The sequence below is a fragment of the Zeus faber genome (assembly GCF_960531495.2).
Source record: "Zeus faber genome assembly, chromosome: 19".
In the NCBI taxonomy this organism is placed as follows: Eukaryota; Metazoa; Chordata; class Actinopteri; order Zeiformes; family Zeidae; genus Zeus; species Zeus faber.
In genome coordinates this window covers 20,373,542-20,445,630 of record NC_137206.1, presented here as the reverse complement: position 1 = coordinate 20,445,630, position 72,089 = coordinate 20,373,542, and the positions used below count along the sequence as shown (strand labels likewise).

The window sequence follows — 72,089 nt, the reverse complement described above, 5'->3', positions numbered from 1 at the left end:
GGATATTCAGCTTTCGGGTGAAATTTCAGGATGAACCTAAAATGCACTATAACCTTTACAGGTGAACTTAATTTGACCTTCTCTAAACTTTTGAATGCACATGTCCAACTGTTCAATGTTGCAGTACTTTTTGCACAACTTGCTGTTCTCTAACAAGGAGCAGAACGGCAACATTCACAACAGGTGTTTGATCCATGAATCGACCAATACATTTCCTGGTTCAATTAGAATTGGTATTTAAACAGTCCTCTTCATCATGCTGTTAAACATTTTGACATCATGAGACCAAGACAACACCTAACAATTGATCAACAGTACCTCGCCTTCAGAGGCTTCAAACAGGATGTTCTCAGAGGGAAGTGACCACTGAGCTTAGAGTGTCACAGAGTGTCATCAGCGGTTGCAACAGAGATACAGAGACACTGGAAGAGTCACAGAAAGGCATAGAAGTGGACGTCCTTTGGCCACATCCCAAACTGATGACCACTTCATTGTGAACAGTGCCCTGCGGAACCGGATGATGAATGCCACTCAACTCCAGGCACATTAAAGGGAGGTGAGAGGCACCCAAGTGTCAGACCATTCCAAACCCATTACATCAGCGTGGTCTGTGTGCTAGACGACCTGCAAGGGTACCTGACCGCACCACCAGGCACAGCCATCATCGTCTTGCACGGGCCAGGGAGCATTAACGCTGGACGAGGCACCAGTGGCCTCAGTGCTGTTCTCTGATGAAAGTTGATTCACGTTGAGCAGAAATGATGGCCGCCAACGATGAGACGTCAAGGAGAGCGCTATGCATCACCCACTTTTGTCACCAGACGAGCCTTTGGTGGTGGTGGTGTTACAGTGTGGGCAGGTGTGTCTAGTCAATACAGAACTGCCCTACACTTTGTGAATGGTACAGTGACAAGGCCATACTACCTGAATAACATCATTAATCCAGTCATTGTGCCCCTGCATGAACAACACAGGCCTAATTTCATCTTCATGGACGACAATGCTCCAGCTCATCGAGGTTGCATCCTTAGGGAACTGCTGCTGGAGACTGGGGTACCTCAAATGGAGTTGCCTGCACTTTCTCCAGACTTGAATCCCATAGAAAACCTATGGGATCAGCTGAGTCGCCGTGTAGAGGCTCGTAACTCTGTACCCCAGAACCTCAATGACATGAGGGCCGCCCTTCAAGAAGAGTGGGGGGCCAGGCCTCAGCAGACAATAGGTCGACTTGTGAACAGCATGAGACGTCGTTGTCAAGCTGTAATTGATGCTCAAGGGCACATGACAAGTTATTTTGACATTGACATTTTTTGTTGTGGTAAACCCACCACTGTTGTTGGCTTTTGTTTCAACAAATTGCTTTAGATGAGGAAATCACCATTGCATGCTTCCACTTTAAATGCCCTACTTTCATGATATAATATCACTGTAGCGTGAACTTTTTACATTTTCCATAAATTTCACCCTAAAGCTAAATATACCTAACTTTTTGTGAGTAGTGTGTATATATATATATATATATATATATATAGAGAGAGAGAGAGAGAGAGAGAGTGAGAGAGAGAGAGAGAGAGAGAGAGAGAGAGTAGAATCACCACTCTGTAGAGGTCCTGTGTGTATGTGTGTCTGTGTGGGGCCGGGGTGTGGCGGGGGTTGGGGGTGTCGCGATACGACTACGTAGCCAGGGGTCTCTCGCCCTCAGGCCCTCAATGAACAGGACATCATTGATTCGTTTGATATGAGTCACAACAAGGGAACTATTCTGTCTTGTTTTCTCTTGACGAGTGGGCAATTATTCTCAAATTGCTGTGTTTTACTGCGCTAGCAGTGTATTATGTCAGGTTGCCAATGTTTCTGTTGTTTCTGGCATTGAAAGATGAAAGTGTACGTCAGAATTTATCTTTCGATCAGTGATATGATCCGAGCAGTGTTTAGCCTGCCTTATCTGTCACGTTGCGGTTTTTCTGGCTATTGGTATTGATGGTCTGGATCGCTGCATTTATTTTCGAGTGTGTGAGATTGCAGTACATAAGCGAAATAAATGCACCGTACGCCTTTTGTAGTAGCCGTACCGTATCTATCTAACGCTAGATGGCTGAAACATTATGAGTATGATGTCGGCCTCATCGCCACAGCCTGCGCTCACGTGACCGGAACGGATGTCAAAATTTCCTGAGCACTAACCCTAACCCTAACCCTAACCCCCTCACCCCCCCAGAACTATAAAGCATCCCCTGAGAGCCCACCAACAATAAGATTCCGGCACCGCCCCTGAACGAGGGTCAAAGAGACTTAACATATCAGCCAGAGAAAGAGAGAGACAGACAGAAAGAGATATAAGTGGGGCAGCCATCACTCTGTCAAGGTCCTTCTTTCTCTCTCGTTTCTTTCGTCGCCATGACAATAACAGTTGCTGTGCCGGAGATGTCAAACAGCCCCGTTCACCAGCTGACTGACTGTCCCTGCTTTTTAATCAGGGGGACTCGGAAAAAGCTTCTCCCCAAGGTTGCCCGCCGTTTCCACAGCACTCTCGCAGACGCAAAAAATAAAAAATAAAATAAAAAAAAAAACAACAACAACAACAAAACCCCCTCTCTTTACCGCACAGTCGCTGCAGCCAGATTCACAGGCAAAGGCACAAAGAAAAGCAATTATTCAGGGAAAAAAAACCTCTTTCTGAATAGGATTGCTGTCATATTTAGCGTTACAGAATACTAATTTGTTGTCGGTCCCTCTGTGAAAGCTACCGCAGCGCACTGGAGGCGGTACTGATGCTGGGTAAACCTCTTTCTCCTCCTAATGCCGGATGCCAATAATCCACTCGACGGAAGATTAAAAAGAAACCTGGTGACCTGCAGCATTTGAAGCTGAATCGGTAAAGATGAAAACGCATCATCCTATGAAAGGGAAGGATGAGATTCTGTCTTCCCGCCAAGTGTCACCCCCCCACGGTCAGACGGTGTCTCAACAGTCCCTCCTTTGTAAAACATGTCGACAAAAGAAGCTCCCCATCTTTTGATTTTGCTCCTCGCAAGATTCTTGGCCCCCAATTTTTTTATTTATTTTTATTTTTTTATTTTTTTATTTTTTTGTGCCTCCCATTTCCAGTCGCTGCCAGAGCAGCAGTATTTGATGGAGAACAGAGCTGTCACAACCGCGAGGTGTCGGACGGACTGAATCGCTTTGAATCTCAAATACGGGGCTTTTTTGTCCATAAGTAAAGCTGACGAGGCTTACTAATCTCAACCCGGCCAAGACAAGATAATAAAAAAGAGGTAACGAATGATCAAACGGGGTGCCGGAGAAACAGGAAAATTATGAACCTCTATTCCCCTTTGCAGCAACCGCCTGACACCTCTGGCCCCCTTGCTGGGGGTCCGGACAGCTGCCATAAGGGCGATATATTGGGTTTATTTTGAGCTTTGCGGGAGTTTTGCAATCCTCCTTTTCCATCGGTAGCTTCACAATCACACGCGAGATTGCCATTCCTTCCCTGTTCGTGCAAGGTGACAATCAGTGTCCGAACGTGAGGACATATTCTTACCCCGTCCACTCGCATCCGCTCAGGCCGGGCTCTTTCCGCAGGGCTGAAGTGACTGGGTCAGAATTCCCAGTATTACCCGGAGCACACTGCCACAGTCCTGACGAGGGGAGATATTCGGCGTGTCATCACCCGTCCTGGCTCCACCTCAGCTGCTTCCAGGCCCCCCCCAACCTCCCGGGCTTCCACTGTGTCACAAGCGCACCCACCTCATAATTAGTCCACTCTCCCGCTGGTACAAAGACGAATCCTAAACAATGACAGGGAAGGCTGCAGCTAATGAACGTTTGTCCAATCCTCAACTATACATCCTTCAGTCATTATCCATTTATTCCGGAGACGATCCCTCCGAGACAGGCTGAATAAATGCCTCTCCGTCGCAGAATTAATGAAGTCTTTTATAATTTAAATTATTCTCGAGCAGTTACTGCCAAGCAATGAAATGACCAAATGATCTCTTCATTTTTTTCTGTAGTCATTCTTTTAGCTTTCCATTCGTCGTGTTGCTAGGATAGACCATAGGTTATTCACATGACGTCAAAAGGCTATAGACATTATGGAAGGACATAATGTAAACACGGCATGGGCCTAGATTGAAAGAGTTAAAGAGGAATAAAAGGACAAGGACGCTGCGACTGATTGTCACATGTCTGAGGGGTGAAAGGCTGTGGTATATCTGGAAACAGAGAGCAGACAGCGGTGACAGCTGCAAAAATGCGTCTTTTGTTAAAGAACGTGGGGATAATGGGAGCGAGGCATGACAAGAGACCTCCTTTTTCCCGCTGAGTCTCTTTCAAGCAGATCCTTGAGCGCTTGCCACCTACGGTGAGAAAAAAGGGCGCCGTGGGGGTGAGATGCAGGCAAGTAGGCCGAAACGTGCGAAAAATTTCCAAGTCAACAAGGCAGGAAATGCTATTCTTAAAAAGATTTTAAAATAAGTCATTTACTAGAGGTAGTGACTATGGGCCTCCTGCATCCCTATGCAATTTTTCATCCCTACATGACTTGTAAATTACAATCATTTGATTGAATGTCTGGGTGTCCCTCTGTATTTGTAGGGATATTTTCCACCTTGATAATCGGTGACGAACATTCTGGGTTTGGTGCCTGGTTTGTCCAAAGGTTACATGAATGATTAGTCTGAGTATTCAGCGCAGCGCCCTTCGAGCGCCATTTTAAAATCTGTTAAAGGCTGTTGTGGAATCCAGTGCAAGGTCAAACCGACATCAACCACAGTCCTTGGAAACAGAGCTGTCAGTGAGAGTCGTGCTGCACGGTCCTATGGGAAATCCTAATCTGACCACGGAACAGCGTGATGTTTCCTTAAATTGACACCGACCTGCAAAAAGAGACGGACCCTACTATTTGCTCTGTTCAGCTTTGGTTGTAAGATAAGAGGTGTAGAAGTTGGAGCTGCCCTGAGCTCTGTGAGGTGAGTGGATCGTCGCTATTTCAGAGGGTGAGAGAAAATGGACGATAAACTGTGAGTCTGACCATTCTTTCACGGTGATAACATTTACACAATAAACTCAAATGATCATGGTTCAAAACGGATATATTGTAAAGTGTCGATGTGGAATAAAGCCACTTTCTAGACCGTAGGCGGTTTTACCGTACTGCATACTGTAGGTTGGCAATTGATTCTATAACAGCTTCCAAGATGCCACTGATCAGTCATCCAATTTGTCTTTTAGCTTTTTGGTGTCACTTCTCCAGACAGCGTTTTTTGTGAGCCATCCGCCAGGTTTCGCACCTGCTCACTGAAAGGAAGGTCTCTAATCCGGACTGCACGCACTGTGCACGCCCACGGCATGGGCTGCAAGAGGGAATTACTGAGAGTTCCCCGAAACATGCGGGGGGTTGCTCCAAAATAATACTTTAATGCTTTTAGATCCAGGCTTTAAAGGGGACCTATTATGCAAAACTCACTTTTTCAGTGTTTGTGCACATACTGTACATCGGGGTCTCTGATGGGCCTACTAACACACAAACCATGAAATAAGACAACCCAATAAATTTTTTATGAGCTGTCTGTTTCAGAAAACATGTCCTAAAACGAGCAGTTCAGCTTTGCTGCTCGAATATAAGTCATCGCAGTAATATATGCCATTTCAGTAGAATTAGAAACGCCCTCCATCTGAGTGACTCCACCCACACCTGGAGCACGATCGGAGCCGCTAGCGTCGTAGCGAAGAGCTCAGTATGGAAAGTGCTCGTGTTGGCGGCGGAGCCCAGCCCAAATCTTTTAAAGAAAAGGGAATGAATACCAACTGTCCGTGACAAAACTACAGACGAGGGAAATGCAAGTATTTGAAAATTAATTCTGCTGTGTGTGTGTGTGTGTGTGTGTGTGTGTGTGTGTGTGTGTGTGTGTGTGTGTGTGTGTGTGTGTGTGTGTGTGTGTGTGTGTGTGTGTCCGTAGTAGGTTGTCTGCACTGTAGGCTGGGACATGCCATCGGTTGCGTGTTTCGGGACAGACTTAAAACAGATTTTATTGTACTGATAAGGTGAAATCAGTCCACCTCTGAAACTTTCCCTGAAAGTTTACAGACAACAGAATCCGGGGTTAAGCCCAAACCCCATTGGCTCACAGAACTGGGGGCCTCCGGAGGGTGGCTCCTCCCCCTGAAACAGCCCGTTTTCAGACAGGGTGGACTGGACGCATGTTAAAATTCTCGAATGTATAATCTGAGTGGTATTTTCAGCAAAAAACGTTGAAAACATGTTTTGGGGACCTCAGAGACCATATATAAATTTGGTGGAACATGGAGAAGGACCTCACATTGGTCTTTGCCTGGGGCCTCCAAATCACGAAGACCACCCCTGATTACGAACAATTAAGACACACTTTCTTCTGAGAACACTGAAACTGTATTATTTTTAATTTTTCTGGATGTGGATCTACTGATTGAGATGAAAAAGGTCATTGACAAGCTAAAGCTACGCATACTGTGAGTTTGACGAAGACTGCTGCGCCCGTCTCCCTACAGCACACATGTACATTTGTGGTATGGATCAGCCTCTAAAACCAGACCAAACTTTAAGAATATTAAAGTCGGTGGTAAGTGGTATTCATTTTGTACCATTAATTATTTTTAAATGTCAGAGATGTGATTGATTACAGTTTGATTTTGTTTTGGTAGGCTGAGAGGTTTCGGTGGGCTTTTGAAAATAATTAACTACAGGATTACCTGGGTGCTTCTGAATCATCAACATAACACGCATGCGTGCACACATACGCACCACCAACCCCCCCCCCCCCCCACACACACACACACACATACAAATCTAGTACTTCCAGCACGTACACAAATACGTGCATGCAATTTCAGGACAAGATACAAACCCCCTGTGTTTGGTGAATCTACTGATTATATACATACACACAAACACACTGACACACACACACACACACACACACACACACACACACACACACACACACACACACACACACACACACACACACACACACACACACGTTATTTGTGGAGACTGCAGTCCCCCAGTCCTCATTTGAACCTATGCTATAGATTACACACTTTGTACACACACACACATACACAAACACACACCAACTTTGCCTATACTTGCGAGGACACAGTTGACCTATTTTTATTCCTGTGACTTTATCATAACATTAACTATTTACTATCCAACAGCATATTATACAGTGCATACAATGTATACTTCTGGTGTAATCTGGGGACACATTAGTCATTTGAGGACAATTAACATCCTCCTTCCAATTAAACACTCCAGTCTGCACACACACACACACACACACACACACACACACACACACACACACACACACACACACACACACACACACACGCACACGTGACACGTGACCAGTCTCTGCAGTAGCGGTCTCCTCATCTGAACTCACACATCACATTCTCCCTCCTGCCGCATTTGACACACTTACACACGTGCCTGCACACACACACACACACACTAATATATAGATACTCATGCAGCAGGCACACACGTGCCTACTTACACATGAATGAGCATGCACACACACACACACACACACACACACACACACACACACACACACATGCACGCACCCACGCACACACAGACACTCAGTACATAGTCAATTAAACGTAATCTCCAATCTCTGCTGTATTAGTCCTCAGGGAGAAACACACCAGCATGTAGGTGTGTGTATATGTGTGTGTGTGTGTGTGTGTGTGTGTGTGTGTGTGTGTGTGTGTGTGTGTGTGTGCGTGTGTGTGCAATGGTTCCCACATTGAGCTAAAGCTACGTTTCTCGGGAAATGTGCAACCTATGCCAGTGCTTGTTAATCAGATAACGTCAGTGAGTGGAATGATAGAATTATAGAATACTGAAGGGGGGAGGAGGGGCAATGTGGAGGTAAATCGAAACGGGGGAATAGGGAGAAGGGAAATAAATGAGGAAATGGGGAGAAAGGACACAGATTGATGGATCAGGGGGTAAAAGAAAAACGAGCTGGATAAGAGAATTGGTGCCGAAAGACTCCAGAGGAGAGAGGAATGAGAAAGAAAGAAAGAAAGAAAGAAAGAAAGAAAGAAAGAAAGAAAGAAAGAAAGAGAGTTATTAAAATGCAAGATTAGCATATCTCTTCCTTGGCAACAATTGATGAATAGATTCTGCCAACTGAAGACAGAGATAGAAAAAGAGGGAAGAAGCAAGAGAGAGAGAGAGGGAGGGAAAGAGAGAGTACATTAATGGAGAATTATTAAGAGAGCGACGGAAGAAGGATGGAGTGATACAATGAGAGAAGGATAGACAAAGGGGGAGGGAGGGCTGTAGACAGAAGCTGTTTCCTGTAATCTCCCCCTCCTACCGACACACTGCTCCGCATTCAGCTGTGTGTGTGTGTCTGTGTGTGTGTGCGTGCGTGTGTGTGCGTGCGTGCGCGTGTGTGCGCGCGCTGTGCGTGCGTGTGTGTGTGTGAGTGTGTTAAATTGTGAAAGCAGGTGACTGAGTGCATAATGTCTGGATGTGTGTGTATGTGTGTTACATTTGAAAAGGAGTGAGGAGCTGAAAGCCTGCAGGGAAATTGATCTGTCTGTCTCTCCCACGCACGCACACGTGCACGCACGCTTGGACTTTACCTCCACATATCAGGCTGTATATGTATATATGCACTGATCAGCCACAACATTAAAACCACCGACAGGTGAAGTGAATAACATTTATCATCTCGTCCCAATGGCACCTGTCAAGGCGTGGGATATATTAGGCAGCAAGTGAACTAGTTGATGTGTTGGAAGCAGGACAAGCCTAAGGATCTGAGGGACTTTGACAAGGGTCAAATTGTGATGGTTAGACGACTGGGTCAGAGCATCTCCAAAATGACAGGTCTTGTGGGGTGTTCCTGGTATGCAGTGGTTAGTACCTACCAAAAGTGGTCCAAGGAAGGACAACCAGTGAACTGCCAACAGGGTATGTATGTATGCCCATGGGCTCATTGATGCACGTGGGGAGCGAAGTCCAGCACGTCTGGTCTGATCCCACAGAAGAGCTACTGTCGCACAAATTGGTGAAAAAGTTAATGCTGCTATGATAGAAAGGTGTCAGAACACACAGTGCACCACAGCTTGCTGTGTATGAGGCTGCGTAGCTGCAGACCGGTCAGAGTGCCCATGCTGACACCTGTCCACCGCTGAAAGCAGCAGACTGAGACCCGGGTTTTAATTAGCTCCACCTCCGAGCAGCTCTGATGTGAACAGCGACACCTGGGTCAGCCCTCGAATTTTGTCCAGAAAACGGCATTACAGGATTCAAAGGATCTGCTGCTAACGTCTTGGTGCCAGGTAACACAGGACACCTTCAGAGGTCTTGTGAAGTCCATGCCTCCACGGGTCAGAACTTTTTTGGTGGCACGAGGGGGAGCTACACAACATTGGTGGTAATTAGTGGTGGTTTTAATTTGTGGCTGTTCTAGGTACTGAAATAAATCGAACAACCACTTTGTTTTATCCACAGAACTTCAGACCAGCAAGTAAGGATTTTCCTGTAATTCTCTCTGCAGTATGAAGTTATGAGTTCAGCCAATTCAGAGTTCCTGACTCTGACACGGAACAATTTGACTCATTTTGACAAAAAGAAACGGCCCAATAAAGTCAGGCGACATGTTGATGTTGAAATTGAAGCTGACCCCCGTAAATTCAAATGTAAGACCATTTAATGACTTCTACGGCCTAATATTTGTAAAACGGAATTTCAGACCTGCAGAGACCCCGGAGGAAATTCATGAATCTGCATGTTCTGTTCCAGGGGTTTAGAAGCCGGATAATGTGTTTGGTGGCAACGCTCCCAGCAGAGCGCTGCCACCTCCATGATCTGAGCAAAGAACCTCAAGGCTGCTTCTGCTTTTTGTATAACGATTATAAAACCGGTGCATATTATCAGGAAGGACTTTGAAATGATGTCTTCATAATTGAGTTAACAACATAAAAAAACAAGCAGGGAAGGGGTAAGGGTAAGCAGGGAAACAGGACAGCCGACACGCCAGCTCCTTGGACACCATCCCATAATGTACCCGTCCCTGGACTCCCACCAGGAGAACATGTCTGATGAATCTTGGTCGGAATTACCAGCAGAGGGAAGGAACAGCTCTTTGACCAATCTCATATCCGTCTGGCATTGCCTGGATTTGAAACGTCCTCCATATGAGGAGCTGCGTGATTTTGAACAAATTGACCTGAATATCTGTTTCTGGACGTTTCTGTTGGTCCCGTGGTTATTTGAGACTTGAGTTATGTTTGAGAAATTACTCAGATTTGGATTCTTCTCTGCTGTGTCCGGGAAGAACCTTCATGTCCTTAATTGGATTCTGGCTGTTAGATCAACATTTTGTTTTATGTGTGGCTGCATATTTGAACTGTATATACTTCTGATATCTATAGAATATTGAAATTGTGATATGTGACACTTGATATCAACTGGAAATTAAGTTAATTTTGATATTGCGATGTAGTAAAATGTAAATGCATTACAGTTAAATAATCCAATTTCCTGAGCTCCATAGACTGTTCTAGATGTTCTAGTCAATGCCTCTGCCCACTTGGTCATAATATCCACATTATTAATAATCGTTTCTTAATCATTTATGGTGCATAAATATCTTATGAAACCGCCGAAAGTCATCCCCAGAATATTGTCAAATTATCGATATCAAGGGATGTGTCACAAAATATCTTAATAGTTCAACTAAAGGCCCAAAATTCATTCAAAGTCATTTGTTTTCAGTCAATTATTTCTCACAAACACTAAAAATCCATGAAGGAACATATAAACGAGATGAGAACGAGAAAGATTCAAGGTCACACGCACACACACACACATACACACACACACACACACACACACACATACACCCACACACATACACACATAAGCATATGCACATAGATATGATCGAGAGAGAGAGAAAGAGAGGGCGAGGGCGAGGGAGAGGGAGAAATAAAGAAAGGTGGATAAGTGCCTCTTTATTGATTTCCTTTTAGTCATTCCATGCCTTCTTGTCGTTCTCATACATGCAGGGGTCGCTAAGTGTGCACGGTGTGCCATCACTCATTCGTTTCAGCCATGTCACGCTCACACCCCGGTCTCACTATCTGCTCACATCTCTCGCTCTCTCTCTCTCTCTCTCTCTCTCCCCAACCGCTCGTGTCAAGTCGTTTCACTGAGCGGAAAGGTTGTGGGTTGAGATCCCCGCTTTTCATGTTTCGCGATGTGAAAAAACATGCAATTTACGACAAAGCCCTTTAACCCTTTACCTCCTTTGTCCACCGAATTCTGCCGTTCCAGTACGGACCAGAGATGGGTATGGTGGGGGGAGGGAAAGTAAAATATTTCCAGAGCAAACAAAGAGGGATAGTGCCAAAATCTTGAGAGAAGGGTAGATAGATCCACCTGTTGTTTTTTTTCGTTTTTTTCCCCAACACGGTCTAGAAAGGTGAACACCACGCAACCTCCTGTCAGCAGAGGATTGAACGTTGTTGGAAACACAGTACGTCACATTCCCTTTGGATAGAATGGGATATTTTTCATGCTATTTCACTTCAAAAAACATAACTGGTGCAGCTTGAAACAATATGCACAGCGAAATATTCATGTACCCCATGGAAGCTCCACATCACCGGCACAATAACAGTGTCTTCATTATAACGTGGAGAACTGGAATAAAAAAATAATAATAATCCAACCCCTGTCATTGGGGGTATTTCGTTCAGAAACAGACAGAAAAGGCGACAAACTAGGCAAAAAAACGAATTCCCTTGGCCTAGGTAAAAACCAGAAAACCAATAACCAATACGTGAACCCCCCGAAAATGTCTGAAAATGTCCTTATTATAGTTCAAGATTCAAGAGGTTTATTCGTAGTGAGGGGTGGGGTGGGAAATTTACATTCATGACTTCTCTGAAGCCTGCCTTAATGTCGGAGGATACATTTTTAATTGATTTAAGTTTTAATTGCATTTTAATGAACCGAGGTTGTAGCAACAGCAGGTTTTGCCGGGATAGAAGGCGCGCTCATCCCTCCACACATCATAAACAGAAAATTAATTTCAGGTTGATATTAGTCTAAAGGAAGCAGTAAATTGTAACTCAAACCAGTGGAGTGAAAATGGCAGCAAACCAATTTGTTTTTCCGGTGGCCTAGACTTTACCTCCAAAGCGAAATAAATGCCGACTGCTCCAACGTTATATAATCCATATGAGTCAAATTATTGGCATGAAATTGTTCAAGCATTTTTGCTGTACTGTATTTTATACTGCCGTAGTTTTAACCGTTAGTGTTTTATATGCACGTTTGCAGAAAACACAGTCAGCACTGGCAACCGTCACCTCATTTATCAATGAGGTCGCCATAGAGACCGTCCTTTAAAGGGCTTCCTCATTTCCCGCTTCCCTGAAGAGAGTATTACTGCTTATATTACACCCAGTGAGAAACAGGTGAGTGCAATAGGACCATCAACACTTCCACGCAAAATCTGTGAAACATGCCTGGAACATTTCACGGCAGCGGACCATTGGTGGATAATCAGCATGAAATCAAACCAGAACGCTCCCCTCTCAGAGGGTGGTGCACTTAAATGGATTTCACTAATTTGTATGCTGCACATGCTACATAAAAGCAGATATTTTACTGCGAAGACAGTAAAGTTACCATGTCCAAGTCAGGTTTCCATGTAAATAAGATGCTAAAAGCTGAAACTCACATTCCTAGATAATCAATCAGATGGGTTAATTATTAATTATTTTAGCACCATAATAACTTATAACATAGTAATAACATCATTTATACCCACATTGTCATTCATGCCGATATTATTGTCCTGTACAGTATATGTGACCCACCCCGTACTTTAGGGTCATTTGGGGGCTTTCAAATATTTTTAAAGCTATGACTTGTAAAAGACAAGGGTGTGGCAAACCGTGTTTCTGAGATAATCACCTCCAAAGTTTTACCCACACCAGGTTCATTCAGCCAGCTCCCAGAATGCAAATGGTGTTGGCGGACAAACAAAGCCTCATGCTACTGAACATAATGCGGAATGGGCCAATCACAAACAGCTCAAAAACACACAGCAAATTTTGTTTTTAAAAAAAACTTTTATTTAACAGTAATAATATGCATGTTTTATAAAAGTGGAATTATTTTGGAGTTTAAGTATACGAACAATACAAAAAAATGTAGAGTCTATCAATATTATGAGTCTCAGAAAATCTGAAATCTTAAAATCTGTCACCAACCTCAGCGGACTTCATCACGTCATCACGTATCTTCGGTCTCCTCCATTGGTTCTTGAAAATCTTCCGTTTCATCGCCACATTAAGTTTGAAATCCGCTGTTTGAAATGTTCTCCAAGTCCGGAGTAATATCAGATTCAGCAGCGCTGTCGTTTTCTGCTTCGCCGTCGGAGAACTGACTGTCATAGCGGAAAATGAAGTTCAGTATGCGCTGCTAACACTGACTTAAATCTATCACACTGGTCTGATAAAGGTCCGAAATATGTTTCAGAGCCTCCGTCACCCGCTTTGCGTTATCCATAACGATATGGAGAAGAAAGTTTTCACAGACAAGTGAGACCGAAACACCCCCCGTGCTGCGCTTTAACCGTCTTTTACGGAAGGGACGTAGGTGCGTGACGTGAAGGGTTTTTCTTCTTCGCCGTTTCACAACAGTGGCTCCCTGTGTGTAAGAGTAGTACAATTTAAAGGTTGAATTATATCAAAACGTTTTTACATTGTGACCTCACATTACATAGAATATGGATGAATGATCTTCGCCTGGACGGTCGCTTTAAAGGAAACAATCGATCGGCGTTGTTCAGCGCTGTTCTGCGTCTCGGTAAGTGAACTGCGTTTCCCCATGTAATCTAACGGGAATATTTAACTCCACGGTTTAACATTTTTCTACTATTTATAAATCAAACTCGGTTTTGAAAATACGTTGATATATAAAAAAAAAACACAAAGGAACACGAATCTTGAAAAATCGAATTTTCCCTCAAGAAAGGTTTTTTCAACTTATTTGGCTGCTCCTGGCGATTTTAGAAATGCGCGAGGTGGTTGCTGTTGCTGTGGTGGGTCACATATCCCTGTATATTTTTTATTTTATATCCACAACCGTACTAGAAACCATACTGCCTCTTTCTGTATATTTCTGTATATTTAGCTTTTTTTTTTTTCTTCAGACTGTTAAAATTCTTAATGCAAATTGTCTGTACAGCAATGCACAAATCATTACTGAACCAAATTCCTCATCTGTGAAAATGTACAAGGAAAAAACACGCTCTGATTTTGATCATTCAGCGATGAACTTTGACCTGTGCGTGTCTCCCAATGCATTAGCTGGTTTCAGGGTTATCTTGTTGAATCACCCTGGAGGGTATTAATTAAAATGTTTCACGCAGTGAAATAATGAAAACAATTTCAGATTTTAATCTTCTACCCTCCTGAAGGACCCTCTTAAGTGATGACCTAGAGAATATTTGTATTGCAATTAACAAACACAAAGACAACAAGAGGATGTCAAAACATTATTAGTGCAGTTTTGAACTGATCAACAACAATGACACTGTAATTAAAGCCCAATTTGGCATCAATTACAAAGGCTTCCACTGCAGATTAGAAACATTCCGATGTTCTTAAATTGAGCAGATGCTGGTGTAACTTTTTGTTGAATGTTGTGGAGACGCCATTCAGTCATCACATCTATTGGGTGAAGCCTAAAAAAAAAAAATGTATCTCACTGCACTGAACACTGAATTCAAATTTAGATATGTTGTTTAATATATATGATTTATTGTTCAATGTGAAGACAACCCAACATTTAGGGTAAAGTGAAGGATAACAAAAATTGGTTGAAACTGATTAATTAGCAATGATTTCTCCCCCAACTAATAATAAACATACGTTTTTAGGGTATGGTTTAATTTCGTCATCTTCAAGTGTCTCCAGTGGGAAGAGCGTGCAGCTCCGATAGATATGATTGGCCGTTGCAGCCTAAGGGCGGGACTCCTGTAGAACTCTCTCCTCCAAAGCAGCGTAGCGCTTAAGCATCTGAGTGTAGACCTGGAATAATAACACAGAGTATCTGGTAAGAAAAACACAAGTGTATGTTTGTATGCGTGTGTGTGTGTGTGTGTGTGTGTGTGTGTGTGTGTGTGTGTGTGTGTGTGTGTGTGTGTGTGTGTGTGTGTGTGTGTGTGTGTGTGTGTGTGTGTGTGCAATGAACAATGAACAGTACAATGAACTCTAGGGTTTCGAACAGTGATGTAGAGGAGGAAATAAAGCAGGTATACATACCTCTGTCCGTCTGCAATTTATCATCTACAGGCATTCTATCTATGAGAATATATCCTCAACCTTATAATAACCAAGAGGCAACTATTACGGCAAGGTGTGGAAACCTGTGCGAAAGTGGTTTAAACTACAGGTCAGCTAATGGCCACTAGATGCTGGATTCAGAAGACCTCAGACTGAGTTGAAAGTCAGAGGCAAAAAAGTGGATACCAGGGCTCAAAGAGCGGTATACTTGGGGGCGTGGTTGTCATGGTTGACAGGTTTCTCAGGCGCTTGTTCCTTCCTTCCTCAGAGAGTCTGGAGGTTTCAGTCTCCACCCAAGCGCCCCAAGCCTCCGCCCTCGCTGCCCAAATTGAGAAACGTCTGGCTCCGTTTCCTGCTGAGACGGCGGCAAGCGTAAACCCAAACTCGAGCCCTCAAATCCTCCATTCAGAGCTACAGGTTGCGAACGCTGTGTTTTTTCCTACCGTCTATGATAGTAAACCGTTACATTTTGACCTTAACACCCACACATGCTAAACTCCCTTATGCTCATCACATATTGTATCTCTGAAATATGCGCAGACGTATCAGCTCTGACAGAAATGTTCAAGAGGAAAACATATTAGCGTTATCAGTGTAAGTGTGGATCGGGTAGGATCACTGGTGACAGGTGAGTTTCTGAGCTAGGCGGGGAGCGAGGGGAAAAAAAAGAGCCATTAAAGATTGACAGGCGCTCTCAAAAAAGCCGGACGGCTTACAGATATACACACCCACGCACACGCACACACTTGTAATAATTGGAATAGATATTCAAACGTATGTATTTCTTCAGAAAGAAAATTCAAACGTGAAGCCCTACTGCAAAGCCCTTTGAGACTGTTATTATGATACAAATACAAAAACTTGACGTGACGTACAAAACCCAATAAACACAGAACGGCAACCAGAGAGACAGGCACACCCTTAGCAACCGCTCCCATCATCCAGTATCCATGGTGAGCCTCGCCGCTCCCCTCAGGAGGCTGCCTCGTCTTTTAAAGAACGCCTGATTGACACATCCATTTTTTTTTTTGCCTCCCCTATCCTTCGGTGACACAGTGACCTAGCTCAACTCTTCATCCATGTTCCTTTGTTTTAGGAGTGAAACTTCGTCTCTCAGGGGTTGAAGAACTTTCAACACCCTTGTTTATTTTCATTCCAGGAACAGGCATCGTTCAGTCGAATACTCGTTTTGACGAATTTAGATGTTTTTTTATTTTTGCACTGGAGTGAAGCCCTTCTACCAAACTGACCGACAGAATAAAAAGGGGGGCCGGGGAGCCGGGGGCAACAAATCGTTTTGGAGAGAGAGGGGGCAAGAGAAATCAGCAAGAGACTGTTAAAGGAAAACAGATTGAATAGGACAACAAGCAAGTAAGGGAAACCCCCTTCCTCCCTCCGCCGCTCGCTCCTTTTCTCACTATTCCTATCACTCTTTCATGGGCGAAGGTGGACACGTGTTTGTGTAACAATAACAATGGTTATCATTGCACACAACACGGAGAAGCCAGGGCTTCCACTCGCCATACAAAATGAGCACGAGGAGCGATAGCAGAGGGAGGCCCCGATCCTTCAGAGGAGATAAGATAATGGCTGACTTTTGTTTGCTCTGGAAGCAAACAGCAAACAAGCAGCCTGACTGTAGGGAGCTGACACGTTTTGGAAGGCGATCCATCAATCAAACATGGCCACAGACCGCTACCCGAGTGCATCTCTGTGAGAGAGAGAGAGAGAGAGAGAGAGAGTGAGAGAGAGAGAGAGGGAGAGGTGGAGAGGTAGAGAGAGAGGGAGAGAGAGAGGGAGAGGCCATTTGATGGAGCTGGTTCAGGTATTGCAAAGGTTGCTGCTGAATTGCAATGGATTGCTGCTGAAATGTGGACACAAAGAAACATACAGACCAAAGCTGTCAGTGTGAAATGAATGTACCTGACATAAAGCCATGTCTCTAAATGTTACAAAATATGAGCAAATTCTAAACCTTTTTTTCCGGACCTATGTTGCAAAGTGCTTATACATTAATTTTTTAGTTTATGTATTTATTTATTTAACCTATGCTGTCTCCGAGCAGCATGTTTTCTCCTTGCATGCTTGGCATACAACACAGAGTATTCTTGTGGCATTGCATTAGGACAGATAAACATAAACAAAGAAACTTCAGACGACATTATGTATCGACAAAACAGAGTTCATTAAGTCCGGGAAAACTGGAACAGCAATTTAGCACGTGGCCTCTTCCTGTCATAGCTATGGCAGTAAATGAGGGAGGAAAGGAGGGGGATGTAACCAGGAGGGTGTTCAGGAGTGGGTTCAAACCAGGTGCTGGTGGTGTCTCTGTGCCTGGGATGAGTCTGCCTGTGTGTGTGTGTGTGTGTGTGTGTGTGTGTGTGTGTGTGTGTGTGTGTGTGTGTGTGTGTGTGTGTGTGATGTGGCCACCGGTGCGTGCCCAGGACTTGTCCCAATTATTTCTGTCCTATGAGGTTGGAATTATACCGTAGCGCCTCCAAGCAGCGGAAAAGGCCCAGGAGCCACCCCTGAGTCCTGCGGCCGTATAGACACTCAACCACAACCACAGCAAAGCCCCGAGCCCCCCAGCCCTGCAGCCACAGAAGAACCCCCAGCCCCCAGGGAAGCCGGGAGCCCACGGAGCAACTCCCACGCACGGCCCTGAGGAGCATAAACCAGTCAGGAGTGAGGAGACCCTCCACCTATGAGGCGCACACATACAACCCACCCCCATGTGCAAGCACCGGGGTCACGGATACAAGACACCGACCGCAGGCCCGGAGCTAGGTCCCACACCCCCTGCCAGAACCGCCGACCCCGCGGGGGAGCTGGCGGGGCCCCATGACCACCAATGCCCCACACAAAGTTTAGGCCTGCCCCACCGCAACCGGCTAGAGCCCCGAGTGCCCACCCACTCAGCTGAGTGGGTGGGCACCCAGATGTCATTGTTTTTCAAACTCAAAACTGTTCTACAACTACAAAACTTTCAGCTCAAACACATTTTTCATTTTAACATTACAAAGCTGTTCTGACTCCATAGCCCCCCCCACCGCCGCCCAAAAAAAATTCCGCTGTCTTTTGCTTTATCCTTGGATGCCCAGCCAAGGCGCTGGTAATCGACAGCTTTGAGTCAATCTAATTGTTGAACCACATCGTGCTAATGATTTACAATCCCAGGCGTCAGTTGGAGCAGAAGGTTTCAAAATGCCAAGTTTTCTCCTAGTTTATTGGGTTTTTGATTTAAACAAAATCAATCCAGCTCGTTTCCTGTCTCTCTGCCACATTTTCACACCGTCACTCGCTCACCCACTTGCTCACTTTGTGTTTCAGTCGCTCTCTCTTCCTGATGTTCATTCTGTCTCTCTATCATGCTCATTCTTGTGTCCTCATCAATGTAATCTCCGCCCACCATTTAAGTTCTGCAGCAGCTTCGTCCCCGAGTGACCGGTCTTTGTGTGTACTTAAAAGTGTGTGTGTGTGTGTGTGTGTGTGTGTCAGCCTGTGCATGTGTCTTCTTTCACCACGAAGACGGGATGTTTAATGAAGAGCCACTGAGTTTGTTCGAAAGTAGGGCAAATGCTGTGTGTGTGTGTGTGTGTGTGTATGTCTGTGTTTATGTACAGGAGTGAATGTACGTATGTGCATGGATGTTTTCCGTGTGTGCATATAAATGTGTGTCCTGTGGAGGTTTGTGCATACATTCATAAATGTGCTTTTTTGCGTGTGTACGTGTGTGTGTGAGTACGTGCATCATTAATCACAGGCTTATGCATGTGTGTGTGTTTGCATAAATGTGTGGTCATGTTCATGCATGCATTATTATGTGTGGTCGAGTATGTGTGTTTGGAAGCATGTGTGTGAATGTGGACGTGCACGTGTGCGTGACCAAGCATGCATTTGCAAGCTTGTACACCCCCCCCCCCCCCACACACACACACACAATTTCAAAGTGTTCTTTCTTGTGTGTGCATATGCATATGTGCATAAGCAAGCGTGTGTGTGTGTGTGTGTTTGTGTGTATTCCTCCTGAGGTTTTTGTGTCTGCTTACCTTATACAACCCTCCCTTTACATTAGCATTCACACCTTCTTACAGGAGAGCAGCACCGAGAAGCGATGACCTGATTTTCACACAATGGGTCTCGTTCATCAGCCCGTTGGGACGTTTCTCGCAGGGCGTAGACTCAGATACGCCGTAATCAATTGTCCTGACAAACATTTTCACCAAATTAATACTAAAACAACAGAACAATCTTTTATCCCCTATCCCCCCCACCCCCCGCAGACTTTGATGTCTCAGTGAGTGAACTACTGAGGTTGATAGACAACGTGGATGCGAAAATGGAGACACAGAAAGTTGGCAATTATTGCTTAAAGGTACAATCAGTGACATTGGACAATTAGTGACAATTTGCATGTAATAGCGCCCTCCAAAGGAGTCTATAGAAACCGCAATAACATTTCCAAGTTTCATTTTCAAATTATTTGAAAGTTTCTCATACCCCATGCCACCCAAGTGGCTGGTTCAGAGCCCTCCAGCACAGAGACAAAGAAGACAGGCGGTTGTAGACATCAGTTTATTGTAGAGATTGGGCCAGCTGGAATTAGCGCAGGACCAGATAGAACATGTCACGACACAGGCTCCTATCCTAAGTGTGTGTGGGGATGGGGGTTTTAACCTGTTGCTCCCTACACCAACCAACGAGCAACGGGTATGCAGCCACTCTGACCCAGTCACCTAGATCCAGGTCAGGTGTGGCTGCTCTGACCACACCAACCCCACACCACAAATATGTTGACAAAATAAATTTCTCGAATACACTGTATAGGCCATTGTACTTTTTGTTCAAAATTCATACTTGAGAGTCTCCCAGTGTCATTCCTAGACACTGGGTGACACATTGATAAGTTTCATAAAAAGGCTGTGAATATTGTGAATATTCCTCCAAGGCTTTACGATGAAATTCATTGTGATCATTGTGTTCACGATTTCATGCCAGGATCCATGGATAAACAGAAGTTGCTCGGGTCGGGACGTTTAATTCCGTGTTTTTGCTCGAATTCTAAAACCTGGCGGTGTCTTGATGGGGTTTTGTAGATCCGAGGTGATGCACACGTGGGGATGAACAACTGGTTTATACAAGGTTCAATAAAAAGGGAGGCCCACTCACACACAATTACACCCACACCCACACACACACCCACACACACTCTTCCAGAGAGAATTGCCATGTAAATTAGTAATTCCACTGCTGGGGACACACAGTATGTATGTTGCTATTGTAGCAAGGCGTAACTAATAGGGATGCACTCTCGTCAGGTAGGAAGGAAAGGTGAGGTGCACCGCCTCCGCAGCAAATAAGCTCCTTCCGTGTTGGCGCATGTCAAACATCTTCTGAGACGGTGGTTATGCGGCTCGTGCATCCCCTGTGTAGCAAGTAAGTAGAGTATAGTTTCTGGATATAATTGGTGTGGCTGCTTATTCTTGTTGGATATGTTGTAAACGTGATGGATGCTATGCTGTAGGACCAGCCATAAATGAGACCGATTGACTGAACGGACAGGCAAGGGCTGCAGGAGGCAGCGCCGCACAGGTATTTTGAATTATAAACATGTTTTGGTTGTTTTGATATGATTTGTTATTCAAGGGTTCAAGGGTTCAAGGGTTATTCAATGTAATTCTGGAATGTAATTGATTTCATGCCTTTTACCGATAGTGCCCAACTGCTTGTGATGGGTGTAACTACAGGGGTATTATGGGGCATTAGTCAGGAGATAGAGTGGGTCGTCTGGTAATCTGAAGTTTGTGGGTTCGATCCCTGGTTCCTCCTGCTAGCGTGCTGAAGTGTCATTGAGCAAGACACTTCATCCCTAATCGTCCCGACGGTCCGTGTTGGTATAGGAATAATTGCGAGTCAACCCATTTAATTGTGGAATGTTTGTTATTGCTTTGGAGTAGCGTTGAAATGTCCCTTGCCTGGGACAATGCCGAAAGCACTGCTGCACTTCATATATACTTGAACCAGAATTGGTAAGATACCAGGAATTCTCTGTGCACATTGTTGAATTACAAGCAACCTGAAGTATAGACCTTTCCCTGCACTTTATCGAATTACTAGCAACCACCCTCTGTATTTTGGCAGCAGGGTTCTACATGGACATTTCATTTCATTTTATTTTGTTTTGTTTGAACCAACTTCCTTCTTGTGAATTTTTTTATATTTTGTCAAAATCAATTTGTAACTTTTTATACTCAAAAACTGAAACTGCTTGACTTTCATGGTCCAGGACCTATACATATCCATACACTCCTCATGAGTGTGAAGCCCCTTTCCCAAATGGAATGAAACATATTAATCCACTGGTAATATTCCGTATTGGCGTAATGTGCGAACATGAGCCGCCGTCGATGTTCTGTAAAAGTCGTTCTGTACAAATATTTTAAAAAGTACTTGTTTTCGTAAAGAAAAAAACACATTCACAAAAACGGCGAGACTGATCCAAACCATGGCTCTCTGTAAAGACGAGAAACTGAGAGGCGGAGCCTGAGAGGGACAGGGAGAGGTAGAACGGGTGGAGAACATTCTCCCGAGGCAGAAGGAACGTTCTGCCTTCGGAGGAATCCTAACATTGGGTAAGTGTAATTGCGTCCCAGGACTGTCTGCCCCCGCTCCTTCAGCGGAGGGAACCGAAGCGCTGGTCTCTGAGAGCCGGAAACAAAACGAAGCCGCATCAGATTATTCGTCCGTTGCCGACGGATAACGATCACATCTACACTGGGCATAAGGTATTAACCCAAACCCATTACGAACTGTATCCGTAGAAGTCATCCAATGTAGGAACAGACTCCATACGGAACTTCTCGGTAAAGGAGGACAATATGTGAATGACTACCTACTGGCTTAGCCGGATATTTTTTTATCCAGAAATGTTATGGATTCCATGTGGGAAAGGGCTTTACACTTTGATTAGGTGTATGTATGTTTGTTCAGTCAGCCACTGTAAATGTCCTCAGTATGAATGTATGTGCACATACGTAAATCTGTGTCAATACGTTCTTTATCTATTGATCCATCTACTGACAGAAACAGATGTTAGTCATTACACATTCTGTAGTACAGCCAAATATATATATAGAGAGAGAGAGAGAGAGAGAGAGAGAGAGAGAGGGAGAATTTTGTAGAGGGATAAAGATGTGTGACAGAGAAAAAAATATATCAATGGCAAGGAGGTGGATTAAAGAGAAGAATATGAGAAAGGGATTAGTGAGTGCATGCCTGCGTGTGTGTGTGTGTGTGTGTGTGTGTGTATGTGTGTGTGTGTGTGTGTGTGTGTGTGTGTACCTCCAGAGCTCCAGGGTTCGGGGTCACAGCCAGCTGAGGCTCCATCGCATCCTTCACAGCATCGGCGAAGGAAACACCAGAGTCCACCAGCAGACCTGCAACACCAGTGACCAACGTCAGGAGACTTCCCAAGAGTATTGGGAGGCTCCCAGTGTCCACCTGTAGAAAACTGTTGTTGTACTGGGAAGCTCCCAGTCTCCACCAGTAGAATACTGTGGTTGTACTGGGAAGCTCCCAGTGTCCACCAGTAGAAAACTGTGGTTTTACTGGGAAGCTCCCAGTGTCCACTAGTAGAATACTGTGGTTGTACTGGGAAGCTCCCAGTATCCACCAGTAGAATACTGTGGTTGTACTGGGCAGCTCCTGGTACCCACGACTAGAAACACTGTGGCTGTACTGGGCAGCTCCCAGTGTCCACCACTAGAATACTGTGGTTGTACTGGGGGGCTCCCAGTGTCCACTAGTAGAAACACTGGATGTACTGGGAGGCTCCCAGTGTCCCACTGTAGAAACACTGTGGTTGTATTGGGAGACACCCAGTATCCACCAGTAGAATACTGTGGTTTTACCCAGAAGCTCCAAGTGTCCAACAATAGAATATCATGGTTGTACTGGGGAGATTCCAGTGCAAGAGTAGAGGACTTGAGTTGTACTGGGCAGCCTCCAGTGACAAAGAGAAACCTGTGACTGAACTGTGGAGAACCCAGTTAAGGTTGGAAGGTTAACAGAACTGTTCTCTCCAAGGCTGCTGGGGATCATGGGAGTGACATTCCTTTCTCCCATGACGTGTGTGTAATCAGCAACCAGGACCAGTGTTGTCATGTCAAACCATTTAAAAAAATGACCTTCACACCTCTGCTAAACGCATGCTTACACACACACACACACACACACACACACACACACGCACACACACACACACACACACGTGTGCGCAGACGGAATGTCCAAAAACAGTGAAAGCGTGGGTGCAGAGCTACCGAGACAGTTCTATTGAGCGATAAGGGAAACAGCAAACAAACACACACACACACACACACACACACACACACACACACACACACACACACACACACACACACACACACACACACATAATTTATTCATAGACTCATGGCAAATAACAGTAAACAAATCCATATTCATGTTTAATATTTACATTTCTGTCAGTTGCTCCCTTGGCGGTGGCGGCAGCAGGTTGTGGGCTTTTAAATGGGCTATCATGATGGAGGGTTAGCTCTATAATCACAGCTCCACTCTCCCGCTCGCCAGCACCGCCTGCTTGGTTACTTTTGCTTTGTCAGAAAAAAGCAAAAAAACAAAACAAAACTGCCCAAGTGGGATGACTGTGTGAAATTGATTTAAGGTCGGAACAAAGAGGGTGATTACTGAGCAGCCGATTAGGGGTGGTCCACGTAGCCAACCCCGCGATGTACTGTGTTACAGAGAGATAAAAGGAAGAAATAATGAAAAACGAAAACAATGCTTGCGCTCATATTAGAAGAATTTAAACGCCACGACCCACAAAAAAAGCCGTTAATATGTTTGTTAACAAACAAATTAGAATCAACATCTTCCACAAGGTATATGTCATCATTACTGAATGAAGTAAATAAATAAATAAAAGGGTTGTTGGACCTTTTTTTTATTGCTTCTACACCGCGTTCCAAATTATAATGCAAATTGGATTTCATTGTCATAAACACTACATTTGTTGTTTTTCCAATTAATCTCATGGATGGTATTGTGTCTCAGGGCTCTTTGGATCACTGAAATCAATCTCAGACACCTGTGATAATTAGTTTGCCAGGTGAGCCCAATTAAAGGAAAACTACTTTAGAAGGACGTTCCACATTGTTAAGCAGGCCACAGCTTTCAAGAAATATGGGAAAGAAAAAGGATCTCTCTGTTGCCGAAAAGCGTCAAATAGTGCAATGCCTTGGACAAGGTATGAAAACATTAGATATTTCACGAAAACTTAAGCGTGATCATTGTACTGTAAAGAGATTTGTGGCTGATTCAGAGCACAGACGGGTTGGTGCAGGTAAAGGCATAATGAGGAAGGTTTCTGCCAGACAAATTCAGCGGATTAAGAGAGCAGCTGCTAAAATGCCGTTACAAAGCAGCAAACAGGTATTTGAAGCTGCTGGTGCCTCTGGAGTCCCGCCAACCTCAAGGTGTAGGATCCTCCAGAGGCTTGCAGTTGTGCATAAACCTACTATTGGGCCACCACTAACCAATGCTCACAAGCAGAAACGGTTGTAGTGGGCCCAGAAATACATGAAGACTCATTTTCAAACAGTCTTGTTAACTGATGAGTGCCGTGCAACCCTGGATGGTGCAGATGGATGGAGTAGTGGATGGCTGGTGGATGGCCACCATGTCCCAACAAGGCTGCGACGTCAGCAAGGAGGTGGCAGAGTAATGTTTTGGGCTGGAATCATGGGGAGAGAGCTGGTAGGCCCCTTTAGGGAAAATGAAATGAAATTGACCTCGTCAAAGTATATAGAGTTCCTGACTGACCACTTTCCTCCATGGTACAAAAAGAAGAACCGTGGCTTCCGTAGCAAAATCATCTTCATGCCTGACAATGCTCCATCTCATGCTGCAAAGAATAGCTCTGTGTCATTGGCTGCTATGGGCATAAAAGGAGAGAAACTCATGGTGTGGCCCCCCTGACCTCAACCCTGTTGAGAACTTTGGAGCATCCTCAAGCAAAAGCTCTATGAGGGTGGGAGGCAGTTTGCATCAAAACAGCAGCTCTGGGAGGCTATTCTGACATCCTGCAAAGAAATTAAGCAGAAACTCTCCAAAAACTCACAAGTTCAATGGATGCAAGAATTGTGAAGGTGATATCAAAGAAGGGTCCTATGTTGACATGTAACTTGGTCTGTTAAGATGTTTTTGATTGAAATAGCTTTTGATTAACCTATTCAATCAACCTATTCCATTTTATTTCAATTTATTTTTTATTGTATTTTATTCTATATATTTTTTATCTTATTCTATAAGTATTCCACTTACTGTATTACGTTTTAGGAGTCAGTTAGTCGGTCTATTAGAAAGGAATTTTCTACTTTTTATTTTATTTTATTTTTGTACTTTTTCCTAGGACTTATTGTGTGCTATCACCGGGTGCGTTGCATTACATTTCACTGCATATATGTATGGAAGTATGTATATGTATGTGACAAATAAAAAATCTAGAATCTTGAATCTTGAATCTTGAATTTCAGTAAATATGACCTCCTAATGCTGCAAATTCAACAAATGACCGTTTTCAGTTCTTTACAACCTATAAAATGTTTTGAAACTCTGTTGTGCATAATCATTTGGAACAGTGCATTTTGAGTTTTTTATTTTTGAAAAAAAACATTGGGGGGGGTTTGTTCAATAACATTCTTATTATACCATAATGGTTGATGACTTGAAAATTATACTGACTGTCATTTGCATCGACTATTTAGGAAAATCTGAGAAAAATATAATTTGCATAATAATTTGGAACGCGGTGTAGAATCAACATTTTCCACAAGGGATATGTCAACAACAGCGAAATGACTCCCATCGTTCCCGCCAGGGACGCAAATCATAGCAAAATGTTTACGACAGTCAACGACGATCAATTTGTAATTGGAAATTAATTGATGAGCTGAAACTGTAAATACCCTATGATGGACACATAGTAGTGAGCCCTTTAAAACACATCTGTGAACAGTGCTGCGGATGGAGCTTGATACGAGTGTATAAATGATAAACAAAATAACACTACTTTCTCTTTTTTTATTTGAACATTTTCTATGCAGCGATCAGATAATGACACCCTGAAGGTTAAATCAGTGCATTACCTCAACGATAGCTAAAAGTAAATTAATAAAAGGGTTGTTGGACCTTTTTATTATTGCTTCTATATGCTTCTCATTTGCGCACAAAGACATGAGGACCGGTACCGGCCAAGGTTTCCCATTCGTGCCTCCACATTCTCAGCATTTCTCCGCGTCGTTCAGGGGCGAAGAGATGGTCCAAGAGAGGTTCGAGTTCCAAAGTTCCCTTCCCGGCTCTCGTCACACGATCCCTCCTGCCGGGTAAGTACGCCTTTAGCCGCAGTCGAAGTCCTTCATCGCACCATCCCCGGAGCGTGCGCACGATTGTCACGGCCGACCCTCATCCATTATTGACCCAATCTTGGTATATTATTATTATTTTTATTTTTTTTCCCCCCCGGCGAAAAAAACACTGCGTTTGTTGTTAAATATTTACACAGCCGGAACATAGATTGTTTGTTGTTTACCGCCGCAGTAACTTAAGCATTCTTAGCGGTATCTTTCCCCTCCATAACATAAACACAGCGCTCCATATGCTCTTTTAGGTTCCAGATTAATTCCCGGTCAGCTTGTGCATGTCCGGGCGGCTCCGCGGAGAGCACTTAATGTCGGCGCGGCGAGCGGCAGGCATCGTGTCTTCATAAAAACCAGATGAAAAAGAGATCCCGCTGCGTGTTCTGCCTTTAAACGTAGCGGGCCGCGAGACGCGTACATATATATTCGTCTTATTTCGCATGTGCGGAGGCCCGCGCCAGCCCTAAGATGTGGAACATGGATGAAATATGTATGGGGCCAGAGCTTATCTTCGTTTGATAATTTGTGGTAGTGGTAATGAGTGTCAAACATTGCACACTGTCTCCGACTGTTTTAAGGCTTTCATGTGAGTGATTTTTTAATATCTAATGCAAAGTGCTCACACATCAAAGGCAGAAATGTAGTCCAAGCGATGTTAACTAATAAGGATTCTTGTGGGGGTTTTAATAGACCGGGCGGATGTAGCTGGAGGTCATCAAACAAGTGGGAGTGCGATGAGAGCGTTACAGGAAAAATATCCTTCCCCAATTAATACTTTGTCATCGGCATACAGTATGTATGGTAGTTGTTGCAGACGATGACCGTCAGCAGTCGCCGAATTTTGAAATTGGGGGAAGCAAGGCGACTTGAAGCAAGGCGGTTACTTTGTTTTTACCCACAAAAAAAATATATATATATATTCTTGACGGTAATTTTCTAGATTGTATTTATTTTATTCTTTAATGGTTGAGTACAACGCTGCCTCTGTTCATTATATGATTTTGTGGTAAGTACCGGTTAGTATTGCTACCAATTGGTATTAGTTTTGGTATTGGCGCTGTTGGCTTGACCTGGGTGATCCGAGTCAGATAGGGGCTGTCATACTTTATTTGTCATATTGTCATAACAGAGGCACAGATTATATGTTATGTATACAGTATATACAGGGTGTGTAAGTCCAAAAAAATGTGAAGGTGTGAATAGTTTATTAATTTTTGGGATTTATTACATAATGCCATATTTTTTTGTAATTTTTTAAGGTGTATTGCATATTGCAATTTTTTAAATTCTTAATAGTTTATTTTTATTGCCTGTTATTTTGCTGTGAGCTGCAAATTCCACTTTCTCTTAGGCTATGAATAAAGTATCTATCTGTCTAGTATCTATCTCTGCATCCACCCATCCAACCATCCATCTATCTATTGTAGATGAAGCAGGCTGGTCTGTTTACAGGTTGATCAGCAGTATTTTGCTGCTGTTTGGCTTATTGTGACAGCCACGAGGCGATCAATAGAACCCCGTGGACCTGGATAGTTATCTGATCCAGGGCTCCACTCCATGGGACCAAAAATGTGTCAAGTACAACTAAACATTTACATTGGTCGCACTGGAGCGCCTGAAATCTAGCAGGTCTGACAAAAAAAAAAAGAAGTATAAAAATACTATTTAACAAACACCAGCTGGGTGTGCAGACATTTTCATTTGAACAAATATTATAAACGTAGCGTATTTATTGTAGCTTTTATCTATATCATGCACATGTGCTGTGTGTGTGTGTAGGTGAGACCGCGCCTCCTCCCACATTCCTTCCGTGCGAATGAGAAATTGAAATTGAAAAACAAATTGTGAGCGACATCATAACCTTTAAACATAGCCTAATTCAAAATGAAGAGAACTAACTATTGATTATTTTTTCGTCAAGAAAAATGCTGCGGCGCCCGTTAAACCTGCCCCCGGCCCCTGAAAGACCCAGCCCAGACTGGACATCATTGGTTGAGGAAACCGTTCTACCTGTCTCCCCTGTCCCCGGTCCTAAAATGCCTAAACCTGACATGGAGAATTTTTTGGTGCACATAAATGATGTGCTGGTGCACCTAAATGTAAAAGTTAGGCGCACCAGTGCCACCAATGTAAAAAATTAGTCTGGAGGTCTGTGATCGGCCTCTTAGCGGCTCCTACGCTGACTCTCTTTCCCCGGCCCTACGCTGGAACCTGTTGTTCCATTAAGCGGTTCCATTTTTCTTACTGCTCTTATCAAATTTACCATTGTCTCTTCGAATCTTCATTGTTGCCCACAATGCCTCTATTGCACATTTAGGCATTAAGTGAAGTCCAGTTGATTTGTATTATGGTCTCTAAAGTGCTTTACAATCCCACATTTAGGGGATAACTCAATGAGAGCTCACAGCTCTCAGGCCGGAAGGGATAAACTCCTTAATAAAGAGGGATTTCTCTTCCAAAAGGTGCAATAGTTGTTTGCCGGACAAGTTTCACATTAAATACGTTTCTGGTTTAGCTGACGCATAAAAAAGTGAATCTCGATGAAGACAATAAAAATGGAAGCACAGGCTGAATATTCGTGTCATGCCCACTGCCCATCTGCAGAACGGTTTAGTCACGGCGAGACACACAATCCTGGATCTGAATCAGGATCAGGACCCAAAACCCCCAAACTCACTTTGGCTGCTCGAATATTGTGTAGTGAAGGCGGAAAAATGCAATCTTCACTTTTTCCATGCTGCGAGTGCTTGAATGGAAAGAGAAGATTCGACTGCATTATTCCTAGGCTTGCTGATAAGACAATTAAATTAAATCAAATATTCTTTATTGAATGCAGAGCTGTTGAATCAGTTTTGGATTGAGCTTCAGCCAACCAGTGTTTTCAGCGCTAAAAATAAAACTACAACGCTGATCTCCTCTCAAGGTTCCTTCCAGATCATTTTTTTTCCCCTTACACGCCTTCATTGTCTTTTATTTGGGAGGAGGTGTTTGTTCTTCTGCGACTGATGGCCTGTGATTTGCGGCAGCCGTCTAATTCTCTCCTCTGGCGCGTGCGGGAAACGCGCGCATCTTTGAGGCTGTTATCTGTGATTAAAGGTGACTGAAACCCACTAGACTCAAAGGGTTTGCGCGGCTGATGAGGCATCTCACCGTGCAGCGCCCGGAACGCCGAGCCCAGGCATGCCGAGTTCGCGACGTCCATGGTGTAGACGGGAGCACCGAACACGTCAGAGAGGACCTGAGAAGGAGAAAAGAATCATTAGGGTCTTTTTCACTGAGATTTTGACTTGGTTTTCCAACAACACGGTTCATACTGTTGCTTCATTCCTTTGTGTTATTCTGTGTGGTATACTGTAAGTACTAGGTGCGGGGCTGAGTGTATATTAGACAGACAGCCAGCCAGAAACCAGACAGCCAGCCAGCCAGACAGACAGACAGACAGACAGACAGACAGACAGACAGACAGCTTCAGCTTCATCAGGCTAATATTTCCCTCATGAAATGTTGTATTATGTCTCTATTTTAGGGAATATTTTGAGGATTTTCGAGGAAAAAAATCTTGTTTTTTCCAAATCTCCTTTGCCGAAATGGGAATCTCACATCACAGCCGCACGTGTCCTAGCGTGTGTTTGAACATAACAATAATATCTCACTTTATTCAAATAGGTTGAAAAAGAGTGAGACACTTCTCCGGTAATTTAAAAGCTGCACCAGACAGAGAGAGGGGGGGGGGGGGGGGAAGCAAGGGAATGAGTCAGAGACACAGTGAAAACAAAGAACATAGACAAGAACATAGACAAAAACATAGAGAAAAACATAGAGAGAGAGAGAGAGAGAGAAAGCGGAGGGAGTGATGAGACAACGACCGAGAGAAAGAAGTTGGGATGCAGAGAAAGAAGGATGGAGCCGGTGGGATGAACAGTGATGGACAGAATGTTAAGTGGTAGGAGAAGAGCGACTCCGGGGACGCGGAGATAAAGGGGAGGAGACGACACGGGCAGATTAATGTGACTATTGTTGAATCCTATTGAAACAATTAATATTTGAGCCCTCTGGGCTTTTTCCCTCATAATGATAATTCAGTTAAGTAAATGCAACGTGATTAATTGAAACAAATAAATGAAAAAAAAAGGTTCTTGATTGATGTTCATTAATATTTGAAGGACTCACGACGCAACCCAACCGATGACTACATATTTTAAATAGTATCTGGCAGCGCCCTTTATATTCTCCAGACAGTTAAGACAGCTTTGATGTAAACACTAATGGCGTGTGTGCTGTATCGTTTGGAAAAGATGAAGAAAACCTGCGTTTGGGATCAAAGCGCGTTCCTTCATCCGTCTCATTACGGGTGCGTTTGGCGTCGGTGAGATCTGCGGCGCGGCGTGGCGCAGGGAAGTGTCTCTCATTTAGCGTCCAGAGAGCGGCCTCGGCGGCGGGAGGCTGACGGAAGCGGACGGCAGATTAACGGAGGAGACGTCATTACGGCCGAGACGCCCGAACAGGGGTTCAGTGAGAGGACAATGGGGACGTGATTAACCCAAACACGAAGGACGACGAGCGGGCTTAATGGGCGGGCGTCCGGCCGCCCGACCGGGGGACCGGAGGAAGAGAGGACGGAGCGACGGAGAGGTGGAGAAAAATCTGGGGTGAACCCGCCCTGTCGCCGGATGACTCGGTTTTACTGAATGTATGAATGATTCAAAGCGGCACCTGGGATGTTTGATGTGCCGGAGCTTTGACAAACGCAGCGATACTGAGGGGTGTAATGGTTTTTACAAATTTAAATATTTGGCACATCACTCTTTCTCTCTATTCTCTCTATAACACACACAAAAACTCAAAATCTCGTCTCAATATCAGCCTCGTTATGGGTCAATCGACCATGAGTGCTCCATGCACTAACTCCAGCAACTGTATAGGAGATGCATCTACATCCACCACCGCATGCAGCACAAGCTGTTTTTATAATATGCTATTAATATTTGAACAACGACATGTGCACTGTGTAGGACGGCTGGTGACACATTATGCTGCTAAAAACGTGAGTGGCCGTCTGGAGAGAGCTAGAAAAACATGCATGGCAAGAAACAGGAGTGGAGCTACACGGTGTAATCCTTACAGGTGGATACGTGGAAAAACAAAATTATGTATGCACAGGCAAACTTATGTAAGCCTGTGTGATCCCACACGCACATACACAACACACACACACACACACACACACACACACACACACACACACACACACACACACACACACACACACACACACACACACACACACACACACACACACACACTCACACACACACACACACACACACACACACACACACACTAACCTGTAAAATGTCCCTGTTGGAAGAAGCTCCTCCAGTTGCCAGAACCCGGGTCCCAGGAACTAAATAGATAAGAGCGCGGGCACGCGCAGGCACGCGCACGCGCACACACACACACACACACACACACACACACACACACACACACACACTTTTTTGTGAGGTAAACACATGGTAAGTGAGGACCCATGTTTCTGATACACTTCTAAACCAAACCAAAAAAAAATAGTAAATTCGGAGACCAGTCCTCACAAGTAAAGATACACACACACAAACACACACACACACACACACACGTACACTGCAAAAAAATACAATTGAACAGAATATAAAATGCTCCACAAAAATGGATTTTATTTCATTTTGCTCTTGAATACTTCCCCATTGAAATGTTTTCATATGGTAAATGAAGATAATATACCTGTCAACCTGATTTCCCTTTAAAAGGCTCCTTTGAAATTGAAACGTTCAGGGACGTCATTCACAGAGCCCAGAGTTTTCAAATGGAGGAGTATCGTTATTTGCAATAAAATAAAAAATAAATAAAAAAAACTTTCTTTTCCTGAAAATCCTGAGAAGCTTCTCTTCAAAGAGCCAGCGTTGCTTCTCACAAACAGCCGCCTCCTTTCTTTCCCCCTCCTCCACTCCACCCCCCCCTTTTTCTCTTCCGCTCCGCTGCTCCGCCATCTCTTCGTTCCCCTCCTCTCCCCTTCCTTTATCTCCTTCTCCTCGTCTCTCTTTCTATACGGTGTCATTCCATCCTCCCTCTCCTCTTCCTTTATCTCCCTCTCCTCGTCTCTCCTCTCTTTCTTTATCGTGTCTTCCCACCCTTCCTCTCCCTTTCACTCCTCAAGTTCATCCCCCCTTTTCCTCCCTCATCTCCCTCTCCTCTTCTCTCTTTCTATACGGTGTCGTTCCGTCCTTCCTCTCTAGTTCAGCTTCCTCTCCGCTTCTGTTCTCTTTTCTACACTCTTCCCATCCTTACTCTCCTCTTTACTCTTCAACTTCCTCTCCTCTTCTCTCTGTCTTTACTGTATCATACCATCCCCCCACCCACTATGTGCATGTATAATTGAGAAATATGTGTTGACAGTTATGTAAATGCGCGTGTGTTGCCGCGGCGATGTGATCTTTACATCCGTGACGCACCGCCATTAAGCGCCTTGCTACCGGAGGGCAAAAGTGCAGAGATTTCCTTTTTCCAGCCAATCTCGTGGGACCATGATCACACGGCAGCGACACGCTGAGCGCCACCGCCGCCGCGTACGCAGCAAAGTAATTATACTTTGTAGTATAAATGAAGACGCGCGCAAGGAGAGGCACGCAGAGACGCGCGCACAATTATGCCGACGCACATTTGTTTGTGTCTCTGTGGTGAAATCACAGTGGCAACGGCGACGCGCTAAATGTGAAGCCCTGCGGAGAAAAACACCAATCAGACCCCAGAGCAGACTTACAAGCACACACCAGCTCCATCGGCTTGTCTCTCAATGAAAAAATACAACACAAAATACACACAACGGTCTTGTGGAGCATAATCAGTCACACACACACACGCACACACACACACACACACACAGATATAATGTATGACATTTATGCTCGGGTTTACACATAGAAATATACAGACACTGAAACACACAAGTGCATGTACAGACACACACACACACACACACACATTTTTGCGCAGACACACACACACACACACACACACACACACACTAGCTCCACTAGCCTTGGGCTGTCACTAGCAGTGAAATAGATCCTGCCAGCTCCCAATCTGCTGTTGATTGGTAGCCCTGTTCATCTCCCCTCTACGGCCATCAGACAAACCAGGCATGACCAGCCGAGTGTTGAGAAGAAGGGCAATTAGAGTGATGGAATACAGACATGAAACGGATGGATGGATGGGCGGCTAGACAGATGGATGGATGGACAAAAATGGTTTGCTGAACGAACAGAAGTAGAAGGGAATGAATGGATAGATTGATGTCTAATGGATTCATGGATGGATGGATGGATGGTGGGTGGATGGATGATATAATTTGAACTGCATGAATGAAAAGAAAACTAAGTCAATAAATGAATAGAGGGAGAGAGAAAAATGTAGGATGGCCTTCACTGAGCCCCCTGCTGGGAGGCGTGGGAAACCTGTTCTGTACGCATTGTTACCTGCGGAATTCAACGCTTCAAATACACAGGTGCAGGTGCACATGCGCGCACACACACACACACACACACACACACACACACACACACACACACACACACACACACACACACACACACACACAGCAGCCTGCCAGAAATAAAGGCCACATACATTTTTCATCCTTCTATAAAGTTTGTGTGTGTGATTAAGTGGGTCAGTACAACCCCCTAAAGTCCTATCCCCATCACACACCTTAAGGTATGGTATCATATCGTATTCTCTCATAATATTTCATATTGTGTTGTATTACAACATAGCGTCGGCCAAACAATGATCATCATCTAAGAGACACTAAAACTGTCAGGGTTCCCCAGGCTTCCCAGCGGGGGCTCCTTCGCCATCATCCTACACATCCCAGAAGAGCTGTCACTGCTCTCCTCCTTTTCTACATGTTTTAATTTATGCAGCAAGTCAGAGAAGGGAAGGAAAGAGACAGGCAGGCAGGTAGGCAGACCGACAGACAGACAGACAGTGGAGGAATTAGACGTACGGATTTTGTAGCCCAGCTTCTCGGCATGTAGCCTTTTGGAGAGGAACTGTCCTTCTAGCAAGGCCTTCACCTCCACCTGGGGACTGAAACCTGGCACCTGGAAAGAGAGAGAGAGCCAAGGGATGCACATAAAGAGAGAGCGAGAGAGAGAGAGAGAGAGAGGGAGAGAGAGAGAGAAAGAGAGGGAGAGAGAGAGAGAAAGAGAGAGAGACACACACACACACAAACAGACACACACACACACAGGCGGAGACAAAATGATAGAGACATCAAGGTCATACTGAAGTCAGAGGGCGAGAGACAGAGGGAGAGAGAAAAGTAGAGAGGAGACACAGACAGACAGACAGGCAAAAACAAACAGACAAAGAGATAGACAGACGGACAGACAGACAGACCTTGTTGTTGTCCTTGTCAAAGCGGTGGACTCCCACGGCACCCGGCGTGATCTCCATCACGTCGAAATAGAACCCTGGCGTAGAAGCCAGACAGCCAATCAGAATTTAGGAGGGGGAGGGTAATCAAAATCAATCAAAATAAATAAGTCTCTAAGGGAAAGTGACAAACATCACAGAAATGAAAAAAAGAATATGGAAAAAAAAAAGGAAAACAACACCTATGTTGCCATGGTTTCCAATGGGTGTGTCACGTAGCGTGGATGAAAAAAACTCCCATGATCCTTCGTTGCACTCGTCCCGGATTCGCTCTCTGGTGAGCGAGCCGTTCTTGAAGCTATAGACCCGATGCGTGCGCACACACACACACACACACACACACACACACACACACACACACACACACACACACATGTCTGTTATGCCTCCTTTGTGGATTATGATGATAATAATAACAATAATGATGGTGTTATTTCCCCTTGCCTTGATATATTTTCTTTAATAAAACCTCGATGCTGTCCTCATGCAAAATAACAGGTCATTAAAATCAGATGGCTAATCCAGCCAATGGGGATGGTGTGTGTGTTTGTGTGTGTGTGTGTATGTTTGTGTGTGTATGTGTTTGTGTGTGTCTGTGTGTGTGTGTGTGTGTGTGTGTGTACGTGAAGGAATACAGGCGTGGACGGCTGTAGGTGGAGGTCCACGGCAGCGAGCAGAGGAACAGCACGGAGCAAGACAAAATGTGTGGAAATAACGACACTTTTTGGGGGGTGGCTAAAGCGCTTTAAATGCATTTCTCTCTCACTTCTTGAATCAACTTCATAAATATGTTGCCGAGGGGGAATAATCCTTCCCTTAATGTTTTACAAGCAGCAGCAGCGGCGACTGTCTCCGGGTTTTAATGTGGGGGAAGATAGTCTGCTCGGGTGGATGTTAGCAGCTAACAGCCCACGGACAACCCCCGGGCGAGGCCATTAAGCTACAACTCATCTTGACTCCTCCTTCTCTCCCTTCTTTCTCTTGCTCTCTCTCTCGCTCTCTCTCCATCCATTTGCTTTTACTGTAAAATAAAATGTGTTTCTCTTTTTTTCCCCGTCTTCCTTTCTTTTTCTTATTGATTCTCTCTTTCCTTCGTCTTCTTTCAGATCATATGAGAGAGATTAGAGATTAGATTTATTTTCAATCATATTCATAAAATGTTATGTATTAATTTAATTAAGAAATAATTCAACAGACTCAATGCAGATGTATATGTATGTGCACATGCATGTCGTGTATATACCTATATGTACCTATACATTGTGTGTGTGTGTGTGTGTGTGTGTGTGTGTGTGTGTGTGTGTGTGTGTGTGTGTAGTACTGAGTGAGTGTGGATGCAAGGGTACAGGAAAATCTCTATTACATGGCCTGCCCCCACCACCCTACAGACAGACACACGCACGCACGCACGCACGCACGCACGCACGCACGCACGCACGCACGCACGCACACACGCACACACGCACACACACACACACACACACACACACACAGTTCAACCAACTCTCCGTCTGCCTGTTGCATCACGCCAACACAGAACTGCACATGTACACTTGTACTGACAGTAAGAGATTTTTGCATTCAGGGGAGTAGTTTTATTGGTATCCCAGTGAGCGCCATTCAAGTTCAATTCAAGTAGTTTATTGTGCTTATTGTGCCTGACAATACAGCAACAACAATGCTCGCTCCTCGTGCTATCTCTACAATGTAAGCAGAAGAATAAGTCATGACAGGGGACGTTGTATGCCAGTACTTAATACTGGCATTCAACTACAGGCACCAATGCATATACTGCACATGTGCATGTGTGCCTTTGTTAACGATACAACATGGAAGATTTTCTTCTATTCCTTCATAAATCATTCCTGCAATGTACCTCGCCACCATCACAGACAAAATTAACTCTTTAATCGAAAGGATTAATTAATCAGGATTATCATTGGAGGTTCATGGTTAACAGTTAACCAATAATATGTTCATTGTACGTTATTGCATATGTGTGTGTGTGTGTGTGTGTGTGTGTGTGTGTGTGTGTGTGTGTGTGTGTGTGTGTGTGTGTGTGTGTGTGTGTGTGTGTGTGTACGAACCAGAGCAGAGCCATATAGGACTGCCGGTCGATGGGGTTACAGAAGATGTGGCCTTCGAGAGCAGGACGAGGCTCCTTGATCCATAGAAACACAGTGTCACTGGTACCAAGACTGACCTACACACACACACACACACACACACACACACACACACACACACACACACACACACACACACACACACACACACACACACACACACACACACACACACACACACACACGACACTTAAGTTATACTCAGAGTGATAATCATCAATCTTTGCATTACATATTTATATACTGCAGCAATTCCCAACCTATGGGCCGCAGTCCACTGTTAAGCTGCTTGCTACCGCAACTGGGCCGCCAAATCATGGGCAACACAAAAGTGATTTTATTGAATTAATAAATCAAAAAATGTCAATTACAAAAACATGTAAACATGTGAAAAAAAATAATAATCAATTCCAGGGTTTTTTTCTTTCAAACCTTTAAAAATGCATCATCACTGATAGATAGGAATTTATAGTAGGGCGTACTACATCCAAGCCGGACCATGATCGACGTGCACCTGTACATTTTTGAACTTGTGGCGATAATCAAAATGGATCGGACAGGCGCTGAATATTTTGTGTTGGGATTTTTTTGGACCGGCACGGAAGACGAACCGTTACCGCTGTGCGTGGTGTATTCCAAAATTTATCAAACAAAGCTCTGAAGCCATGTAAACAGCACCATCACCTCAAGACAAAACACCAACAGTACATGTCCGAGCCGCTTGAATTCTTCGATAATAAACTCAAGGAGTATCAGGGAGAGAAGAAAGTCATCGAAACGTCAAGTGTGGGCATCGAGAACGCAAATCCCGATCCGTCCGACAGAGCTGTGCGATTTCTGATGTCTTTCCCTGACGACATATCTCTGTGAGACTCGGCGCTTGTGGCAGACTTTTCGGCGCTTGTGGCATTGGAGACGAAATACGGGAAGAAAGAAGAAGAAGAAGAATCTTTACTGGTCACGCAACACACCACACTACAACACATGCATATATATACACACACACACACACACACACATGCACATGCGTTTTTGGGTGGTGAAACTGAATGTTGAGCCAGATCTTCGCCTAAGACTGTTTTCCCTTAAGCCAGCCATCAAGCATTTGGTGTCTGCCATGCAAGATCAGCCTTCTCATTATGTGAGTTAATATTAATGTGCTCCTGTTATTGTTAGTTTTACGTTACGAACGTTACGCGAAGGTTCCGTAGATATAAGGTTATTTTTAACCCACCTCTTTTTTTTTTCCGACTACTATGTATGAGAATGCATATGATTGTTGAAATATACGTCCTCTGAGAACCCACTGTTTGGCCCCCGTATTACTTCTGGTCGGATGTGGGCCGCGAACACTTTTGAGATTTTCAAGCGGGGCCGCGAGTCCGAAAAGGTTGGGAACCGCTGCTCTACTGCATCCAGACAACCCAAACCCTCTGGTGGACAGCTGAAGAATTAGAGTGAACTTCAACAACTCACAGCAATGTCTCCTTCTTGCAGCCTCATCCCTGCTATAGAGGCTGCGAAAGAAAGAAAGAAATAAAGAAAGAAAGCGTGTTAAATAAGATGCTTTTTAAAATTAATTTTAATAATAATTATTTTTTATTTATATATTTATTTTATTATTTAATTAAAAACTGTCCGTTGTTGACCATTGGTTAAAACCCTGGTTCGGAGAAGACAAGATGTTTCCAACCTTTAGTCTTCTTCCCTGAATGTTTCTACCTGGATTGTCTCCAGTGAAGGCCACCACTCTGCAGTCCACAGAGAAGCCATAACGGGACACGAAGTAGGAGGAGACGGGACCCTGGGCACAGGAGAACAGACGCTCAAGGAAAAACAAATTGAGAAAAAACTAGCACTCCATCAAATATCGAGGACGTATCGATTGGTGATCTGGCTGATTGGAACGGAGGGAAAGAAGTCCCAAGATTCAATGGGAGAAATACTCGATGGGGAGCAGAACGGATCAGATCGACCACGACGTTTGCCCATCGGCCGTTGTTCCACCTGTAAGAATTCAGGGGAGCGAAAGTGTCACAACTGCGACCACAAGTGCTGGTGTTCTCATGAGGTGAGTTCTTCTGGTCTGGGGGAGAACGTTCTTCAACGGGGACGTCGGTGTCAGTTTTGCATTCGTGGCGCTCAGCGTCCAGAGAGGGCGCGGGGAGAAAAAAGAAGGAGAGCAGCGGGAGAGGACAAGACTGAGGATGCACCAACGCCACTTCTCCCAAAGCGGATTCAGAAATTGAACTGTAAATACTGCGCGATACTGCGTACCGATCCAACCCATACTGTGACTAAACAGTATGGACCTCGGCCATTAGTTTGGTTCATTATAACGTCATGACTGACATATAATCTATTTCTCTTCATTAGAGACCTTTAACATGCTTCTGTGGAGGAAAAATAAAGTCTCCGTCCTTTAATGTCTGACACGGCGAGGATATGGCTATTGGCATTGGACTCTTATATTGGGATTATTGGGACTTTTACCAGCACTGATGTGGAGCCCTGTGGGGTTCCTAAGCGTTTCTCCAGGTGAGGGGCAGTTTTCTCCAGGCACGTCTGGGACCAGCACCGAGTCCTGACGTCCAGCAGGTTCATTCCCGAACCTGACCAAACCACAAACACTTTGAAGCGCCGATAATCGACCAAACCTATCAACAGGGACATTACATCGAAGTGGCCTCAATGGCTGGATGGATGGATGAGGAACATACCATCGCTGTGGTCAATCGCAGCGTAGTCCCCCAAGAACAGAGAGGCAGCGAAACTACTGACCAATGAGATTCTCTAAAACCACAGACCGAACACACACACACACCCACACACACACACACACACACACACACACACACACACACACACACACACACACACACACACACAGGTTTTGTGAAACTGTAATGCATTACGTACCCAAAGTTCAGTTGGAGACATATTGGCTACTGGGAGCTTACCAGTGCAGGTCTTATAACATTATACACTACACAGCAGACCTGTAAAATGACAGCCCTCTACTAGTCTACTACTCCAGTCTAATACAGGGGTTCCCAAGGCGGGGTCCGCGTGCCCCTCAGGGATCATTAAAGTAATTGCAGGGGGTCCGCCGCAAAATAATTGTATTTATTATTATTCATTTAGCTCCGCGTTTTTGTAGATTTTATTTTTCTGCAAAAAAAAAATTTGGTATATAATTTAAGTTTGGAAACACCTGATCTACTACTAACATCATAGTCATCTACTCATCAGTATCAGTGAAGGGAACATGATTTTCAATAATAGAAAAGCCAAAGCAGCCTTGAGGAGCTTCTTTATGGAGCTTACATGGCTAACGACACGAGAGAGACCAGGACCTCAGGGAACAGACATCAGGATATCAGTGTTTTGTGGCCGAAACAGGACTCAAACTACTGTACGACCCACCTACCTCCGTGTTCTGGTACTGGTCTGGTCTGCTCTGGTGGATCTTGGCAATCTGGTTCCCTGTGAAACGCTAAAGCAAAGAAGAGAGGCAAAGTAACCGAGGGAGGGATGGAGACGTGAGTCACTAAACAGAGACATATATCCAGGGAGAAAATGATGACAAAGAGAGAGAGAAAGAGATGAAGATGGTCGAGGGAGAGAGTAACCTCATAAGCCCTGGAACCGGTGATGTCTGCCAGCGTCTGAGCGCCCCCTAGTGTCGACTCCAAGTTCCGACACTGTGCGGTGGTGCTGGAGTCCATCCACACTGGACTGTCTGCTACTGCAAAGCTACCCTGTAACACACACACACGCACGCAGGCACGCACGCACGCACACACACACACACACACACACACACACTTATAACATTTATATTACAATAATAAAACCTCACAGCTGTCACCACTGACCTACCGACACCATTATAGCAGGAAACAATTTATAGCTTATACAGATTGAGTCAATACACAATAAGAATAGACTAGAGAGTCTCCCCCCCCCCCCCCCCTCTCTCTCTCCCACACCTGTAAAAGCTGGCAGAGACACTTCCCAGGGTCCAGCTGTTCGAGGGTCTGCTTGGCTCCTGTCTTCCAGTAAACACTGCCATGTTGCTATAGAGAAAGGGAGAGAGAAAGGGAAAGAATAAATATTAAGACAGATCGACAAAGAGGGGATGAGAGAGAGAGAGAGAGAGAGAGAGAGAGAGAGAGAGAGAGAGAAAATTTGAGGTGGATGCATTATTACAGACAAAAAAAACATAAAAATGGGGTAGTTTCATTCAATCAATTTCATTGGTCAAAGATCTGTAAAAGGTTTTCTGTACAATTCCACAATCGTATGTTTCCATCCCAATTGAAGGGGAAATTAAAATCCATTGTAAGAACAATAACAAATAGAATGTGAATTACGTGAGTTTCCTTCACTTGGGTTGAGAAAAATGAATGCCCACATGTTTATGTTGCAATGTGCAATGGCAATAAATGGCTCTTATGCAAAAAGCTAGACATGTGTTATTACAACTTTCAATTCATGCATATATATTTTCGGGCCAACACTCACCTGTCCACTCCCAGACAACGCCTTGACCCGAGAGAAGTCAAACCCCGCCCTCTTCATCTTGTCCAATAGTAGGTCCAAAGCCTCGGGACAGAAAGACACACGGAGCGGTCAGATCACAACCTGGGTCCTGCAGTACAACCCGATACGCCTATCTACAGTGTGTCTTTATTAATCTATCTCTGTCTGTCTATCTATCTATCTATCTATCTATCTATCTATATACCATGGTGTTCTCTTTATTGGAATAAATAAGATCATTTGATTGCTGAACGACAAATCTGCAATCAAATATATTTGCAATATTAAACGAGGAGGTTCCTTCCAATTCTCATCTGGGTATAAAAACAACATATACATCGGCCTAAACTTATCAACCACAAAATCCTTCAGTGTAAAGCCAACACTACTGCAACGCTAGGTATGGGGAACTTATTTAATAAGAGTGACAGGGCTAATATCAAATTATATAGAGATAGAATAATGAGGGTCATGCATTGACCCTGTCAGCAACACAAGTTGTTTATCACCCTCAGTCTCTGTGTGTTTAAGTGCAGTGTGCCGCTGGTATGCTGCTCTGAAAGGGCAGGACAGTCAAGCAGTTATACCTTTAAAAGTCTGGTGAGAGAATAAACACACTGCAGCCGAAAAACCTCCATCACCTAGACTGTGAAACCATCATGTAAATCGTGTGAGTCTTTATGTACCTTAACCCACATGAGTACAGGAGAGGTGACAGTCAACCTGTCAGTGTGGATATGAACTCCCCCGTGAGTTCTAGAGACACAAACACAGGGAGTAAGAGAGAGAGAGAGAGAGAGAGAGAGAGAGAGAGAGAGAGAGAGAGAGGATAGTACTACTGCTTCTATAGTTGTAGTAATGTAGTAATAACACTACTTCTGATGCTGCATCTCCTTAAATGTTCCATTACTTTTTACTACTACTAATTGGGTTACTTTTACTACCGCCTCTGCCTCTCTCCCTGAGAAACACTACTTTTATTCATACTAATAGGATTATTGTGTTAGCTCCAATTAAATAACTACTACTCTATTTGGAGTCTTTTTTTTTTTGTCTTACCCGAACTCTGGCAGTTCAGAGTCAAACTGTACATTGTTTTGGTGAACCAAAGTGAGGGTCCCATCTATAGCCAACACCTTCAGCTGCATAGGAAACACAATACACACACACACACACACACACACACACACACACACACACACACACACACACACACACACACACAAACGAGGCATGTCAGCAATAGTAAAGCATTTAACTTCAGTGAAAACACTTCATGGATTCTTAAAAAGTCAAAATGCCATTGGAAATCATGGAGGTTTTGGAAGTTGTGTATACGGTGCGATCATTGTGTGTCTTCATGGGTAGTGCTTACCGGGGTATATGTATTTGTGTGCAGTGGCGGAAGAAGGTCTCAGATCTTTTGAGTAAAAGTACAAGTATTCGGGGTTTTGTAAAACACAGAATGAGTTACAGTTTTCCGAGTTTCCTTTAAACGCAGCATTGGATCAAGTTGTCTGTCTACGTGTCGCAAGTGGCTGGAAGCGAATGAGTGCCGAGAGACGAAGCTTGGACTTATCTAACTTCGGAAGGTGATGTCACAAAGCGGCCCGATCCTGAAACCAATCAAATCACCTCAATGTTCTTCTACTTTGGGTAATATTACAACAGTTTTTCACCACTTTCCGCTCCAAATGCACATCGATATTGATCAAACTCGAACGACAAGACGTCTTAAACGTCCCGGTTCTAACGAGACCTCAACCCTGTGTGTGAATACCACAATTGTCATGTTCCAGACACTTTTGGCCCGAAAAACACAGAAAAGATTAGAAATAAAAAATCCCAGCAATAACAATACAGGTGCTTTATGAGGACATAGACCTGTGATGAGCAATGCTACAACAGCAGTTTGATAGATCAAGTCTGGTATTGTTTTATTTTTATTTTTGCTTTGGATTGCATTTGATATACATAAATATAAATCCTGTTTGTTCTTAGTGAATTCATGTGACTGTGTTAGAACTTAGGGAAGTAGTATAATATATACTTCACAGTACAGATACTGGAACTGGTAGTACTACTTAATAAAGTACAGAAACAAAGTACTTTGTTATTTTCCACTTGTCAAAGTCCAAGTTTGCGTGTATTTGCATGTGGGGAAATACTGTTGGCTAGCTGCCATTTACTTCTACCCTGACACAGGACTGTGCTTACGTCATTTGACATCAGATTATGTCATTTTACAGCCAACGACGTCACCACAGTCCCGTGTCAGGGCTGCGCTTGTATCTGAAACCGTTACTTAAATGTAAGCGCTGATATACAACATAATAAATCCTTACGTATGGACTGGATATCATGTGTAAACGCACAATACAAATGTGTTAAATTTATTCATAAACAAAACACGTAAAAAAAACACGTCGTATCTGCGGAATAATTATGTTATTGTGTTATATAGAGATAACAGTGATGTTGGTCCGATATCGACGACAGTATCGGAAACGCTTCTGATTACAGCCTAAAATGCTGGATCGGGTATCGGAGAGCAGGCGAGTCTATGCATCGATTCGACGTCACGTCATTTATCTCGTGATGATTGTTTATGCTGAATGACGGAGACTGTATCCGGACCTTAGAGACGACACTGTCGCAAACATTAACGTAAAGCGGAGCACTGCGCTTCCTACATGGACTAGTTGGGAGTCGGGCACAAAGTCCAGAGTTCTGTGGCGTACAAAGTGCAAGCTGGTACAACACCAATAAATGTTTTGACCACGACAACTCTGCGATGTCGCGCACGACCAAAGTTGCTGGAAGCGCCTGGGCCCGTGGCGTAAACAACGCTTCTTAAAACAAGAAAACAAACAAACAAACAAAAGAAAAGCAGCGCCCCTTCCAACGACGGAAGCTTCCTCCTCGAGGGATTCCGGAAGTAAATCAATGGACTACACGTCACTACTTCCGCGTCGGCTCGTGCTCTGCGTGCACGGACGCGCGCCGCGTGACTCTAGTTCACCTGTCGAAGGGTTCACCTGTCGAAGGGTTCACCTGTTGGGTGCTGAAATCAAAGCCCAGGTACAGACAGTCCTCCGCTGCAGCCATTGAACGAACTCTTGTGTGTTGACGGACTGGACAAGATGCATGAACGTCCCTGACTCCGGCAGAGAAAGGGTTAAACATTTAAAGAGACAGTCCCCCTCCTTTTTTCCCCAATTCAAAGGGCTTCATTGGAATGGGAAACATAACTGGAAAACAAAAAGTGAAGAATATAAGTGGAAATGCGTGTGTGTGTGTGTGCGTGTGTGTGTGTGTGTGTGTGTGAGTGACTGGTGCAACAAATGGCGATTGACATGGATTTTAGAAATCGTGTTTGTGAGCTCCAATCCCAGTTTGGATAAAAAAGGCTGAATTATGTCAAGTATTACAACTCAACTACCTTGGATTATATCTGGATAAACATATGGATAAACATATGTAAGCTACATACTGGGTGACAATAAGTTGTTGGGTGGAGTTATTGTTAAAACTAAGTACTTAAAAAATAATCTTCAAAACAGGGCATTCACGTATTTCCAGGGGTTACGATAAAATATCCATACTTTATTCATCTATATATCGACACAAGTTTTAACCTACTCTAGCTATGGGTGACGACAGGGTTGGGATGATGTGTTTGTGGATGGTAGGAATGAATAAAAGCAAGCTTGCAATGCTGTTAATATGCAGATCTCTCTCTCGCTCAGACTCCCAGGCCCCAAATGGGGACCTGCATACGCTGACTGAACTGGAGGGGTTTCTAGACGCCACGTTTGGAAAGTCTGTCAAAGTCACGGCTCATTTCCCTGACTCCGGGAAGTTTATTTAATCGGTTGCATGGTTGAGGAAGTGGGCAGGGGCAGTGTTGGATGACAAAAAGAGGAGGTAAACTGTACAAAGGAGGAAGTCTGGGCTACAAAGGGAGCTGTCCTTATATCGAAACAGCTGTCTCAAACCTGGTGAAGACATTAACAAATCCCTTCGTACCGAGTTATCTCTGAAGAGAGATGTCTATGCTCTATATTGACCTGTGATTTTCCTGTGGTTTTCTCTATTTTTGTTGGTTTTTGGTTGCCTCGTAATCAACTTTCTGACATGACTTACTGAAAATAAAGGAACCTTAAAAGTCAAGTCGCTGAAGGTGATGGCTATAGATGCGACCCTCACCTTGATTCACCAAAACAATGTACAGTTTGACTCTGAACCAGAGTTTGGGTAAGACAAAAAAAGACTCCAAATAGATTAGTAGTTATTTCATTGGTGCTAACACAATAATGGTATTCGTATGAATAATAATAGTGTTTCTTAGGGAGAGAGGCAGAGGCGGTAGTAAAAGTAACCCAAGTAGTAGTAGTAAAAAGTAATGGAACATTAAAGGAGATGCTGCATCAGAAGTAGTGTTTTGTTACTACTATAAAAGCTGTAGTACTATCCTTCTCTCTCTCTCTCCTTCTCTCTCTCATTGTATAATTTGGAAATAGCAGGCTGCTTTGATGAATATGGGAATGAAAGAGCACCCAGTGCCAGCTTTGGCCAATTTGGAGCACTACACTATCTAACTGTGATCCCGTTCCCTGTGTGTGCCAACTTTGTGCTATGGGAGTAAGTTTTAGAACTTTGAATTCTAGGAATCCGGTAATACCCTTAAAACCTACAAGCTCGCTGATAGAACACTATGTCTGTCTGCTAAAACCCCAAGTCACGTTGAAAAACCGTGTGCAAGTGTGTGTTTTGCATGATATATGTGCATATATCATGCAAAATAAACACAGTTCTGTTCCATACTGAAAAAAAAAAATTTAAACGCAGGCTGAATTGTAGTACATTGAATTATTGTATATGCATTGCATTGAATTGAAAACTTTCTTGGGTTGAATTGTTGATTCTAGACCATTCACTATAAATCCAACATCTCACTCAAAGTTTCACAAACTAGAAACCTGGCTATCACCTTTTAGATTTTCTTAGACAGTGGTTATGTTCTGCCACCCCAATAGCAACGTCTATGAGCAATTGATTATTTTGTGCCAAAGCGGACAAACCCAGAGCGAGCATTGTATAAGAGCAAACAGTTTTTAGAGAGAGTATCCCAGAGATAGTAAAATAACAACGGGCTATATTAGTATGACAAAGAAAGGGAATGTGAAATGTGAAATACAGCCAGGGTTGAGGGAGAGAGAAACGTTTTACCTCAGCAATTCAGCAGGAAATAGTTTGGTACTCATGAACAATGACAGGAAGTGGCTGTAAAAACCACTGCCACTCTTAGTATCCATCTAATTACAGTACGGCAAAACATTTGCCCTCCAACAGCGCCAATTGAAACTCTCAATGACACAGTATCTGCCATATTATATAAGTTTGTGTTACACAGCTAGATTAGAATAATACTCAAAGGGTTTCCTTGTGAGTCTTGGCGTTGACCTTTAGCCGTGTCAAGTAGACTGCTGGCGTGAACAGAAAGGCCGCCGGAACCATTGTCCTGCACTGTTTACCCACCAATCACACTCAAACACTGGATGCAAATAGTGCTGTGTGATGGTGGAGAGAGAGAGAGAGAGAGAGAGAGAAGGGTGTGTGTGTGTGTTTGTAGGAGAGATTGTGTGTGTGCTACCACCTATTCAGGGCTCCAGAGATGACAGGATTGCAAGCAAACACGATGACCCAACTCTGCAAGTCCTGCAACTCCAATTTCCCCTCAATCAGCAAATGCATCATTGCTTTTTAACAATTATATAGTATCAATTTAATGTTTGGGCCCATGGAGGAATGTTGAATTAGATTGAACTGGGGAAAAAAAGTGTCCGACAGGATGTTCTCCTGCTGCTGCATGAACTCCGTATGCTCCGTATGCCCCGAGGCGCAATCGCGATTCGTTTCCGGTAGCGGAACAGCCGCCGGCGGCGAAGCAGCTCAGCTGGTGTCCGGGACCCGGGAGGAGGAGGAGCCGAAGCCGGAGCTGGAGCTGGAGGTTCCACACGCCGAGACGACCCGTGCAGAGATGGACATCGCGGTGCTGCGGGAGCGGTACAAATGCACCAAAGAGGAGCAAATGCGGCAAACGCGGGTGGTCATGCTGAGGCGAGGTGAGACGTTCGCTGATTGCGCTTTGAACGCGGCGCAAAGTGCGTCTCCGTGACTTCCCCCAAAAGCGTCAAGTTTGGTCCCGACGCACCTGCGTGCAGGGAGGGCGGGTGTGCGTGCGGGCATCGGAAAACACGGTAGTCCCAAGCTTGGAGAACGGTCTTTGCTATTTTACTTCTTTTTATTTTCGTTTTTGGTGAGTACATGGCAGATGTTGTTTTTTTGTTTTTTTTTTATTCCACTTTTAAAGGATGTATGTAAATGCAGCTCGTCGTTACTTCTGCGACATCTGTGTACACAGGGAAGAGTGACGCACACCAGGATACAATGAAACATTAAAAAAAGAAAGAAGCTCGAACAATGAGGTTTAAATTCTAAAGACACCTGTAAGAAAATAGCAGATGTTTTGGTTGCTTCGACGAGCAGCAGTTTAAGCTCTTGGCTCGTGGTTCCCCAACTGGGGTCCGCCGCCTTGAAAGAATTGCTGTGGATCCTTGGCAAAATAATGATCTTTTTTTTTTTTTTTTGACATGTGTAATTTTTTTTAATCAAATCTTATATACTAAACATAACTAATAATGTAAAATATCAAAAAAATAAAATAAAATTAGCCATACATAAAAGTGGGTATTTTTCTAAACTAGTCTCAGTCATATTGCTGGATTCCTGTCACTGATTTTACATGGGGGGGGGGTAGATTTAGTATGCAAAGTAAATACAAGGCTGCTTGCCAAGGTAGATTATCATATATATATATATATATATATATATATATATATATATAAAATCAGCCACAACATTGAAACCACTGACAGGTGAAGTGAATAACATTGCTCATCTCGTTCCAATGGCACCTGTCAAGGGGTGGGATATATTAGGCAGCAAGTGAACAGTCAGTTCTTGAAGTTGATGTGTTGGAAGCAGGAAAAATGGACAATGGACTGGGGTGTTCCTGGTATGCAGTGGTTAGTACCTACCAAAAACGGTCCAAGGAAGGACAACCGGTGAACGGGCGACAGGGTCATGGGCGCCCATGGGCTCATTGATGAGCGTTGGGAGCGAAGTCTAGCACGACTGGTCCGATACCAAAGAAGAGCTACTCAGTGCACACAGTGCATCTTAGCTTGCTGCGTATGGGGCTGACCCCTGTCCACCACTGAAAGCTCCCACAATGGGCACGTGAGCGTCAGAACTGGACCATGGAGCACTGGAAGAAGGTGGCCTGGTCTGATGAATCACGTTTTCTTCTACATCATGTAGCTGGCCGGGGTTAGGGTCCGATCTGATCGAGCATCTGTGAGATGTGCTGGAACAACAAGCCCAATCCATTGGGGGTACCACCTCGCAGCCTGCAGGACTTAAATGATCTGCTGCTAACGTCTTGGTGCCAGATACCACAGGACAGCTTCAGAGGTCTTGTGGAGTCCATGCCTCGACGAGTCAGAGCTATTTTGGCGGCAAAAGGGGGAGCTACACAATATTAGTGGTTATTGTGTGCGTGCGTGTGTGTGTGCCTGAGTTTCATGCTTCCAAATTAAAAATATTGTATTTTAATTGTGCGCAATTGTTTCAATGCTTTGTATTTGTGTTATTATTTACAGACTCTGCTGCATGATCACCCATTAAATTTCTTAATGTGTTTGTTTCTGTAATTTTGATGCTTTTTCTTCTCTCCATCTACCTACTTTAAAATTCCCTGTACTGTTTCTTACATTCCTCTACTAACTAACTTTTAACCCTCTCTCTTGTGTGTGTTAACCTCTATGTCCCGTCTCTTTCTCTCCCTCTAATTCTGTGTATTTTGCATCTTGTTTCCAGTCTCAGAGGATCTGTCTGAGGCCGTACGTGTTGTCCCGGTCACACAGGGATTATCATTACTATGGGAAGCAAAAAATGGATCGCATGATTTAAACCTGCTGCCCTTTGACCCCACTCTAATGACTGTTGACTCCTGGCACGTGCACCTGGACCTGCACCGAAGGGCCTGCCACGGTGAAGCCTCTGACGTTGCAACCACACCTTGTCCCCCTGTGACATCGAGCAACATCGTTGCCTCCTCTGTGTCTTCATGCTCCAGGTTAGTTGCTTATTTTGACAGACTCAGTCACGTATCACTCGTTTATATTAATTTATATATTCATTTTGAAGACTAACAGGGTACACATGAATAACGCACAACGTACCTCAATCAACAGTATTCAAATTAGTGAGAAGTTGAGTGACTGGTTTTGTGGTGGATTATGTCCTTTCTCTCCAGGCGCTTCTCCTCTGCGTCTGAGCCTGGGAGTTCTCAACAGGAGGAGAGAGACCGCAGACATTTTGCGAACTTCACCACCGGCTCAGACGGCAGCTCCAAGGATGCTTCGCCCGCCAGCTCCCCCAACAGCTCCCAAGAAAGCTGCAGCTCAAGCAGCTTCTGGAGCAGCCCCAAAGCACATCACATTGATCATATTGACATTCCCCAAGGAGATCACTTGGTTGGTTCCTTAAACAGTTCCACCGGATACTCAGTCGACAGCTCAGCCATCAGCCCCAAGGAGGACTCCATTGCAGGTTCGCTCACAAGTTTTGACGAAAGTTCCACCCCTGATCTGAATGAGGACGTTGCAAAGGACAAGCCGCTGGATGGTGAAACGGGTGGCTGCAGGCCGGGGTGGTCTGATCTCGGGAAATTCTCTGCCCCTGCACCCAACCTCAGCAGGCAGTGGAGTTTGTTGGGGCAACAGCTTCTGCCAGTTCCCCCGGCTGTCTCAAACAACCTCAATTACTACCCCTTCCCGCGCAGGAAGAGCCTCAGGAAGTCGGAGGCCGCCAGGAGGCTGGGCCTGTACTCCTCCTTCTAACGCGGCCGTGGTCTCGGATCATGATCCTACAACAAGCGCTTGCATTAAAAGAAAGGACGCATCGCGAAAAAGTCCTCACGTAGCAGCATAAGAGAGGCTCTAGGTGGCTAGCTTGTTCAATGAACATTAAAGTGAATTAATAAGTGTAAAATGAACATTGTATTAGTTGTTCTTTAAATCTGTTTTGCACAATCTCTATGTAATATAGCACATCTGATCCAAATATGTCACTGGGAGGTAGTGGGAGTTTCCTTTGATTTAATAAAGGTCTGCAACAAATCTGCATGCAATAATTTGGCTGAACACACTGATGATGGTATGAACAATAATACAGAGGATATGATGTTAAATGTTGTGTGGATAATAAGGGGGCTACTCACGGAAGTCTGGTCAAGCCAAACAAGGCCACATGATTGTCCCCGTGATCAATGAAGGAACCTCATGCAGGGCTGTGGTAACTCTCCATAAACCAGCATTCAAATGGCGTTGTAGGCTTCCCACACAGGGTTGTCACTGTTTGGGAGCCTACAACGCCATTTGAATGCTGCCAAACAGTGACAACCACTACAACAGCCACAGTAAATATTTCGCTACGGTTATCAAGTGGGCATCCTCTTTCACCAACTCTGCCTTGAGTTAGGCCCACTACACATTCAGAAGGCTCAACAGTAATTTCTGGCGTCTTAATTTCTGGAGATGATCGGCAGCTATGACGCCTGCACGCCATCTACTGGTAACGACATATAATATGATATATTATATATAGTTACCAGTAGATGGCGTTCATTATTATTTTTTTTATTAAATTGTATATTATACAATATTATAATAATAGTAATAAAAAACATTATTATTACTATCATTATTATTGGTAGTATTAGTTTGTTTGTATTGTCTAATATCCTGCACTTTCTGCAGAAACAAAAGTTTATACTGTTTATTATTACTTTCCAAACGTGTCCGCTTCAGCCCATCACAGCGTCTATGATTATCCGAGGATTCAGAAAAAATATATTAAAAAAAAAATATTTGTATGACGATACATTTATAAAAATCGTACATCAGGATCAATGACCAGTCAGAGACTGACGCATTCATTCGTCTAAAAAAAAAAAAAAGGACTACAAAATGAATTCTAAATAGTATTGAATTTTGCACATCTGTCACGAAACTGTGACGACACAAAAGAGACGTCCTAATCCGCGCTTCAAGCGCTCGTAGGAAGCCGCATAACTAACTGCGACCGCGAGGTAGGACTTTTTCCTTTTAACAGGAGTAATTCTCAGATGACTGATGCGTAATCACGGGCCATGAGCTGATTCACAAGATGCTGTTTAAAAAAAAAAAAAAAAAGGGCAGGAAATGATCTGTGTTCCTCAGACAAACACCTGGGAAAAAGTACTCGTGTTTGCCATGAGGATATATTTATGATGATTATATTGGTTCCCCATTTATATTTATATAATCGGCAATGTTTACACATGTCTGTCTTTTAATTTTACATCCGTATTTGTATTGAAAGTTTTCGAATTGCCATGTTAACATTTCTAGGTTAGTTTTACCCAAGCATACTTAATGTATACGCTTACACAAATATGTGTACTACTAATACACATTGGTGGTCAACCTTCAAGTTATTTACACGTCTACACTTATATGTGCATATATTTAAACCGCAACATTCTCATTCGATGTCACGTTATGTGCACGTCTCAGCTTCCCGTGCCGCTAAAGCCCACTCAATTGTAATACCGCGGGGGAACAGAGGGGGGCGGACATTATTTATTGAATTATGTATCGAGTTATGGGAGAGGAAGAAGCCAGTTCTCGTCACGTGCGGGGGAAACGACAAAAACAAAACAAGAGGAGCCGACGACAAACCCTGAACACACGGCGTCCTCCCTGTCGACCAGAAGGTACGAAATGGCAGTCGCTCCCTTTAAAACCACGGTGGAAATAGGCGCCAGCAGTTAAGACAGACAGACAGGCAGACAGACAGGCAGGCAGTCGTTGTTTCCTTGTTGTCGTCGTGATTGATCGTGTTTATCGGCTGACGATGTGGATTGTGGATGTGGCGTTTGCTAGTGTTAGCCCCCCCCATTAGGTGTCCGCTCGCCGCCTGACCGTAATCCTCCTGCGTCACAGTTTTTGGTTTCGCTTTCATCGTCCCGCTTGACAAGAGGCAGATGGCGGAGGAAAACGTCGAAGCGAAGTTAAAGAACCTCCTGAAACAAGAAAAGATCCAGCTGTGGAACCCGCCCTACACCAGGGACAACAACGAGCCCGGACAACAACATATGGGAGTAAGTAACATTAAAATTGTTTTCGCTTGAACTGTTTGTGTACTCGCAACTGTTCAGAGTCCCCGGAGTATTGAACTTATTTTTCTGGTGCGGTGGCTGTCAACCCTTTCCAATGCTCAAATACACTTTGAAATAAAAATCACATGCACAAAGAAAATAGTTAAAAACAAAGAGCGCCTCCCACTTTGAAAGCAACTGAAGGGGGCTCCTTTGAACATTGCAATAACTGATTCGATCATAGTGTGGACAGGTGTGGAAGTTTGGACTAAATCATAACTAACTATACATAAAAATCTTCTCATTCTGGAGTCAAAGACACAGTCTAATCAAATGTGGTCCGTGGCCTAATGATCGGCAAAAGTTTGAGAATCATTGTTCTATAACATTATCTTTCCTCATGAAATTGTATGCATATTTTCAACAAAGAGTAGCTCATTTCAGATCAGGACCTATTTAGATTTGAAACTATTCTGTGACATTTCCCTGTTGCAGAAACTCGCAGAGCACTATGCTCCTTTGGTGGGCTTCTCGGTGTCAGAGATCGGGGCTGCGCTCGAGTCCATCAGAGCCCAGGCGGTGAAGAGAGGAAAAGGCAACAAGACCTACAGAGAGACCAGTGTGGCCACGCTGGAGCTGCTGATGCCAAGAGACGGGAATAAGGTAGTGTTGTCGTGATGCTACGCTCGTATCTATCTATCTATCTATCTGTAAATACAAATGTAGATCCATAGTGTTTATTGCTTTATTTCTCTACTTAAAGTCCCTGTAAAGCCACAATAAATATGTGTTCGGGAGTTTTTCACACCACATAAAAATGTGTGGAAAAAACCACCCAGCCAAAAATGAAGTCAATTATATAAAATTGTGTTTCAAAATCGTGGAGGGAAAAAAAGGCAGTTCCCTCTGTTCTGGGATGCTGGGGGTGTGTGTCTGCTGAAGACGCTGAAACCACTCCCAATCGCGGGAGGGGCGCAGCCTCCCCCAAGTGTCAAATACCCCTAATCCAATACATAAATATACAAATTCAAAATCAGAAAACCAATGACAAGCTGTTTATTGTTTCATTGTTTTGATTTTGTTCTGAAGTTAAAAATAGAACATGACAAAATCGGATATTTGTTGCAGGTAACGTAGCGGCTCCCCCAGCTCCGTGCACTCCCGGGGAGCAGCATGGAGTTGGCTCCTTGTGAGCCCGGGGAGAACCCCACTGTCCGGGGCACATGGAGCTGGGGGAACCACCACGCTCCGAACGGAACGGAAATGTAAATAAGGAGGCCGAGGTTTTATGTCCATTCTGGAATCCAGGGAAGATGCATTTGCAGGATGAAGACACCAGGCTGTAGTAACTCGCGATTGAGCGGGAACACCACTGCCACTCTTGCCAAATATGGCCACTCTACGTCGTTGAGCCATGATTTAGGCCTGCCCAAAAAATATGGAAAACAAAAATGGTGAGAAACAGTTCAACGGTCTAACGCCACAATTCAGTACTAAATTGCTTCACAGTCTTTACACGTGTTTTCAGCAATTACTTTTGAACATGTATAATGTGTTTCGAAACACATCTCGGAATTTCTTTTACAGGGACTTTAAAGAAGGTAATCTCGTAAATCATCACCTTATCGCAGCACGTACACTCTTAAAATAACTGTAGGCTACTTACCAAATAAAAAAATTGGCACCACATATTTTTGGACGTACATGTGGCGCTGGGCCCACATGACCCATAGCACTTTTTTAATATCAAATATGACATTAATAACTTCATTTCGATTTCTCATACAATTGCATTACCATGTCATTGTTATGAAGGATGCCAAGAAGAAGAACTACCTGGAGACCAGGCTTGACGTGCCAGTTCAGGAGATCATGGACAGGTAGCCCACCCTTCTGCCTTTACCCATAATGCAATTCTGTTGATTTGTGTGGTTTTCTTCAGCAGGGCCCTCTGTTTAGCAAGTTTTTAAGATCACACTGACCGCTTCACACACAAGTCTTTGATATTGTTATTTATATTGTATAATATTACATTATTACTGTTAATCGTGATATTATTATATTATTATTATGAATATTAGTAGTGCTTTAGTTACTATGTCATAAAATATATATTTGTAATGACTGTCTTCATTAGGCTTGGGCGATATCCCAAATTTTATATTGCGACGCTGTCCTGCCAAAATATCACTATACACAATAGTATCATTGTTGACGGGGGGGTGACGTAAAAGTGCACGGTTGTGCATGGCGCTTTTTTCGTTTCATTCAATTACAATAAGTACATCAACAATAAAAACACTCTGTACTACTATTATTATTATTATTATTATTATTATTATTATTTTATTTTTATTTTTTGAGAAACGGTAAACCTTTATGCCGGATCGTGGGGAACCGATCACTTTATGTCACTCCAACTATGAAGTTGCTCGTGGGCGTTCACATAACGTGTGCGTGGAAAGGATCTCCCTTTCACCATGTGTACAGCCACGCCCCGTACACAGACGAGCAAGCGCACAGACGCTTGTTAGGCATGCAGATTTGAGAAGATCTTAACAGATCAGACGCGCAAGCGCCAACGTTTTGCGAGTGCATTCCGTGACCAACCGAAAATAAAATGTTTGTTTGTCCATCCATGGTGGTATGATGTGCAAAGTTAAAAAACAAAATGTGATATAAGCAATATATATACATTTACATAATAGGCAACATCGTTTACAATAGTAATAATAATTATAACAATCACATGGTGAAATTACATTTATTATTATTATTATTATTATTATAATTATTATTATTATTATTGATATTGTTATAGTTGTGGTAGTTGTTGTACATTTCATCCGGTGCTTTTAAGGTGGGTGGGAGGGAGGACAAGATGATGGCCGTTGATAACATAGCAGCATCAAACAATCTCCATTCATTGACGAAAAAAACATCCTATATTACAGTGTATATAAAGTTATGTTGTTGGACATATTTTACTACAGTGAATGTCATCATTAAAAACAATAAGAGCCACTCTCATAATGACAAAAATATTAAACCTATTGAGCAGCCACGTGAATTGACTGTAGCCGCAGCTTATATTTAAATCACTGAGGCAAAGAAAAAATAAAGGTATAAAAGTAATGTTAAAATACTTACATTCTCTAGCCACTGCAGCAATGGCTCCCCAAAGCCTTTGTCATTGTGCAGTGTCTGTAAAACTCAGAACTTCAATCGCAAAGCTCTGTGTGTGTGTGTGTGTGTGTGTGTGTGTGTGTGTGTGTGTGTGTGTGTGTGTGTGTGTGTGTGTGTGTGTGTGTGTGTGTGTGTGTGTGTGTGTGTGTGTGTGTGTGTGTGTGTTATATATACACACATATATGTGTGTGTGTGTGTGTATATATATATGTGTGCGTGTGTGTGGAATACATTTTTTTTTTTTTTTTTTTTACCTATTTTGGGATTCTGTGTGGTGTGTGTGTGTGTGTGTGTGTGTGTGAGCGTATGTACTGGTTGATATGTGTTGGCACCTCTGTATAACAATTATTAAGTATTTTTTAATATTATTTTAGTAACTGAAGTAATAACCTGGAGCCGCAAATGAATGAATGAATGACCATCCGTGCCGCGCATGCCACTACATTGATATTATTGAATATAAGCCCAAACCTAGTATTCATATGAACTAGTTTTGTCACTGTCTCACTTCAGCATGACTGTAAGATAAGTCAAGATTATTTGTGCAGCCCTTTTGTCTCAAAGGTCTTTGCGAGACATTCCTTACTGGCCCCTGTTCACATGTTCTGTGCCGAGCACCTGTTCACTGTTGTCATTTTTTTCCAGAATTGCAGAATGTTACGGCCTCAAATACATCAAGCTGATCCTGAATGGCAAGACCCTGTCCACTGGTGAGTGTTAAGCATTAATGGCTTAGCAGGTGAATGTGTTGCAAGGTTACCTGGGGGCACAGGGAAGTTGAAATGAGAAACACTCTCTAGCCAAAATGTGAAGCAGCCTACAGATGTCTGTATATGTGTGAATGTTTGATGCATGACAGGGCAGTACCTTTGACATATATCCAACAGAATTTTCCAGCTGAATATCCAATTCAGCTTCTATCGAGGTAGTCTCACAAGTCAAGACTTTTTTCAAACGTCTGATAGAATTTACATGGAATCTGCCCCTACTGGAAAACATGAGCAGTGAAACCATAACAATAACCTGCTTATTAAAATGTGGCATGACTAAAAAGAACCCACTAGAAAAGGACTGCTGGGATCCCAGATAACTATCGAGGCAATTTGACTTTAATTAAAAACAGAATTGACGGTTAAATTTTATGGTTCTCTGGACTGCTGTTAAAAGAATGGAAAAAAACAAAAACATAATGCCGTTTTGAAAAATATATTTCCTGCCAATCAGAAATCTCGTTCTCTCTATATTTCATGAAATTAGATTTTCTTAACAATAGAGGGAAGATGTGCTCAAGTAAATGATCTTCAGAAGTGTAATGTGCATGTAAAGATTTTGGAGGTTGGTACTTCTTTAAGTAGTTACATATCGTCATTGAGTCTTCGTTTTCATGTCTATTCATTGTGTCATAGTATAACCGAATAATTTCAATTGTATCCACCGCATTGAGTTAAAGTCGTGATATCTGTAGTCAAAAACAAGTTTTTGGTTTTTGACTACATTTAGTTGGCCTTGGATCCCATTGAGCTTTATCTGCATTATTATTATTTGTTTTTATTCTGTTTTCATTTCTCCATACTCAAACTGTTACGGGGACAACTTTCAATGAAATGAGTCATTGTGGGAGTTTCTTTCCAGACCAGCGTCTGGACCAACAGGGTGTGAAGAACAACAGCAAAATGATGGTGCTGAGGGTGAGCGAGGAGGACAGGAAACGACAAATCACAGAGGAGGAGAAGAAGAAGAGCCAGAACGAGAGCATCCAGAGGACCAAGAAGGGATTTCAGATTTTGTCTGAAAGAGGTGTGTGTGTGTGTGTGTGTGTGTGTGTGTGTGTGTGTGTGTGTGTGTGTGTGTGTGTGTGTGTGTGTGTGTGTGTGTGTGTGTGTGTGTGTGTGTGTGTGTGTGTGTGATAATCAGTTCTGCCAAATGCAGACCTTGTAGCCATTTATAGTTTATGTTTTCACATAATACAATGGTTTATAAAGTAAAGGCAGCTTTATTAGTCTTCATATTGCACATGTTTAGAAGTGGCTCTTCCTGTTAGACATAATATCTTCCTTCCAGATGGCAGTGAAGACCCAGAAACCACTTCCTTTCTGGAGATCGCTGACCAAAAAGGAAACCCTCTCAAAATCCCTCACAAAGAAAAGAAGGTAACAACTCTGTGCGTGCGTGCGTGCGCGCTTTGAGTGAGTTGAAAAACCAAGTACAATAAATAGTGACAAAGTCATTCTTTGCCCAGGCTCTGATCCTAGCCATGGGTTTCCATGAGACGGGCCGTTCTCTGATGAAGAGGAAGCAGTACGACAACGCTCTCTGTCACCTGCTGCAGGCCGATGACCAGTTTGGGTAGGAAGCCAAACTTAAGCTCCGCCCCTCTAAACTGACGACGATGATGTCATGGAAACGGGTACCTTCTGTCTGGCTGTCTGTTCTCCCTCAGCAATTGTAGTAAACTGGGTTGCATGCATGTGGCTGTATCTCCAAAAAACTGTTGTCAGTTCGATTTGAGTTTTAGATTTGAGTAGATTTTCTGTGGCTTTGTATACACTTTGGAGAACAATTAAAAGGCATACGCCTAATACGGGATTTAAATGGAGACTTGCATTTCATGTGTCCGCTGGCTGGTGAGCTGATCGTAACACTTACATCCCTATGTGTGTTCATGCAGATGTTGTGGCTCCGCCCTGCTCACCATGGTGGACAACTACGCGGTTCTTCAGCTGGACATCGTGTGGTGCTACCGGGCTCTGGAGGCACTGTCCTGCCTGGACGACGGCAAGATAAGGCTGCAGAAGGCGGAGGACTGCTTCCAGCACTGCTACGGGGAGCAGCAGCAGAGGCTGCTCATGATCAAGGTGGCTCAGCAGGCGCATGTTTCCTCCGTTCTGTGTCGTCGAAATGTTGTTTGTTTCCCTCCTGCACCGCGGTCGAATCCCTTCTTCCAGCCTTGTTAAGTCACCCTAGTGCTCTGCAGCGCAAATATACATATTTTAAATTGTACAAAGCAAATCAATATAAACATGAGCTAAGTTGTAACATTTGCTCTTTAATAAATTAGAAATGTATGTCTGACTGTTGATACAACAATTGTGACTAAAACTGGTTAAGGAATATTGAACAAATAAATCCTTAGATCCATATTCATTAATTTGCTCCCAAACGCATATACTCCCTCACACTCAATTATGGGCTGTGTTTCACGCACATTTGTGCATATTTGGAGAAGTAATTGACTCACATGAGCGCATTATTTATTTTAACTCATCCACCCACCCCACTGACATTTACATTGTGCGTGTGTGTGTGTGTGTGCGCGCTCAGGGGAATTGTGGCAGGGAGGAGGCGCTGTTCCTCAGACTCTACCTGCTGCAAAGTCTGCTCTGCTACATCGATGGCAACGACGCGCAGGCAAGACTCAAGCTGCAAAAGGTAAAACGACTGTACCTGGACCCTCGACGATGTACCTCACACCAACTCCTATACATTATAGACATTATAGGTTGTTTTTCTTTTTGGACTTACTGGACAGCATATGGCACTATAATGTGCACCCTAATTAAAATATAGTTCAATTAGATAGGAATAACAAAATAAAATGAATTTAGCTTTAGAGTTGTAATTTTGTGTCGTCTCCACTAGGTGGAGTCCTTGTACGCCCGTTTGAGTCTGGACTCTGGTAAGATGGCTCAGCTCATGGCTCTGGGCTTCAGTGAGAAAGAGGCTCGCCTCGGCCTCAGAGCCTGTCACGGGGACCTACAGGAGGCCGCCATGCACATCACTAACCGCAGACAGGTGGCCACACACACACACACACACACACACACACACACACACACACAGAAATATATTATTCACATACACATTACCAGCCAGAGAGAGGAATCAAGATCAGATGTAGAAAACAGATCCAGTGGTTGTGGAGAGAGAGAGAGCTGAGAAGAGGGCGTGCGAGCTATGTTGTAACAGTGTCTCATCCACCAGGAGCGTAAGGAGATGAAGGAGAGGGAGGAGAAGAAGAGGAGCAGTAGGATGGAGGGTATCGCTGCTCTCACTGAGATCGGCTTCTCCAGGCGAGACGCTTCCAGCGCCCTGCACCAGGCTCAGGGCGACGTGGACAAGGCGTATGCCGTGAGCGCCCGTTCGTCTGTGTCTTTTATTATTTTTCAGTAGTTGACTTAGTCGACACCAACACACCACGAAACTCCGAAAAAAGACAGGAAGTTCCGAAAGCACAAGATACAATACGATGGATCGAGTTTGCGAAGTTGTTTCTCCGTCTCTGTCCTTTATCCAACTAGATCCTGATGGAATCCGCCCAAGATGCCATGCTGACCAATAACAACACAGAGGACGCCATCAGTCCGCAGCTGGTGGAGCAGGTAGGGCGTAGTGAAGCAGAAGGTGGACACTGCCGCATTAAATCCAAATAAAATTCTCATTAAAGTTCCATTCTTCACATCTCTGTTTGACCCCCCCAGCTGGTGTATTTGGGCTTTGAGAGGGCGGTGTCCGAGACGGCTCTGAGGTTGACGGGCGGCGACGTCCAGTCAGCGACTCAGCTCTTGCTGGACAACCAGGGCTTCCTGTCGCCGGATCTGCTCCCCGTCTCTCCCTCCTCGTCCTCCTCTTCCCCAGAGGAGCCCAGCACCTCCTCCTCCTCCTCCTCCTCCGCCTCCTCCTCCTCCACCAAGTCCACAGGTTAGACACACACGCACCTCTTACTGTCTCATAGACACAGTTGTTCCATAAATACAGGAACGCCTAATTCTCTTTTACACACATTTTTGTATCACACAAAGTTAATTTAATACCAATGATTATACATTGTTAAAAACACACAGGCTCCCAAACTTTTCTTATACTCTACTCCATACTACTACGACTACTACTACTTACTGCTTTACTTATTTTCTTGATTTTGCTGCGTGTGCAGACACAGACACTGAGCTTGTGAACGAGGTGCTGGAGGACATCTCTCGTCATGAGGAAGACTACCTGGACATCACGCTGGAGGAGGAGACGGAGCTGATCGACACCATGAAGACCTACCTCAGCCGTGGCTTCACACACAGCGCTTAACAACAAACACACACACACACACACACACACACACACACACACACACACACACACACACACCGCCTTTTTTGAAGCAATAACTCCAATAGCTCCTCGCCCTTTAGGGGCGACATCGTCTCGATTGATCATGGACCAGTACAATTGCAGCACTAAGCGCTTCAGAATAACAGTCTGGCTAGGATCAGTTGGTCTCCGGACCTGCTACACTTTTACCCACATTTCTTGTTGTGGATCCCCCGTAATTGTGTTGGTTTTTTTTTTGTGTGGCGCTCAAAGCTTGTACAGAGATAAAAAAAAAAAAAAAAAAAAATATATATATATATATGTATATATATATATATATATATATATATATATATATATATATAGGTTTTTTTTCAGGAATTTCTGATTCTTCAGTTAAACTTATTTTTTCATCTAGTTTGAGTTTCTTGCATTAAGGCTTCTTATTTTTTATTTTCAAACTTAAAATTGTTATTACCAGTCGGGAATGTGCCGAATGCATGTTGTATTGATGCCCGCTTTGCGCATAGTGATGGTTTTATTTATGTTTTTAACCTAGTTTAACTCAGGTATAGCTCCAGGTTGTGAGGACAACTGGGCCTAGGCAGACTTTTATTTTGAAGTTGATTCATTGAGCGCCCTGCAGATTTGGTTACGGAAGATCCTAGCCACTGGAAGACATTATTATTCTTCTTAGTCAGTAGTTAAATGTGGCATTGAAGGACCTGCACTATATGTACAAATTTGGTGTCTTGGAGGAACCATTTTTGGGGTTTTCCCTGAATTAGGATTTTCACAAGGAATCCTGAAGCTCCTGTTATGAGAGCACAGATTTCCTGACGCCAAGTTGTTTCCTTTCAGACCTGGAGGATTCCCAGCCTTTCTATACAGCGGACAAATTATTTGAAATTTAGTATGATTTCCTGACTATTGTTTTCCAAATTCTAATACTTAATCACCTTCAGTTTTGTTAATTTTGAATGCCAATTCATGTTATAGTTCTGATCAGGTGGTGGAGGAGTTTTAAGTCTGTTGAATCCAGAGTCAAACTGTGGTTGCTAAAAAACTGCACCCAAATACTGTCGTTTGTTGATTTCATTGGGAATTCCATTTGTCTATTACTTCTTTTTTTTTTTTTTTTTGTACCATTTTGAATAGTAATAGCAGGTCTCACACTTATCCTCATGTATGTCATCGCATATTTGTGTTTTACCAAAGGGACGGAACGAGATTTGTGATTCAAAAGATGGAGAATTTTTTTTTTTTTTTTCTGACGTTCTGACGTTTACTCGCCAACTCAGTGGGATGGCAGCCATTTGTAATTTAATTTAAAGTGAATCACCTGTTTTGTTTGAGGTCATTTAATTTGAATGTTCTATTTGGATCGATGTTGCAGCGGATAAGCGTTTTAGATGTTTGAAGTTTCAGACTTTTATTTGTTTGTTGTGATCTCAAGGAGATTTGATCGCCAATATCTTTGAATTTGGGAATTCAGAGACGCCTTCAATTATTCAAGCTTCAGGTGCGTCGGAATTTGATTGCCTATTTTATAGCTTTGGTTGATTTGAAGTCATTTGAATTTTGAAATAATTTAGTAAACGCATTATTTGGAATGTTATCTTTCTTCTCGTGAGTGTGTTGTTCTGAAGATTTTGAAAGGAATAACTCACTCTAAATTATGATTTTTAAAGGGAAGCTACCAATCTCCTATAACCTGGTTTGTGGTCATTTCCCAGTGAGGTTGGGCTACTTGAAAATCCCAGTCCATACTAAACCAAATGAAACCCAACCTTCAAAAAACAACCCCTGACACCGCAGCACACACAAAACACCAGAGACAAGCGCAGTTTGATAAAAAAACATGTTTTCGTGTTTTGTGTATTTTTTATTCTACATCGCTAGAGTTAGAAAGGTCTCAGTCCTTGGTAGGGGGGAGAGGGGGGCGTGTAGGTTCAACGTCGTCGGGTTTTCGAAGGCGAGAGGCAGCAGTTTAGAAGTAGTTGACGACTCTACGGATGGACTGGATGTTGGGGTTCTGGGCCTGCCACTCGTTGTGGCTGCAGTAGTCTCCTCTCTCCACGATGTACATGCGGCCTCTGAAGTTGGGCTCCTCGTACATCACCCAGCTGCAAAAACACAAAAGACACGGGCGGTTCACATTCCAGCCTTGATACTGAACATGATTGCGTGCGCGTGAATAACCCGGTTGTCTTCTGTCTGGAAGTGAGGGGCGCGCTTGCGGTCGTGTCGGTGGGCGGTCGCCACACTTACGCTCCGTCTCCGTAGACCTTGACGGAGTTGATGCAGTTCTTGGACAGGCCGCGGCTCTGCAGGAAGGGGCAGTCGTCGCAGATCTCCACGCACTGGCCAGAGAAGTTGCAGGCCTCAAACAGCTCAATGCGGTAGTGCTCGCCGTGCTGCGGTTGAGGAGGGAGGGGGCAGATATTGGTTAGATGAACCAGATCCCGCAAAGCACCAAAGGTCCATGTGCAGTGGGAGACTTAATAGTACAGAATGCAGCTTTTCATTCTACCCCTTCGTTACACCGGATGACTTCTACTCTGAGCCCTCCATGTCTGGTTGAAGATGTGCTGGTCAGTGAATTTAACTTGTTTAATGAAAGTTTTAAAGAAAGACCTGCAGTGTACATCATGCTCATCCATGCTTAATTGTGATTTTATATTACAAAATGTGTTTTCTATCCGTGTGAAATTGAACGTCATCCTTAAATTTCCAGCTTCATTCGGAGAAAAAACACTTGTAGGACGGACCATCTCCATCCAACTTAATTAGCCCAGAATAACTTCTGAAAGGTGTCCATTTGCATGGATATCCAACCAGATTTTACAAAGTATACCCACACAAGGTGGTATTTAGTTCAATTTGACCCATCACCTAAACAGAGTGTGCCACACTGCTCCAGCTGGTCAGGATACAAGGTCAAGTTTTTTGTGGCAGGTAACGCTGATGTCTTAAGGAGCTTAATGAATCCCTGCGAGCCTCTCCTAAAACCTTCCACCTCCCCCACGGTTGTGTCCTCACCATGCGGATGGGCTTGCAGGAGCCCATGTGGTCATTGTGGGAGTTCCACCTCTGGAACTCGGGGTACTCTCCGTGCTCCAGGATGTACTGCTGGCCCTTGAAGTCGGGGTGGTCGAAGCAGATGAAGGCTCCGCTCTCCACTCTGATGGAGTTCACCCTGGACACGCACACACACATGCATTAATCATTATTTTTACACACTAGTTCCTGTGTAGGACTGCAGGGCGCTGAAGCCTAGCCCGGTTTACTCCAGGTTTAAAGACCTGGATTCGAGGTGAGTCCATTGGATGTCCTGTTGTGGTAGCAGGGAGGGGGTTAAGGATCTAAACTCTAAGGGTTTTCATAGGGATGGCCACGCAGGGGTCAACCCCATTGTCCCAACAGATTTGGGTCATCGCTCTTACCTGTTCATGAAGCCACGGTCCTGGAAGTTGTCACAATCTCCCCTGACCTCCAGCTTCCTGCCGGTGAAGCATTTACCCTCATAGAAGGTGATCTGCAGGACGGACAGAAGGATCGGGGGAAAAATGAAGAATCGAGAAGTGAGCCTGACCTCCAAGGATATCTGGCTTAGGTAATACACTCTTCTCTCTACTGTGTCGTAACGTTAACAGATGTGGTTTTTCAGTCGGCAATACAAAAGCAACATGCTGGACTAGATACAAACTTAACCTTAAAATGTGTATCACATGCTGAGAATGTCACATGACTTCAGTCAGATTCAAGACACCCATATAAACCAAGTTGTTCTGATTCGACCCTGACTTAAACTCTAATTAGTCAAAATGCCTATTTTAAAAACATTTTCCCACTTTTCCATACTTTAGAATCACTCACAAAATCACTCGCAAAATCACAAAATTCAAGAATTTGTGATTTTGCAGGATTCTTCCAAATCCTCTCTTTTAGTTGACCAAATAAAACCCACATATCCACGCCAGAAGGTCTTGAATTGAATTTGGATTTGAAAGTTATGTTTGTCTTGCCTTACAAGGTACTTTGTTTGCTCAGAAAGATTGATTATATCGACAAATACGATTAACTATGTGTTTTGAGTGTTCAGTGGTCCTGAAAGCATTAATACAGACTCTTAGACAGAGCAAAACTGTGTGTTGAGTCCCGCAGAGCCTTTGCCACTCACCTTTCCAGAGTACTGCGACATTTTCACCACTGGATTCTATCCAAACAACCACACACTCAATGTAACTGGAAAAAATTGGACACCCCAATATATATGGCCGGGAGCGAGCGAGGGGTCAGCCCGGGGCTATCGCGAGGCCGAGCAGAGACACGGGGACAAAAGGCGAGCCTCTAAACGTTCTGCTGGCCTGGGCACTTTCCCTTCATCACACGGCTCTGCTGATTCTGGGGAATTGTGTGTGTGTGTGTGTGTGTGTGTGTGTGTGTGTGTGTGTGTGTGTGTGTGTGTGTGTGTGTGTGTGTGTGTGTGTGTGTGTGTGTGTGTGTGTGTGTGTGTGTGTGTGTGTGTGTGTGTGTGTGTGTGTGTGTGTGTGGAGGCAGAGCTGCATCACAATGGAATGTGCTTGTCCTGGGTTTTACGGGGTCAATGATACTGCAAAGACCAGGCTTCTGTTCTGAAAAGACATAGACACCAATAACATACCTGAGCGCCATGTTGTATACAGTGCTATATATTGATGTCCAGTAGACTTATGATGGCAAACCAAAAATTCACAGATGGAAGTGAGGAAATATTTATCAAATCAACATTTTGAATCGATTGTAATAGGTGATATTAAATCTGAAATGATTTTATTTCCATTGTCAATTGTTAACTCGAATCTACTGAAATGAGGCCAGAATGTTGGGTCTATTTTACTCTTTATATGATTCTGACGGTTACTTGAGTAGAGTTGACAGTTTAAACATTTTTAGAGGATTAAACCCCAATCTATTGAGAATGTTGTTTTTTTATGTGGGATTTTACAATGCGGGGACAATCAGCGAGTTTTAACAGTACAGTACATTTTGTCATTCGCTAAACAAAACACATTGGCAAGTAAGAATTTGTTCTTTCTGAACCTACATCAATGCCAACACAGGCAGCTGCTGAGTGAGTCAGGGAGGAAATGAGCTGAAAGTTATTTGTGACCTTTGCGGTTAAATGGAGACATGCAACGCCTCATCGCCTTTGGGTGCGGCATCCCTTCACTATATCCATGAGCACATGGCGGGCCAATGATAAGACACAGTCACGTTTCTTTTCTTTGATTCCTCCTAATTACATTGATCTCATCTCACCTCCTGGAGGTCTGAAAGTCTTGTAGTTGTAGGATTTAAGGATCTGCGTCGGCCCTGTGATCTTTAAAAGTAAGGCTGCGCTGGGGTCAAGGCCAGGATCAGCCGTGGTCCCTTGGGTGTACTGCCTGAGCTCTGTGGGCCCTCTGGTGGCTAATGTAAGTCATTACATTGGCTTGTTTTGATAATGAAACAGGAGACAAGATACAAACTTTGTTTTGAGATGGTCCAAAATGTAGCAAGCATGTAGTTTTTGGGGGACTCAATGTATCCTCGACAAAGAGCTAATGCTAAACTCAATACACCATATAAATAAGAAATAAAAACGATATTTGATTGTGAAAAATTGTTAAAATGTTGTTTACTTATTGTACGCGTCCCACCATGTCCAGCAGTTTCACCTGGACACGTGCGTCAATAAGTGTAAATAAATGCAGCCTAGATTGTTGGTGCTTTCAATCCGAGTTTCATCACATGACACGACAGCTGGACCAGCAAGGCGTCTAACTGGTAGCCATGGTGATGTGTGTTTACTGCTCCTGGTAGTCCCACGGTTTGTTTACCCATTCATTCATTTATTCATTTGGTACTGCTGCGGTGGGACCCATTTGGAAAAGCACCTTATATAAAAACAGGAAGTAGTCGAGGTTTCTGTCCACCCGACCCGCTGTGTCGACCAGGTGCAGATAGAACTCCTGACCATTGGCGGTTATAGTCCTAGTGAACGCTTAATCAATTGCGATTAAATATCTTTATATTTAAATAGCTATTACAACACGAAAACACTCAGACTTAGTGCTTTCTATTGTGGGGTCATAGGAGTCGACAAAGTGTCCTTCCACATAATGAATGGTGAGGGAAGATTTTCCTGGCAACAAACACACACACACACACACTTTAAGCATATACATCACAAACGGAACATTTTTCGATTGCAAAAAAAATCAATGATGTACTTTTCTATTGTCACCGAACGGAGACAGAGTTTCAGTCCTGCAGCGTGATTTAAGGTGACATAATATGAATCCAGTGTTTCTCTGGAGGTCTACATGCCTGGGAGCAGAATGACAGGAACTGTTTATTCATGGTATCGTCAAGCGTTTTTATTTTATTGTATTTATTTATTTATTTTCAACCTGTGCTGTCGGCATGCTGGGCATACAACACAGAGTATTTTTGTGCCATTGCATCTAGGACAGAGTTAGTCTGCAAGTGGAGTTCAAGTTCTCAACCTGAAATGCAACTCTTTATTCATTATTAAATCATCAAGAACTGCTGCAATAACTCTGTCCTGTGGACAGGCTGACGAGGAGCACAGTTCTTTGTTAAAAAGAACCACCGGCAATAACCCTCTTTGGGGAACCATCTTCCCGTGTTTGGGTCTATAAACAACTAATCACTACTCCAAGAGGGGCAGAATCATCACGGGTGAGACAAATAAACAGAGAAACAAACAACAAAGTGTACATGGAAAAACATAAACATAGAAACAAACAACAACATGTACATGGAAAAACAAACACAGAGACAAACAACAACATGTACATGGAAAAACATAAACATAGAAACAAACATGTACATGGAAAAACAAACACAGAGACAAACAACATGTACATGGAAAAACAAACACAGAGACAAACAACAACATGTACATGGAAAAACATAAACATAGAAACAAACATGTACATGGAAAAACATAAACATAGAAACAAACAACAACATGTACATGGAAAAACAAACACAGAGACAAACAACAACATGTACATGGAAAAACATAAACATAGACAAACAACATGTACATGGAAAAACATAAACATAGAAACAAACAACAACATGTACATGGAAAAACAAACACAGAGACAAACAACAACATGTACATGGAAAAACAAACACAGAGACAAACAACAACATGTACATGGAAAAACAAACATAGAAACAAACAACAACATGTACATGGAAAAACAAACACAGAGACAAACAACAACATGTACATGGAAAAACATGAACATAGAAACAAACAACAACATGTACATGGAAAAACATAAACATAGACAAACAACATGTACATGGAAAAACATAAACATAGAAACAAACAACAACATGTACATGGAAAAACATAAACATAGACAAACAACATGTACATGGAAAAACATAAACATAGAAACAAACAACAATGTGTACATGGAAAAACATGAACATAGAGACAAACAACAACATGTACATGATAAAACAAACGTAGAAAAGTCAGATGACAACATGTATCAACAAAACAGAGTTCATTAAGTCCAGGAAAACTGGAACAGCAACTCAGCACGTGGCCTCTTCCTGTCATAGCTATGGCAGTAAATGAGGGAGGAAAGGAGGGGGATGCAACCAGGAGGGTGCTGGGGTGTGTTCAAACCAGGTGATGGTCGTGTGTGTGTGCTTGTGATGAGTCCGCTTCATCAGGTGCTGGTGGTGTGTGTGTGTGTCTGTGTGTGTGCATGCATGTGTATATGATGTGTGTGTGAAGTGTCCACCAGTGAGTGCACAGGACTTGTCCCAATTAGTTCTGGTGTATGAGGTCATTATTATTTCGTAGCGCCTCCAAGCAGCGGAAAAGGCCCAGAAGTCACCGCTGAGTCCAGCGGCCGTATAGACAACCCACGACCGCAGGAAAGCCCCGAACACCGAGAACCCGACCGTGGACGGATGAAGCTTTAGCGTAAGGTGCTTTTAAGTAGGCCTACATACATGAGCTTGTCAGTGACACACTGTTTTTTGTTTGTTTGGGGTTTTTTTTGCTTGTTAATAATACAACTTCCAATCAAATTAATTGGAGAATTATGCAGAGAATTGTCATTTTGATGAGTTAAAATAATATTTAACATAATATCACACACACACACACACACACAGGACATAGCATGTAGTAACAGAGGAGGGCGGTATTGAAACATTACCACTGGATGCAAGCTGTCATTAAAACGCAAGAAAATATTTATTCAAAACAATACTCAATATTAGCGTTATAACAAGTCTATATAGCTACTTAAATCTTTAAAGTATTGCTATTAGACACTCTTTATGAGACATTTACCCACAGATCGGGAACCCAACACGGCCATCCTCGTGGATTTGGGCCGCGCCCGATGGCCCACGTCACTCCCCACACAGAGGTCTAATTGACCCAAAAATGAGATTGGCCACTTACCATTATATGGAAGATGAACGGTGATTGGTTACGCTAAGGGGAAAAGGGGCGGGCACGCGTCAAAACGTGCTCTTTTAATCGGGCACTAATTCACTTGTTCTTGTGACACGGAGTTCACGGAGGGGGCCCAAACCCAACCCTGTGTGATGTCAATTTAACTTCATTATAATTAACAATTAATTATATAAAAATTAGAAATTATTGGTATCTATAGTGGAGGTTTGATATCAACATTTATTTAATTTAAGACGTTAAGAAAGGGTAGGAAGAAAATATTTTTTAAGCGTTCTTTCTGCTCCTTTTTAGACGTGTGCCTTTTTTTGTTCAGAATTTTCAGAATGTTTTCTTTATTTTTTTGTTTCTTTTGAAAATTTCTCGTGGTTCTTATCTATTGTTTCTCACACGTCTAAAAAAAAAAATATCAAAAATCTATCATTTGGATAGTATTGGGTCTTTATCTTCAGTAAAGTATCGGTCTGAACCAGTACATTTACAGTAAAAAAACAAAACAAAAACAAACAAACCATAAATATTATTATTATTATTGTTATTATTATTATTATTATAATAAATTATTTCTGGAGGTCTGAAAGTCTTGTCTTAGGTTAAAAATAAATGCATCAGCCATGGTCCATTGAGTTTCTTTGCCCTCTGGTGGCCAATGTATGTCACTACACTGGCCTGTTTTGCGAATGGAACAGGAGAGAGACATAAACTACAAATGTCACAGAGAAGATTTATGTGTAGTCATTATACTCAAGAGTGCATGCTGCTTCTTTCAGACCAGGGCCCGGAGAGAGTGTGTGTGGGGTAAAGAGGGAGAGAGAGAGAGAGCGAGAGAGAGAGAGAGGAGGGAATATTCCATGAACTTGTTTTAAGTCCAAGGTCTACAGAGGATCTCATTACCACATTGTTTTCTCCGCAAGCTTCGTGGAAACACCTCCGGTGTTGAGGTTGACTTTCATTACATCACGGCCTTAAAGCGCACTATAAACAGCCTCTTGGTTTGGCTCGAGAATGAAACCCGAGGTCGTAAAAAGTAATGGTCTTAGAGGATCGTAGGTAGATTTTGTGTGACTACTGTTATATAGGGTCTCTGGATGCTGGATGTTTTTTTTTCATCATCATTTCAAAAAGTTGGATCATAAACTCAATGTGACACCTCTGAAGCTCTGAACCGGCATTAGAATTTGAACCCTCACTCCGCCGTACGTTAGTGATGGAAGGCCACGGGCGCGTCCTCCCATCGCTCTGGCTGGTGATGCAGCTGCTTTTCATTTCGTGTTCGTTGGCCGTTGAAGGGTGGTGCCTTAAGCGCTCTGGCGCTGTGGATGTTCTGGTTTTGTGAGCAGCTACGTAACACCATCGTCCAAGCTTTCTCCAAGACAGAAGTGTCTAGGTTTTTGCAAAAAAAAAACAACGTTGCGTAAAATGATGTTTATATAGCAACACTGGAAACAGATCACTGTGATGAAGTGGAGTTTTAAAGGAAAACACATTTCACATTTCAATTTCTTAAGTTATGGTAAAAAAAACCCAAAAAAACAGGTTTGATGCAGTGATGCAAATTATGATCTGTACTTCACAGAACATCCACTAGATAGCGATATGCGTGTGAATATTTCACATTCCATGGCAACTGTCACTCTTTCATAAACCTGTAAAACAGGGGTTCCCAAATGTCTTTTTTTCTTTACGGTAAATAAACTAGGCTCTGGCTGAGCCTAAAAAAAGGTAAAAGATAATCTAAATAACATCGTATTTAAATAACCTGTCGATAATAAACTGTTGTCGCTGTATAGATTGTATGGCGTGCACATTTAGGATACATAGATATAATATTTATCTTCAACGTTGCCGACAAAAGGTGCAACTCCCACAACAAAAAATGAATTCGCTTGAATATTGAGGGTGAGTTTATATATTTTGCAAACAAAAATGATAAACCAAAAGAAATTATAACAAACAAACAAATGTTTTAAATTTAAAACACAATTGAAAGCTGTGATCCCAATTTTTTGGTTTAGAATACTTAATAATAAGAAATTGAATGTATTCAAGGATAAATCCTT

General features: G+C 43.4%; 4 protein-coding genes across 7 annotated transcripts; 2 read left to right on the top strand and 2 right to left on the bottom strand.

The window, feature by feature from the left end:
• Positions 1-14,625: 14,625 nt before the first annotated feature.
• On the bottom strand, positions 14,626-45,103 carry xylb (xylulokinase homolog (H. influenzae)). 4 transcript variants are annotated; one of them, XR_013844658.1, is made up of 20 exons: positions 45,041-45,103; positions 43,046-43,128; positions 42,673-42,742; positions 41,969-42,049; positions 41,434-41,520; positions 41,074-41,202; positions 40,872-40,937; positions 40,162-40,234; positions 39,935-40,053; positions 39,164-39,245; positions 38,918-38,958; positions 37,403-37,518; positions 35,498-35,613; positions 35,280-35,353; positions 34,885-34,981; positions 32,186-32,244; positions 29,991-30,078; positions 22,723-22,817; positions 14,968-15,126; positions 14,626-14,780 (listed from the first exon to the last, which is right to left on the bottom strand). XR_013844658.1 is itself a non-coding variant. In XM_080020135.1 (19 exons), the coding sequence occupies exons 1-19, from the start codon at positions 45,092-45,094 to the stop codon at positions 15,058-15,060; spliced, it is 1,599 nt and encodes a 532-aa protein (XP_079876261.1). In that variant the 5' UTR covers positions 45,095-45,103; the 3' UTR covers positions 14,839-15,057. The 4 variants fall into 4 exon arrangements, 3 of the variants coding, with proteins under 3 accessions (XP_079876261.1, XP_079876260.1, XP_079876262.1); XM_080020135.1 differs by lacking the exon at positions 14,626-14,780 and having other exon boundaries at positions 14,839-15,126; XM_080020134.1 differs by lacking the exons at positions 14,626-14,780; positions 14,968-15,126 and adding an exon at positions 20,669-20,806.
• A 2,914-nt stretch (positions 45,104-48,017) lies between these two features.
• On the top strand, positions 48,018-50,957 carry LOC307245188 (uncharacterized protein). Its single transcript, XM_080020637.1, has 3 exons — positions 48,018-48,114; positions 49,931-50,189; positions 50,370-50,957. The coding sequence occupies exons 1-3, from the start codon at positions 48,030-48,032 to the stop codon at positions 50,953-50,955; spliced, it is 930 nt and encodes a 309-aa protein (XP_079876763.1). The 5' UTR covers positions 48,018-48,029; the 3' UTR covers positions 50,956-50,957.
• A 1,853-nt stretch (positions 50,958-52,810) lies between these two features.
• Positions 52,811-61,786, top strand: nub1 (negative regulator of ubiquitin-like proteins 1). The gene is made up of 15 exons (XM_080020516.1): positions 52,811-52,871; positions 53,101-53,258; positions 53,751-53,918; positions 55,071-55,135; positions 57,087-57,151; positions 58,074-58,238; positions 58,503-58,591; positions 58,681-58,787; positions 59,110-59,296; positions 59,763-59,870; positions 60,081-60,233; positions 60,423-60,569; positions 60,740-60,820; positions 60,920-61,139; positions 61,375-61,786. The coding sequence occupies exons 2-15, from the start codon at positions 53,142-53,144 to the stop codon at positions 61,518-61,520; spliced, it is 1,818 nt and encodes a 605-aa protein (XP_079876642.1). The 5' UTR covers positions 52,811-52,871; positions 53,101-53,141; the 3' UTR covers positions 61,521-61,786.
• Positions 61,787-63,513: 1,727 nt separating this feature from the next.
• crygn2 (crystallin, gamma N2) lies at positions 63,514-65,727 on the bottom strand (the record flags this gene model as incomplete). The annotated part of the gene is made up of 5 exons (XM_080019841.1): positions 63,514-63,649; positions 63,795-63,940; positions 64,566-64,722; positions 64,970-65,061; positions 65,707-65,727. The coding sequence occupies 5 exons, from the start codon at positions 65,725-65,727 to the stop codon at positions 63,514-63,516; spliced, it is 552 nt and encodes a 183-aa protein (XP_079875967.1).
• Positions 65,728-72,089: the final 6,362 nt, after the last annotated feature.

Bases quoted from the DNA above. Each gene is read 5' to 3' on its own strand.
- nub1 (XM_080020516.1), top strand. From the start codon at position 53,142: ATGGCGGAGGAAAACGTCGAAGCGAAGTTAAAGAACCTCCTGAAACAA. The intron at 58,788-59,109 runs GTAGGAAGCCAA...GTGTTCATGCAG, and splicing joins CAGGCCGATGACCAGTTTGG to ATGTTGTGGCTCCGCCCTGC. The intron at 61,140-61,374 runs GTTAGACACACA...CTGCGTGTGCAG, and splicing joins CTCCTCCACCAAGTCCACAG to ACACAGACACTGAGCTTGTG.
- xylb (XM_080020134.1), bottom strand. From the start codon at position 45,094: ATGGCTGCAGCGGAGGACTGTCTGTACCTGGGCTTTGATTTCAGCACC. The intron at 42,050-42,672 runs GTACATAAAGAC...TTCTGTCCCGAG, and splicing joins CTGTACTCATGTGGGTTAAG to GCTTTGGACCTACTATTGGA. The intron at 35,614-37,402 runs GTTCGTACACAC...TCGGGTCTATAG, and splicing joins TCCTATATGGCTCTGCTCTG to CTTCAAGAACGGCTCGCTCA.
- LOC307245188 (XM_080020637.1), top strand. From the start codon at position 48,030: ATGGACATCGCGGTGCTGCGGGAGCGGTACAAATGCACCAAAGAGGAG. The intron at 48,115-49,930 runs GTGAGACGTTCG...TCTTGTTTCCAG, and splicing joins GGTGGTCATGCTGAGGCGAG to TCTCAGAGGATCTGTCTGAG. The intron at 50,190-50,369 runs GTTAGTTGCTTA...CTTTCTCTCCAG, and splicing joins TCTGTGTCTTCATGCTCCAG to GCGCTTCTCCTCTGCGTCTG.